The following is a 72,089-nucleotide window of genomic DNA, read 5'->3' as shown; positions in this document are numbered from 1 at the left end:
GTTCTCACTTACAAGATGACTGGATAACCTGGTTGCCCATGGCAGAATTCGTATACAACAACTCCTATCATACTAATAGCAAGATGACTCAATTTTTCTCCAACTATGGATCCCTCCTTGTTTCCTGCTCAAACAAATCTTTCATCTAACACTTCTGTTTCGAATCAAATCTCTCACATGTCATCCTTATTCAAATTTTTACATGAACTTTTGGAATTTGCATCATCCACTCAAAGAAAAAATTTTGATATTAAAGAAAATTCTTCCCCCGATTATGGGATTGGGGATCTTGTCTGGCTTTCCTCAAAGGACATTTTCATAAATTGGCCATCTAAGAAGTTAAGTTCCCTTTTTCATGGTCCATTTCCAATTAAGTCAATAATCAACTGTAATGTTGTTGAATTGAAGCTTCCATCTACTTTGAAAATTCATCCTGTTTTCCATGTATCCTTGCTTAAAACTCATCATCCTCATCCTTTCCATGGAGCTGTAACTACTTCTCCTGATCCTGTTTTAGTCCAGGGTGAAGAAGAATACAAGATTCAGAAAATTCTTGATTCAAGGGTTCATCGTGGCTCTTTACAATACCTCATTAGATGGAAGGGATATGGAATTGATGAAGATACTTGGGAAAACTCCTCTGGAATCCATGCTGACAAATTGATTTCCGCTTTTCACAGACGCTACCCTTCTAAACCATGTTGACATAGCACCCTGAGGTTGCTCATTAAGGTGGGGGCACTGTCAGGCCTTAAGCCTCCCGATGTCTCCTCATGCTTCCGGGTTTGACGGAGCTTAGCCACACCCCCATTGACGCGGTCTGCTATTTAATGCGACTGCACCAGCTGATAGACGCTGGTTTATTGAAACGCGTACGGCGCCAAACTCACCGGCTCACATACCTCGCTGAGACGACCACTCGCTACTGGATCGGACTGGAGGAATATTCAAGTCCCCAACATCTCTCCTCATCACCGACAGGTGCCAGCACTCTCTGCAACCATTCACTGAAGCAACCGCCTCAGAGGAGAGCTGGGGACACAATTCCTCTACTTCTAGAAGTTAAGTAACTTACAGTCTCTCAGTTAAGAGCTAACAATGCTAAAGCTTTATTTCAACTTACTAAAGTCTGCTATCAAATTGTCCAGCAAGCCTGCTACAGCTTTCCTCAAATCAAGTATTATTCAAGTTCAGCTGTACCTGTCTTGCTACAGATAGTCTTATTTCTTCATACTAAAGTCTGCTATCAAGTTGTCCAGCAAGCCTGCTACAGCTTTCCTCAAATCAAGTATTATTTAAGTTCAGCTGTACCTGTCTTGCTACAGATAGTCTTATTTCTTCATACTAAAGTCTGCTATCAAGTTGTCCAGCAAGCCTGCTACAGCTTTCCTCAAATCAAGTATTATTCAAGTTCAGCTGTACCTGTCTTGCTACAGATAGTCTTATTTCTTCATACTAAAGTCTGCTATCAAGTTGTCCAGCAAGCCTGCTACAGCTTTACTCAAATCAAGTATTATTCAAGTTCAGCTGTACCTGTCTTGCTACAGATAGTCTTATTTCTTCATACTAAAGTCTGCTATAAAGTTGCCCAGCAAGCCTGCTACAGCATCCCTCAAAACAAGTACTATTTAAGTATTGCTGCACCAGTCTTGCTACTGATAATTCCAATGTATACAATCTCTTATAATTTGAACTGTTAACAAGAATAACGGACTCTAATGAATTCTGAACCTTGTCATAGCTAAATGAAACAAACCGTTTATTATTTAAAGAAACAGTACCTGTAATTCTGGAACTGAAGTCTCAGTTCCATCTAAGTGTCTTAATAAAAGATCAAAGTCCTAAGAAATCTGCAGTTGTGTTCCACATCATTTACTGTGAACGTTACAGAAGGGGACTGAGGCATCATTGTCCTATGTCCAATATTTCTTCTATGTTCGTCAATAAATGTCTATTTTTCATATTACATGACTGGATACATTTTTACATTTCTATTGTTGACTTTTCTTTGAAGCACCTATAATAAGCCACACTTTGCACTAGCAGCATATAATAACTTACTGGCCTTTAACATAATTTTTTTGATTGCTGCATCCACCTTATGAATCTCAGCAAGCTCATTGTATAATCACCTATGTTACATAATTATGAAGACGGGAGGCAACTATGACACACATCAAAGAAAAGAGACAAACTTCCATTTTACGGAAATTGTCAATAAACGTATCGTTTGTTGATTGTACAGCTATTCGATTAATAAAATAGTTCCCCTAGGATCCCCATCCCTGCAAGGACTTTCACTACAATAATCTATGAAAAAAAAATAGATCTCTTTTTGACTCTCTCTCTCGATGGACTCATTCACACGGACCATCATTCACATTCCATCCTCAAACAGGTCCACACCATGCCGAGTTAAGATACATCTTTGGATTAATTGTTGAGCTAGCTGATTGCCATCTGTTTTCGATTCAATGTTGGAACCTTTAAATTATGCTAAATTGCAAAGAATTCAAAATACAATTATGGCTTAAAATTTGAAGGAAGGAATCAAAATAATTCTCCCCAAAACATCTTGATAATAAAAGCACAATTTAGTTTGTTTGGCTTATGTTTTCTCTGTGTAAGCTCCTGGCAGTAGTTTTCTCCAATCTCCTAATTAATTAGTTTTCACTGTCTAATTTCCTCATACCCTCTAGCCACATGCTCTAAAATTAAAATGGATTTAACAAGGATTTACTTGTATATTAACACATTTTGGTGCATGAGGGACGAGAGCAATCCATTATTTGCCAGTCTGCTGCTTAAATAGTTGAATAGTGTGAGTTGAAATGTAAAAGCAAAATAATCAATCTGTAACTAATAAAATAATTCATGTTAGCATTGCTGTGTTCCAACATGTAACATTTATGATAGCCATTTCATGCATTTTGTTACCTATCACTGATTACTCCATTTATGTTGATAATATCCACAAATTACATGGTTCACAAAAACAATGATTTGATTAGAAAATATAGTTTTATAATTACAACTATTTAAGCAGAATAATAGTGGAATCACATACTTGCAATCTTCACCATTATGCTGACATTATTACTCACATTCCACAATTCCACAGATATATATATATATTTTTGGTCCTTTTTTTGCATCAAGAAATTGATTTGATCAGTTGATGACTATTTTTTAGTGACTTGGAATACAGCTTCATAATGCAGATTAAAATCAGCAAAACTCAGAAAATATCAAATTAGCAACAATAGTTTCATCTTTGGTAAATACACCTGTATCGTGATGCTTATCTTATTTTCTGTAGTTTGATACTTTCTTTTCTCCGACCACATTAAAGGGACATGCATCACTTTAAAACAACTGTCACATTTGAAAGCTTTAGCTCTGAATGAGTGAATGAGACAGTCACCTCACTCTGCAGGCTGGAAAAAGCAGGTCATTTTTTTCATATTTACTTGCTTCTTCTTCCTTATGCTTTTCATACCTACTCCAGAGGGGGACTCTGGTCTAACCAATCAGTGTCCTATCCCTAGGAATCCTTGAAAAGTGCTGCTACACAGTTATGCCCTGTTTCTGTCATTCGTCGAATATGTGTTAGTAAGAGGGGAAGAGAGGCTAAAGAAACTCTGTTCAGAAGTTGACAGTGAGCTTCTGAACATTTATACTTGTCAAAGTCTTTCCTGCTTTTTTTGGTTTGTGTATTTGTTTAACCCCTTAAGGACCAAACCTCTGGAATAAAATGGAATCCTGACGTGTCAGACATGTCATGTGTCCTTAAGGGGTTAAACGTATTTGCTTCATGGTTTAAAAATAAATATTGTCAAGCAGTGCCCTTTGCCAGACAGTTAATAATTTATTAGATAAAGGTAGCAATAGCCTAAATAGGAGACATAGGAGGCAAAAAATATCCCAATTAATTTGTCTGAAAAAAAAATTAAATAGTTGCCGTCAATTCGGGTTTCGTTCGTGTGGTATTTCGGTTCGGATGGATTTTAGTCCATGCATTCATTCTTGTGGTATTCTTGTGGCAGCCATATACTAAAATAAGACTGAGACAATAAGGTTAAACAAAAATACAGAGGAATTTGTACTTTTATCAAACCCTTTAATCCAAATACACTGTCTTTGAAAGTATAATTATAAAAATAAATACCAAGCGTGTCCTACATTTCCCAGACTATCGAATGTCAGTAAGAGCACTCTGATTAGTTGGCTAGTACGTTGGGTAGCTAAAGATGCAAATAGCTGACATAGGGTGGGAATTAAAATATAAAAGGGCTTTCCCAGGTATCAGAGGAGCTCAGTCTGCACAGTGCACTTCATGGGTGTGCAAATCTATCTATTTATTTTATTTTATTTTAATTAGTTGCATTATTCTGAATTTGAATTTGTCCTTTTTTGAAGCTAATAATAATAAGAGTTACAAGAAAGAAGCTATCACATGTATATATGTTATTTTACAGTTATTAGATTTATTATACCATCCTCAATTATTAGGGTCAGGGGGCAGGTAGAGTCATTAATTTTTAGTGGGTAGTGGCTAGGAGATTTGGGACAGTTTACGGTACTCACAAATACACATTGACAATTAGACTTGTGCATGGTGAGAAAATACAAAAATTTTCGGGACATCCAAATTTCAGCCAATTACAGGCTCAACTTGGCTGCATTTTGGAACCGATTCGGAAACGGAATTAGAAGAACAAAATTAAGCTCAAAATTAGGGCAATCAGTTTGTTGCTAAATACATTTCTAACGTAATATTATGTATTTATATTGCAGTACACCGACAGTAACATTTTCCTGCCATTTGGCTCACAGATGAATTGATAAAAAGTAACCAGTTTATAAAATACATAATACATAAATGTATAACTATAGATTTTTTAACTACTCCTCATTTTTCCCTCTATTGCTCACTTCTCACTTGTTCTGTGAATAAAATCCACATTTAGTGACTGTCCCCTAACTATTAAGCATCAGTTATTTTCCATCAATTATCTCTTTCTTTGACACGAGCGGTGGAATTCAGAACCTGTGTTTCCTGGTACATTTCGACTTAGAGTTCAGCGATTCGGTTGCTCACGCGAACAGTCTAAAATTGTTCAAACTGCAGTTTGGCCTGAAACAACTATCCAGTTCTACTGACAATTGCCCACACTAACACGCACACACTCTTTCACTGAAAGCTTACATTTAGTAAGATGAGCCTAGGACTGTGGGAGATTGAACTGGTGGCTGGGCCTCTGTGCAGCCTGTCACTGGGGCCTGAGCACACTGGCAGCATACCTTAAAAATATAAACAATGCCAGAAGCTTTTTTTGTGATTGTTCTCTTAAAAGTAGGGGCACAAGTGTTGGAGGTACAAGAGACACACTGGCCCCTAAACACTTCATCTTACCATCTTACTTAGTAGCTTTATGTGTGGAAAGTGTGTCCTGTTTTTTTTCATTTTACAAAAAGAGCAGATTTCAATAGAAATTGACACTTTTCTAACTTAACCTTGTTACTCCCCCTGGCTGTCAATCAGGCAATCAGTCCTGTTACTTCCTGGTTTGTTTAGCTCAGTGGAGCTAAACTCAAGAGGCAGCAATTGCCCAGAGATCATGCCTTACAAAGACTTCTCATTGAGTTGCATTAGGAGTCTGTGATTGGACAGCCACAGAAAGTCTGGGTAGGGTTAGAAGGGGAGGGCTTGCAGAGGCTACAGACAAGAGAACTGCAGGTTTGGTAAGCTGTACATACATGCATGTTTTATTTGTGGATATATCTACCAAACATTGATTCTATTTAATTTTGTATTGTGAGAGTGGAGTGTCCCACTAACTAGTATCTCTGGGTATATTTTATCTGAAGAAATGTACCGATATTTGTTCAAAATCACTATAACTGGAAGCTATTAAAAACACCCGTGCTCTCCCAATGACTCATTTTCAAGTAATTAAAAAATATGATAGAGATATTTTAATGGACCATTTCTTGTCGATATAATTTAGTACATGAACTCGTGTCCACTGAGTGGGTAAATGTGTACATGTCTACAAGAAAAGAACATACTATATATACAGTATTTTGCTCCTTATGAACTCTGGGAATTCAGTTAATTGTATTGCATAGTGTTCCTCTTTCTGAAAGTAACGCAATCCTTTTAGGTACTGTTGCTGACTTAAATAAAGCATCTAATACTTTTTTATAAAAGGAGAGATTCCGTTTTTTTTTTTTTTTCTACAGATCATCAATTATGATCTGTTAGTCACATAATTACATACTGGGTATATTATTACCAATTATATATACACTAAATTAAAAATTATTGTGTATTAAACTAAACTAGCCTGTTCAGCTTACCAGTTCCAGTTTTTTGATAACTGGAAATAGCTGTAACAAGCTTATATTTTGGACTATTGTGAACTTTCCTTTTACAGATACAATTGTATCCAAATAGAGACACTTTTTTATCATATCAATTTATCTATTTATTTATTTTTTTCCTTTTCTTTTTCTGTGTATACCACTATATAATAGTTCAGTATTTTCAAGACATTTATTGTTTATTTTATCTTGTTCAGCATTTGTTCATATTTAAAGGTATATCACTTCAGAATATGTATTAGATTTTTTAAGTCATCTTTCGTCTAATTCATCTTGCCCAGCATTTGTTTCTATTTAAAGGCATACCACTTCTGAATATATATTAGATTTCATCTGATATTTCCTTTAATCCTATTGCATCTATAGGGACACTTTAGTGGAGTCCTTTATTCAGTTGAGAGGTTTTTTCCTTTAGCCAGATTTTTTACTCTAACTCTTAGGTCCATTCATTTGGACCTTATTTCTTTAATTTATCTTTGTACCTTTCTTTCTTCATTTTGCATCACTCACTTGTCGAAGTCATCATTAAAGAATATGTTGGATGTCCTTAAATTCCGCCTCACATTGTATTTACAGGAACAACTCATTTCATAACTCATTTGTCGAGATGCTTGTTTGCTACACTCAGAATGTTTGTATAAAATATATTATTCTTGCCGTCCTTGCTCAACTAATTCTTAATTTGTTTCCCCTTCTATCTTCAAGACAAGTGCTTTAGTCACTGAGTCACTGCCTTTATGAGATTTTTTAATTCAACAAATCCCTTTTTACAGGGGTTATTCGAGGTCCACATTTCTAAGATTGAGTGCTTTTTATTTTTATAGACATCAGATTTGTAGATTCTATTGTTTACGTCGCACGCAAATTACATTGTAAAGAAATGCCTCTTGTGTAGTTACCTGGGTGCATTCCTGTGTGATGACATTGCTTGCTCTAAATGAATTGCTTTATAATCTCTGAAAATAGTATTTTAATAGCGGCGCTTGCTTGAAAGTAAATCATCAATAATATATGATGCTTCATGCACCGAATGGAAATTTTACTGAAAGTCTACAATATTTTATTATTTGTAATTTATTATTGCAATAAAAATGGAAAATTTTAACATCTGTGGAAGATGCTATTTAGAGGGTATAAAACACACTGCAATGATTTCTTTGTGCAATTTTCTGGATCAAAAGATCTTAAATGGTTACTTCAAGCAGTAGTGGTGGTTATGATGTAAGGAGTACCCTTGCTGGGCCCCAGTAATGGGGTAGACCATTTAGAATGCTCTTAGCCAATAAATGCACAGGACAGAGACATTTGCACAGAATTGACATTAGTTCTGGGCTGTCTGATGACACCTAAATCAAGCTCTCAGAGGTAGAGTTAATCCTCCAGCAGCAGTTGGGTTAAGCTTGGTATGTGCAGCTTTTTGTACTGAAACGCATACAGTGTCAAACCACCATGACCACTTCAAATCATGGTGCTTGGAGTAACCGTTTAGGTTAAGGGAGATGTTTACTTTAATTCTTAAAAAAATTTTTTTTTTGATAAATGGACCTTCACTTCTCAAATGGACCTTCACTAAAATATATACACATTTCTTGAGATTGGAACAAGACTGCTGTGAGAACCAAAAATGTACCATCAGTTTACTAAAAGCAGAGGGGCCAAGTGCAATAAGCTGAGGAGATATGGTTTGTATCGAAAAATAGTCATTCATCAATAAGCAGAATCTGATAATCAAATAAAGGAGATGGAGACACTGATAACTTGTCCAAAGGCCCTGAAAACCAAATGGCGGCATACCACCACTCCCCTTTGGGATCTAACAAATTTTAGTCAATGTTTTCATAAATTAAAATGGGACGTCTAAGCAAGAAGATTACTTTACCATAAGAAATATGCTTGCCATGATTTTTTGCTGTTGATTTTGGAGTTGAATCACTTTGTTTATGCAGGTCTGTTTACACCTCCCTGCATGTGACTTACACAGCCTTCCTAAACATAAATATTTTAGGCTTATTTTTGCACACTCTGTTTAATCTAGAATTTCTTTTATACTGCTCTGTTAATAGCCTTCTAGACCTAACATGAGCTTCCAGTATGTGATTAATGTTCAATTTACAGAACAGGAGATAGACACTTCTAAAGCAAGTTAACATCTGAGAGTGAAAAAAAAAATTTTCACCGCTAGGGGAGGTGTAGCTAGAAACCAAAAAGTAATTTATCTCCTTAATGGCTGAGAATTGAGAAGTGAAACTGCAGGAGCATGATCTATACATAATGATGTCGCGAACATAAAATTTTCCGTTCGCGAACGGCGAACGCAAACTTCCGCAAATGTTCACGAACGGGCGAACCGGGCGAACCGCCAAAGACTTCAATAGGCAGGCGAATTTTAAAACCCACAGGGACTCTTTCTGGCCACAATAGTGATGGAAAAGTTGTTTCAAGGGGACTAACACCTGGACTGTGGCATGCCAGAGGGGGATCCATGGCAAAACTCCCATGGAAAATTACATAGTTGATGCAGAGTCTGGTTTTAATACATAAAGGGCATAAATCACCTAACATTCCTAAATTGTTTGGAATAATGTCCTTTAAAAACATCAGGTATGATGTTGTATCGATCAGGTAGTGTAAGGGTTACGCCCGCTTCACAGTGACAGACCAAACTCCCCGTTTAACACACCGCAAACAACCGCAAACAGTCCATTTGCACAACCGCAAACTCCCCATTTGCACAAGGTTGGATACCAAGCTAGCCATGTCCCGTTCCTTGTCCTCACTGATGTCATTGAAGGTCTCTTCCTCCACCCAGCCACGTACAACACCAAGGGTTCCCAAAAAGGTGACAACAAGCCCCCTGTATTTTTTATTATTTAAATGTACACTACTGTTATACCAGATATGAGTTGCACTGGTGTGACACTGTGCCCTGGCAGGCCCTGAAACGCACACGTGTGAAGGAAACTGACTGCTATTATATTACAGTCAAAAAAGTTTTTGTTTTTTTTTTTAAATGCAAGCTATTGTGACACCAGAGTGGTGGCACTGGGCAAGTGTGCACAGTATACGCTGTGAGCCTGACACACACGCTGGCAGGCAGGCAACTGCAATTAGATTACATGGGGAAAAAAAAAGCAGACTGATGTTCTAGCCCTTAAAAGGGCTTTTTGGGGTGCTGTCCTTACAGCAGAGATCAGATGAGTCCTTCAGGACTGTAGTGGACACTGAATACACTAGCCTAGCTATCGATTTCCCTATTAAATCAGCAGCAGCTACACTGTCCCTCCAATCACTAAGAATGCAGCTTCCGGGGGGCGGGGCCTAGCTGTCATGGAGGAAAGACGCACTTCGTGTGAGCTCCCTCAATATTTCACTTTAAGCAGCTATCAACAAGCGAATTTCACCCCATAAGGGGATGACCCAGCAATGTTGCTCCTACCTGACCGACCCGACATGCTTAATAGCGGTCAGCAACTCCACAGAGTCTTACTTACCTCCGCGTGGCAAATGTTGCCTGGTGCTCACCGGGCGGGAGAAGTGGCCGATCTCCCGATCCTGGGATGCCCAGGAGCAGCTACTTCCCAGCAGGAGCTCCGTTACCCCCGCCCCCCCTCGGACCGGTGGGGGTTATCCCGGTCCACCCCTGAGAGGCTGTCTGGAGCTAATGGACGCACAGAGCACAGCCGCCCAAGCTGAAATACTCATCTGCGACTCTCCCAATATGGCGGCAGCCGCATGTCCTCCTGATACCAGCAAAGCATGGCAGGATATTGAGTCTAAGCTGGACAGACTTTAATCAATTTTGGAAGCAAATAACAAGCAGGAAGCCCCAACAAGCCCCACCACAGCCGAACAAGCTTCACCACAGCTAAGCGAAGCAGTCCCCATTAAAATCCACCAGCGCAAAAGGCATCGAAGACAGGACCGGAGGCACAAACAGAAATGCAGAGCCTGCCCCACGTCAAGCACTCACCTCCACCTTAAGCCACCACAATCCCGCACCGGACGTGAAGCACCACCGGGACAGATCCGACCACCAGACAAAACAAGCTTCCACCACCTCAAGCCGCGAACCCGGCACTCAGCCAGAGACTTGCCTTTGTTGTTCCAGGTATAAGGGATTCCCAGGGTCTGCACCTGGCGCCCAGAAGGGATTGGATGAGCACAAGCAGTAAACAGCAGATTGCCATGCCTTTGATCACATGAACGGCTCTCTGCACGTTAACTAATCTTAAAGTAGCACGCATTTAAACGTCATTATTTCACCTCCTAAAGAGTTTATTGTCGTAGTTCCTCACATGCCTTTACCTTAACCATTCATGTATTATGTTATTCACTAGTCTCATTTCATGGGGCGACTCACACTTGATTTATAACTAGTGGTGGAGCTGCTGATATAAATACACAGTTGATAAAGTGCAACAGAGGCGCTTAGGCTTTATGAGGGCTTAGGCGAAACTGAAACATGAGGCCCCACTAACAAAAAAGTGTCACATATACACATTGATGCACAGTTTACCTGTGTATGTGTCTGAGAGTGTGTCTGACAGAGAGTATCCTTGTGTGTGAGAATGTATGTCTCTGTAAGCATGTTTGCATTTTTGTCTGAGAATGAAGTGTGTTGTGTGTATAGCGGGTGATGGTGTGAGGGGGGTGATGGTGAGAGGGAGAGCGGGGTGATGGTGAGAGGGAGAGCGGGGTGATGGTGAGAGGGAGAGCGGGGTGATGGTGAGAGGGAGAGCGGGGTGATGGTGAGAAGGAGGGGGGTGATGTGAGAAGGAGGGGGGGTGATGTGAGAGTGAGAGGGGTTGATGTGAGAGTGAGAGGGGTTGATGTGAGAGTGAGAGGGGGTGATGTGAGAGTGAGAGGGGGTGATGTGAGAGTAGAGGGGGGGTGATGTGAGAGTAGAGGGGGGGTGATGTGAGAGTAGAGGGGGGGTGATGTGAGATTAGAGGGGGGTGATGTGAGAGTAGAGGGGGGGTGATGTGAGAGTAGAGGGGGTGATGTGAGAGTGAGGGGGGTGATGTGAGAGTGAGGGGGGGTGATGTGAGAGTGAGGGGGGGTGATGTGAGAGTGAGGGGGGTGATGTGATGTGAGAAGGAGGTGGGTGATGTGAGGGTGGTGAGGGTGGTGAGGGGGTGAGGCTGAGGGGGGTGGGGAGTGATGCTGAGTATGGTGAGGGGGTGATGCTGCGGGTGGTTGGGGTGGGGGGTGATGTTGAGGGTGGTGAGGCTGAGGGTGGTGAGGCTGAAGGTGGTGAGGAGGGTGAAGGTGGTAGGGAGGCTGAGGGCGGTGAGGCTGAGGGTGGTGGGGAGGGTGGTGAGGCTGAGGGTGGTGAGGCTGAGGGTGAGGAGGCTGAGGGTGAGGAGGCTGAGGGTGAGGAGGCTGAGGGTGAGGAGGCTGAGGGTGAGGAGGCTGAGGGTGGTAGGGAGGGTGGTGAGGCTGAGGGTGGTAGGGAGGGTGGTGAGGCTGAGGGTGGTAGGGAGGGTGGTGAGGCTGAGGGTGGTGGGAAGGGTGGTGAGGCTGGCTGAGGGTGGTACGGAGGGTGATGAGGCTGAGGGTGGTGGAGAGGGTGGGAGAGCCTACCTTTAGTCCCTGGTGGTCCAGTGGGCTCCCTGGTGGTCCGGTGGCCACTGCTCCCGTTCTGCAGCTCCGCAGAGCTGCAGACCATGTAATCTCGCAAGACCATCAGAGCGTTGCCGTGGTAACCCGCGGCAATGCTCTGATTGGCCGGTTTTCTGCTCACTGTGGAGCTGCAAACCGGTGTCTGCAGTGGCTGGCCGGGCAGCCAAGAGGGGCCTCGCACCCGGCGGCATACCGGGCAAGCAGCCGGGCCCCCTTCTTGTGTCAGGTCCTCGGTCATTGACAGAGGACCTGACACAGTCTGCCCACAGGCGGTTTAGGCGGCCGCGAGGCCCCAGCCAGCGCGAGGCCTTAGGCGGCCGCCTAAACCACCTAATTAGAGAGCCGCATCTGACGTGCAAGTTACACCCTAAACATGACAGCCATCTTTTACAACAATGTACTGCTATATACTCATACCCTCAGTGCAACTAGCCATGATATATGCACGTTCAGCCTAGCATGCTCAAATATAAAACACTTCTGTCTAAAAAAAAACAAAAAAAAAAAAAAAAAAACAGGCAATGTACTGCAACATATATATATTGTGATCCTTGTTAGTAGATAGCACGGCCTCTAGGGCAAAAACACGCACAGTCCTTTTATTTTCTTATAATCCCGGCAACTTTATTTGTAAATTTACACATCAGGCAGCAGCAAACGAAACATAAATGCAATGATGTAACACAAATCCCTACAACAAAAAGCCTAGCTCATCTGAGCACTAACTCACATCAGATTCCCTATCTATCAGGGGTTAAACTATAACAAAATTTGTGGCTTTCACCAACCTAGTGTGTTTGTCCGCTCTCAGCACTCCAGTGCTCCAAGCCAGCCTTGACTGCTTTCTTCCGCACTCCTAGTGCTCCAAGCCAGCACTCCCAGTGCCTCAAGCCAGCACTCCCAGTGCCTAGTCTCCTTGACTCTCTTACTGGAGAGAACACCCTCTCTCCTACCTGCTTCCTGAGAGGAAGCCAGCAATCCCCCTGTACCTGCCTAGCAGGGAGTGGTTTATTCCCACTGCAACAGCTGATCATCTGCAGCTGAGCAGTGGGTTGGAGACAGTCCAAAAAACCCTGGCCTGGATCTTTGTCTCCCAAGAAAACCACTAAACTGTGGAGTGGAGCATTGGCCCACCCTTCTCTCCAAATACTCCACCCCAGGGGCCCATAACTAAACAAAGCTTTGTGTTGTGCAACACAAAAACTACACGTACTTCCCCTGGGGTTAAAAGGCCTCTCTGCCTTCACTTTATCACATATCCTCCCCCCCAGCTCAGACCCATCGGGTCGAGCGGCCTTAGAACACAAACCGTGAACATTCACGTCACCTAGGGCTTTACCAGCCCTGACTTGCTCCTCAGTTACAGGAAGTGGCCTATTGTAGATGGCTGCTACCTTGCTCCCTTGTAGTTTAAGGAACCTCCACCCAAGGGGATAACCCAAATAGTTAGCTTCCTCAAATCCTAGATAACACTTGTTAGCGGTCAAACCGGTAGCCCTTACATTATGCACAACTAACTGGACCTTCATCAGGTGTGCTTCCAAGTCCACCCTGTGAATCGCCACACCACCAAGGTAGGCAGCTGCATTCTCTCTGTGGGGCCAAAGTATCCTATTTATATGCGGAAAGGGGGCTGGTGCACTATGCAACCTGAATGGCCGTACTTTATGTTGCCATAACCCCTTGGGAGTAGAAAACGCTGTCCTTCCCTTTGCTTTCTCTGTCAGGGGAACCTGCCAATACCTTATGACCAGGTCCAAGGTACTCAGATACCTGGCCTTGCTTATACGCTCTTGCGTTTGAGCTGCATGTACTACAGGGCATTTAACATTTACAACCTCAGTGACAAACTCTACCTCTGCCTTGGGGTATGTGCGGGTGTCACCATGTGTACACACAATATTAAACATTTGTCTTATATCACATTTCTCTGGTTGAAGCAGAACACTTTTCAAAGTAGCCTCGCTCCCTGAATCAATTAGTGCTTGTGCACAATTCCCTTCCACCATCACCACTTTTAACTGTGCCGTAACACCACCACCAGTCACCATACACATCTTTAAGCAGGTCAATACAATCCTATGCAGAGCCCTTAATACTATTTCACATGGTATTGTCTCTTCACTCTCAGGACTGTTATATGTAATATGTCCTTGCAGGTGGCAGTTGAAGCATCTGAGCTTTTTCTCAGTCTGGTCTCGTAGCCATAATGGGACTTTTGGGTACACTCTACCATCATATTTATATTGTCCCAGGCTCAGTATCAGGTTTTGTCCTTTCTTTCCAGTTTCCCCGCTAATATGGTTGTTAGCGGATCTAGGCTGAAGATCAATACGGTGTGGCTCCTTAGCAGCCAAGTTCCTCTCAATCATCATCATCATCTGCTTCCACATCCGCAGCTTCTGATTTGATAATCTCTCAACGTCGGAGTAACTTTCAAGCGCGAACTTTACAAAGGCTTGGCGTGTAATTAGCCTTTTTATATCAGCTAAAGGCTTGTCAAGGTCTGCAGATATTTGGTCATATTGGTAAGCCTGCATCTTCTGGAAAAGGCGGATAAGACTCTGCTTTCGAATCTTCAGCTGGGTCCACTTTTCATCCCACTGCCACACAAGCCACAAGTCATTAATATTAAGTTCTGGTTCCACATATTCTTTTCTGTAGAATGCAATAAAGGGGACCCCAAAATGCTGATTCCTCATGAAATTTAGGGCCTCTCTGATCTTCTGTATAGTGCTTGGACCCTTCCTGCTGAAGGTGGCTCCAACTTGTCCACGTTCCAGGTAGTCCGTGCTTTCCTGTAGAGATATTGTTGGTGTTGTAAAAGCATTTCTATATATCCAGTCAGCTTCTTCTTCAAGCTCATCATCTTCAGCCGGTTTAACGGGTATGGAACGGAGCTGAAACCTCTCTGGCAGGTTGGTAGTCCGTATCTCATTGTCTTGGTCAGTAAGGTGGCTACTCTCCAGTTCACTGGGTTCATAGATCTCGAAGATGCTATGCCGGCTTACTCGCTTCTTGGTGGTTTTCTTTGGCCTAACCCTTGTCTCTCCTTCATGAGCTGAATTTCCCAGGTGCTCAACGTCTTCAAGACCGGTTTCTGTCACCAGCTCATCCTCCACTGGAACAGGTCCCTCCGTGAAGGGCTTCACAACATCCTCCATCTGCTCTGTGAATCCCTGGGAACCTTCCTTGCTTTCTACGGTTAATGCCACAGGTGTCACCTCTATATCCTTAGGGGGTTTGCCAGGGAGGCTGCCTAGAGCAACCTCCTCCTGCATGAATGCAGCCTTTGATCTCAGCTCCATCCCATCGCCTGGCCTGGCGAGTTGTTCTTGTGCCGTAGGCCCAGACTCCTGGCTTAGCTCATCTCTCCTTTGCCTGGTTTCCTCCCCAGGGTTATCCTCTGCTTGCTCGGCCTTGAGTGGCCACCTCTCAATGTCAGCAATGCTTTCCTCTGGGCTGTCTGGCGGTCTCCCTGCTCCCTTGGGGGTGTCCAGAGACGCAGTCATGGCCTCTCGCTGGGTCAGGACAGCCCCGGTATCAAACAGCCGGTCAGGCATTCCGAGTCCCGCCTTTAATCCCATGACTGTGTTCCCAGAATCTGGCAGCTGTTCCAGGTAGTCAGTGCGCCCAGGCCTCGTAGCAGTAGTCTTTGCCAGCAGTTCCAGTTCTATGACTCCCGGATAATCACTCAAAGTCTTTGTAGCAATACCAGGTGTCTCTGAAATATTTAATTCTGCTACGCCAATGTCCTCTACTTTGTCACTTTCGACTTGGTTGGGCTTAGGTGCGGATGTGTCAATCTTATTACCACAGTTTGGTTCTGTAACTGTCGCTCTCTCTTGGCTTAGATCAGAGGCGGCTACTTTGCCTTTCTTATTCTGACTTTGTCTTGCAACTACTTCTCTGCCTTGCTTTTGGCTGCCAGACTGTCCAACAGCTGGTTGACATTCTTGCGTAGCCTCGGCTACTAAACAGTGCACAGCATTTTTTAAATCAACTTGGGTGCTTTGCTTCTCTCTATTAAGCTCAGCTCCTTTGCTGTTGTCTTCTCTGACTCCCCAAGTCAGTCTGCTTTTCATGCCTTTGACTTGTTCACTTCGGTGAACATCAGTGGCTTCTGCTTCATGTTTCTTTCCCTGGCTGTATACACTAGCTTTCCTTACACCTTCTTGGTGTTTTTTTCTTACCACCAACCCTCGGCCTTGCATACATCTTTTTCTCATCCTTGCTGGTTTCTTTAGGATGTTTCTGCATGCTTTAGTCTTATCACCTTTACGTGGTGTATTTTTACTTGTCTCTTTCTTTATAGCACAAACCGACTTTACACTACTGGCCTCAGTCACAGTCTTTCTTTCTCCTTTTGTTGCCTTGGGAAGAGTTATCAGTACCTTTCTGTTTCCAAATGTCTTTCCAGCTTTCTCTTGAAACATGCAAGATTCAGTTTCTGAGTTTGAAAATGTTTTTGTTTCCAACTCTTTTTCTAAGACTTCATCTGTTGTGATGTCACTCAGAGCAAGTTTGAGGCTTTCACGTGAAGCTGCAATGTTTTGATTCTCATATAAACACTTGTCAACTTCAGTTATCAGTTTGTCTTGTTCATCCTTCTGATTCTTCTGCTCCTCACAGGCTACTTTAAACATCTCTGCTTGTGTCACAACAAGCTGTTTCACCAAGGACTCAGTGCACTCCATTGGTGTTTTGGCCAGGACTTTAGCACCATCTGCCTGGGCCAGCACCAGTTGCTGCAGGGCTGCATTGTTTTCTGCAGCTCTCCTGTTAGCCTCCTGTTGTACAGCAGTTGCCTGTACTAGAGCCTTCAGCAGGTCCTCCATTATAGCACCACGCAGGTAACAGTCTTAAAGGTACAGTGCTTTTTATTCGATTAGCAGGTCTGCCAAAATAAAAGTCCTCAATAAGCAGACCCACGGATGACTGGCACACCCACAGACCCTCAATGTGCTACTGTGCCCGCATTCTCCACCATATTGTGATCCTTGTTAGTAGATAGCACGGTCCTCTAGGGCAAAAACATGAACAGTCCTTTTATTTTCTTATAATCCTGGCAACTTTATTTGTAAATTTACACATCAGGCAGCAGCAAACGAAACATAAATGCAATGATGTAACACAAATCCCTACAACAAAAAGCCTAGCTCGTCTGAGCACTAACTCACATCAGATTCCCTATCTATCAGGGGTTAAACTATAACAAAATTTGTGGGTTTCACCAACCTAGTGTGTTTGTCCGCTCTCAGCACTCCAGTGCTCCAGGCCAGCCTTGACTGCTTCCTTCCGCACTCCTAGTGCTCCAAGCCAGCACTCCCAGTGCCTCAAGCCAGCACTCCCAGTGCCTAGTCTCCTTGACTCTCTTACTGGAGAGAACACCCTCTCTCCTACCTGCTTCCTGAGAGGAAGCCAGCAATCCCCCTGTACCTGCCTGGCAGGGAGTGGTTTATTCCCACTGCTACAGCTGATCATCTGCAGCTGAGCAGTGGGTTGGAGACAGTCCAAAAAACCCTGGCCTGGATCTTTGTCTCCCAAGAAAACCACTAAACTGTGGAGTGGAGCATTGGCCCACCCTTCTCTCCAAATATTCCACCCCAGGGGCCCATAACTAAACAAAGCTTTGTGTTGTGCAACACAAAAACTACACGTACTTCCCCTGGGGTTAAAAGGCCTCTCTGCCTTCACTTTATCACAATATATATATATATAAATTAAAATTAAAATGTATTTTCTACCCCTCCTGGGTGATATGTTTATTCCTCATTCTTGGGTCCTCTACCAGAGGTCTTGGAGTCTGAGTGTATCTTAGCTGTTCCTAGAACTGCACTCTTCTGGACAGCGATCTCAGATGTCCCACCTGGAATCTGTTGAAGCCACTCCCCCAACTTGGGAGTCACAGCCCTGAGTGCTCCTATCACAACTTACACTACTACTGCCTTCATTTTCCACATCCTTTCTAATTCTTCTTTCAGTCCTTGGTATTTGTCCACCTTCTCATGTTCCTTCTTCCTGATGTTATAGTCACTGGATATTGCCATATCCACCACGACTGCAGTCTTTCATTCCTTGTCTACCACCACGATGTCTGGTAGGTTGGCCAGCACTTGCTTGTCTGTCTGGATGTTGAAGTCCCTCAGGATCTTAGCCATGTCATTTTCAACTGCCCTTTGTGGTATCTCCCATCTGGACTTAGGCAGGTCCAATCCATATTCTGTGCAGATGTTTTGGTACACAATCCCAGCAAGTTGGTTGTGTCTCTCCGTGTATGCTGTTCCTGCTAACATCTTGCATCCGGCTACTAGGTGCTGGACTGTCTCAGAGGCCTCTTTGCACAGTCTGCACCTTGGGTCTTTCCTGGTATGGTAGACTCCAGCTTCTATTGATCTGGTGCTGAGTGCCTGCTCCTGTGCTGCTAGGATTAGTGCCTCAGTGCTGTCTTTCAGTCCTGCCTTTTCCTACCACTGGTAGGATTTTGTCATGTGAGCCACATCCACTATATGCCAGTGGTACACCCCATGGAGAGGTTTGTATTGCCAAGGAACCTCCTCTTTTTCTGCATCCTCGATCTGTGGAAGTCTCAGGCATTCCCTTAGCAGTTCATCTTTGGGAGCCATCTTTGTGATGTACTTGTGGATGCTCTGTGTTTCATCCAGGACTGTGGCCTTGACACTCATCAGGCCCCGACCTCCTTCCTTCTGGCAAGTGTAGAGCCTCTGGGTGCTGGCTTTCGGATGGAATACTCCATTCATAGTGAGTAGTTTCCTGGTCTTGACATCCATGGTGACTAGTTCTTCTCTTGATAAAACAGTAGAATAAATATTTTATATTTGTGATAATTGGCAGCACCAATGCAGCTTGATTTATTTATAGTTCTTCTCTTGGCCAGGTTATTATTCCAGCCGGGTACCTCATGACCAGTAGGGCATATGTGTTGATGTCTTGGATCTTGGTCTTGCCATTGAGCTGGGACTTCAGGACCTGACTGACTCTTTGGATGTACTTGGATGTTGCTATGCTCATTGCCTCTTCCTCATAGTTGCCATGCATTTGTAATTGTAGCTGTTCTCTACATCTTCTATTTGGTCTTTTGGAACTACAATTCCTTCTGTCCTGATCATCTTCCCTCTTTTTGCTATCATGCGCCCGCACTTCTCTAGTCCGAACGACATTCCGATGTCCTTGCTGTATATCCTAGTTAGGTGGAACAGTGAGTCAATGTCTCGCTTGATGTCGTCCATGTAGAGTAGGTGGCTGATGGTAGCTCCACTCTTGAACCTGTATCCGTATCCACTCTTCTTGATGATCTGGCTAAGGGAGTTGAGGCCTATGCAGAACAGCATTGGGGACAGCGCATCACCTTGGTATTTGCCACATTTAATGTTCACTTGAGTTATTGTCCTGGAATTGGCTTCTAGAGTTGTTTTCCACTTGCCCATCGAGTTCTTGATGAAGACGCTTATTGTCTTGCTGACCCTGACCTTGTAGAGAGCCAAGCATTCCAGTATCCGTGTGTGTGGCATTGTGTCATAGGCTTTCTTGTAGTCAATCCAGGCCGTACACAGATTGGTCTGTCTGGTCTTAGAATCCCTTGTGACTGCTTGGTCTACCTACCTCTTCTGAATATTGCTCATATATTGACTCATATGCCCTTGGATCATGGAGGCTATGATGCCTGACAGGAGTTTCCATGTTGTGGGGAGGCAGGTTATTGGTTGGTAGTTGGATAGTGCTGTTCCCTTGTGAGGGCCCTTCATGACCAGTATTGTTCTACCTTGTGTTAGCCAGTCAGGGTGGGAGTGCTGCTAGGCATTCATGCAGCGCTGTTAACTTCTTTATTCAGTAGCTGTGGATCATGTCAGGTCTTGGGGCTGACCAGCTCTTCATGTGTGCTGCTCTCTGTTGGATATCTTCGACTGTGATGATGACTGGTTCCTGTTCTGGCAGCATGCAGTGGTCTAGTAGCCACTGACCCTCAGTGTTATGAGATGCTTCTTGCTACCAGATTCTTCCAGTACTGTCCAGTCTCAGCTCTGGTTACGAGTTGAGAGGAGATGGGGTGTTGCCCTGTAGCTGTGCATACACCTTAGATGGTTCTTTGGTAAAGAGGGCATTGATTCTCTTAGCCTCTGCTTCTCTGGTGTATCTGCTAAGCCTGGTTGCCAGTGCTGCCAGTCTTTGCTTAGCTGTTTCCAGTGCCTCTGGTATTGGCATATCATTGTACCACCACAGCAGCCAGGATCTATCTTCCGATCTTTCCACCTCTGTTAAGTTGATCCAGCTTACTAACTTCCTGCTGTGTTGTCTATATCTTGGCTTCCAGTCGTAGTCTCCATGGTGGGCATTGCTTTTCTTTGAGCCTGATCTTGTAGTCAAGTAGCTGGAGGACCATTGATGCTGTGACATATATGTGCCTGTTCATTTCTGTGATGATGCAGGATGGGATTGTGGACAATGCTTCATTAACTTCAGCTAGTATGCTGTCTGGTGGTAGCTTTCCGGTGATTTTCGGGAGTTTTGTTTACTACTCACTTCTTGTGAATTAAATCAACATTTAGTGGCTGTCCCCTAGCCTTCAATCTTTTTACCATCAATCAACATTTGTTTTGGCACCACACATGAAACTTTAAATCCCAAAGCAAACGAACATGCTCAACCTTCGTGCTAGTCATTTGCCTGGTTATACATTCGTATGTCGCTTTAAAGATAAGGAATTCGTCCTATTTTTACTCAAATTGCAATTAGTCCGAGACCAAATCTGTAGATCTAGAAAATAGCTATTCTTCACGAAGACCCAGGAACATGCTCACTTTGATTCATCTGCTTCTCCAGACAACCATCAATCAGGAGGCGGGAAAACGACAGAACTCAAATTCTGCAAAGTTTTTTCTTATACACACTTGTCGCAAAGGTGCAAGTTCACTTTTTAATGTAAATGTTCAAAGTAACAGCCTCTGAAAAAATCAGTAGTTCTTACCACTACTAATATATTGTTTTCATTCATTATTAGAATTTTTGTTTATTACAAAAATGTTTTGCGATCCCCAAATTGGCCATATGGAGGAGTCTCCACTGGTAGAAGCTGAATCTGTCGTTTGCTAGAAAAGAGTTTTGTCTACCTTGAAGGAGAATGTTAGCTGTTTCAGATTACCTATTGACAGGGTTCTTTTCTCCTTTTGCATCAGTGTGTATAATTTCACTGATCAGCCATAACAAATACCACTGATAGGTGAAGTGAATAACATTGATTATATTGTTACAATGGTACCTGCCAAGGGGTGGGATATATTAGACAGCAAGTAAACAGTCAGTTCTTGAATTTCATTTATAGGAAGCAAAAAAAATGGAGCAAGCAAACAGATCTGAGTGTCGTTGTCAAGGGTCAAATAGTGATGACTAGACGACTGGGCCGGAGCATCTCCAAACAGCAAGTCTTGTGGGGTGTTACCAGTATGCAGTGATCAGTAGATACCAAAACTGGTGCAAGGAAGAACAACCAGTGACAGGCATCGGGGTCATAGGTACTCAAGGTTCATTGATGTACGTGGAGAACAAAGGCTAGCCCGACTGGTCTGATGGAAAAAGGCAAGCCGGCGGTGGAAGTGTTATGGTCTGGTAAATGTTATGCTGGGAAACCTTGGATCCTGGCATTCATGTCAATATTACTTTGACACATTCAACCTACCTAGAAGTTTTTGCAGACCTCATACATATTTTCATAGAATGGTATCCATTATGGTAGAGGCCTTTTTCAGCTGGGTAATGCATCCTGCCACACTGCAAAACCTGTTCAGGAAGGGTTTGAGGAATATCACAAATAGTTCAATGTGTTGCCTTGCCCTTCATATTTCCCAGATCTCAATCCTATTGAGCATCTGTGGGCTGTGCTGGAACAACAAAGCCGATCTGTGGTGGCCCCACCTCGCAACCTGCAGTACTTAGGATTAGCTGCTAATGTCTTGGTGCCAGAAACCACAGGGCACATTCAGAGGTCTTGTGGAGTCCACGCCTCAAAGCCTTAGAGCTGTTTTGGCAGCACAAGAGGAACCTACATGATATTAGGCAGGTTGTTTTATTGTTGTGGCTAATCACTGTGTTTGGGATGCACAGAATACCCGGTGAAAATCCAGAGAATTCTCAACACTAATGTGAAACTTGTTTGTACTAAAATGAATTAATTATAGCAATGGCACAGCGAGTAGAGACAGGTCCCATGATTCACATATGAATAAATAAAATATAAAATATAGAAAAGGGTCATTGTATTGTTACTCCTATAAAAGGTTAATTCTTTCCTGATCTGGCCAATCCTACTTCTAAAGTGATTTTTAGATGTACCAATTCATGTGTTACAAACGGAAAAAAGGTAGGTGATTACTTTGTAGGAAATAGAATAAAAGTTTTTGGACTTTAAAAGCCTGAGCTAAAGTTAGTGCACGTCAGGAATAGTTGTCAGTTAATAAAACTGGCATTGTCAGATACATCACGTTGCACTGCATGCTAGTTTTTCTATAACAATAAAAGATTTAATAATAAATTCCTAATCTGCACTGAGTCTATCACATAAATTCCGTAGAGTAATTAATCATGCAGAGGTTCAGTTCTCGTTTATAGTTGAACGACAGAGCAGTTCACCAACTCCGGCTTAATAAAATGAATAATTGCAATAATTTGATTTGTTTACATTTAAATGTTACCCCATGGTGAGATTTTGATGGTTTGGAATCTACAGCATCGCTGTGTCAAAATCGTGGGAGAGGTAAGTAAAGGGGAATTAAATGTACATTAATATTTCTCTGCATGCATTAATGCACTTCTCAGCAATAATTCACCATGATCTTTAAATTATTATTTTTTTATAATAAACACTAATTTCAACTAAATCAATTGACAGAATTTAGTTTAATTTTTGCGAATTTTCCCAAACGTTATATGTTTTATTTAACCAACCATGCAATGGATCATTTCATTCATTTCTCCTTCAAGAAAATAGATTAATTATTTTTAAAAAGTGTGAAATCCTAATTCATTTTATACAATTCATTCATAGGAAAATGACTGTTACCTAAGATCGTTGGATTCTAAGAAACATTAACTTTTGCAACATGCTAAATTCGTTATTTACAACGATAAGTGTAAAGAGTAAAATCATTATGGATTTTCTAAAACAAACATTCTATTACTTTAAGTCTGTAGAATATAATTGTATTCTCATTCAATCACCTATACCAGACATTGGGCTTTATGTATTTATTTTTTCATATTTGTATGCATGTATTCTCTCACTTTTACATTTTTTGCCAAAATATCTAAACCACTGTTTCAAGAAATTTGGATGTTGCTTGTTTTTAAACCTCTATGCTTTGTCCTGAGCAGTCTTCATTAACCTCAGAAGAACCCAACTGTTATTAAATAACCCACCAGGCTCTTTATGCAATTCCTGTGGAGAATGACAACGTGTCTTGGCTGGCTTTTATCTTTGTAAATGCTATTAGGCTGTCTTGCATCCGACCACATCTAAAAAATTTACCAAGATTTAAAGATTGTAAATGTCCATATAATATTGCCTTCCATTTGTGCTATTTAAAGGGACCCTAACGGCACTCAGACCAACTCTTCTCATTGAAGTAGCCCTGGTGCACTGTCCCTGTTCCCTTAACCCTGCAATCTAAAAAAACATTGCAGTTTTAGAGAAATGGCAACATTTACATTCCAGGGTTAAAACTGCCTCTAGTGACTGTCTACCAGATGCTTCCTGCTGCTTCACGAAGTTTGACTCCATGAAACGATACCGAACATTCTCACGCTTTGCATGAGGACATTCAGTGTCAAGCAAAACCTCATAAGAAAGCATTGAGTCAATGTTTCCCTATAGGGAATACCTAATGTGCGCGTCTGTTTTGCTGTGTTAGAACAACCTCTGTATTCCTAACATTAAAGTGTGTCGAGGATAAATCATCCTTTAATTATGTTCAGGGGAACTCAAATCAATTCAAGCGCTTGGAGAAGCAATAAGGCACACGACACGTTGTGATAGTTGTGAATCCAGAAGAATTGCTTCTAGCTTTAATTTGGGGCAATTACTTTTATACAGTGGGGGATACGTGATTACATGCAAAACATATTTACTGCTTTTAAACAGCCATATGAAAGGAATGTAAGAAGATTCATATTTCTAAATATCACAAGATAAGCAGCCTACAAGAAGTACTCCGGTGGGGGCTAGTTTTTACTGGAAAGAAGAACTAATAGAGGTCAAAGTTAATTTAAACATTAAGTATATCATGATCCAAGTTAGCCAATTTTATTACAGACTGGACCAGAAATGGCATCTGTAGCTTGAGCCTTGAAATCAAGGTGCATTCCTTCAAAATCCCCTCTTTTGATCCAAGGGTGACCCAATTGTCCAAGGTATTTCCAGGTGTGCTAGTCACACCTTTGGGACTTTCATTACATTTCCACCATGGTTCCCTTAGGCTCAGCAACCCAAGAACCAACTGAGAAGATGTTTCTTCATCGGTTAAGCGCTGTAGACTCCAGAAGCTGGAGAAACTGGCGTAAAGGTTTGACCAACAGTAGATTTGGTTTTACACAGAGATGTTAGTAGAAAAGAAATGAGCTTAAAAGTGAGAAAAATCACCATTATAAAACACAGATCGTAACAACAGGTACAACATTTTCTTAATCAATAAACTCAACCATGTTCCCAGTCCAGATGTCCAACCACAATCCCCAAAGAACCTGGTGTCTTGCTTACTTTCTTTCCCTAAGTTGTGTAAGTGCTGTATGTGTTTGTGTATCATGGTCCCCTGATCAGAGAGGTTAAAACAACACATACAGCTTGCTTACGTGCAAAACATATTTACTGTTTTCAAACAGTCATAGGAAAGGAATGTAAAAAGAGAAACATTTCTAAATGTCACAAGATAAGCAGCCTACAAGAAGTACTCCAGTGGGGGCTAGTTTTTACGGGGAAGAAGAACTAATAGAGGACAACGTTCATTTAACCCCTTAAGGACACATGACGTGTGTGACATGTCATGATTCCCTTTTATTCCAGAAGTTTGGTCCTTACGGGGTTAAACATAAAGAAGTTAGCAATTTTATTACAGACTGAACCGGAAATGGCATCTGTAGCTTGAGCCTTGAAATCAAGGTGCATTCCTTCACAAGTGTTCCTTTAAAAGCGTTCTCATAAGATATTAGAACTAGATGATAGCAACAAATAACAGGGATGGTCAATGGGCATCTAACTAAACTCTGGGACTGGCAAGGCGAATTGGATCATTCTATAGACTTAATAATGAATGGTTCTTTAACTAGGTTCCACTGTGACCCCTAATAAAACATTGGTCATTTGTGTTTATCTAAAGATGGTTAGGATAAAAGCTTAATGGATAATGAACCAGGTTGTAAATGCAAGTATTTAGAAATGATTAAGACCTGACATTGGAAAAACCCCTGAAAGCTTGTCATTCTAAGAACCTTACAGTCCAACAAAAAAATAACATGAAAAAACCAGCAATACTATTAATCACTTAAACGTACAAATATTGACAGCTAGGGAACACTAAACATTGGTTTTATTCACTGATAAAGTGAAAGGTGACCACTAAAGGGGAAAAATCGATATTTCTATATTTAAATTGGTTATATATGTAACTAATATATTATGCATACCTATATAAATACAGATTTTGTACTGCTCCTTCTGTATTTCCCTTGACTGGCTATTTTTTTTTACTTGACCTGTTTACTAAATGGTGAGAAAATGCACCTATCAGTGTACTGCAAATTGAATATATAATAATAATAATAATATTAATGTTAATAATAATAAAAATGGTAATAATAATATTAATGTTAACAATAATATAAAGCTTATGTATTTATTTTTCAGTACATTGTTTCCCAAATCAATTTTTAAATACCAAAATTCTGACAAGCTGAACCGATATATGGCCATAATTTGGCTGTTCTGATTTTTTTTTAAATCTTTTTTGAAAAAATAATGATTTGGCCGAATAGAATTTTCTTTCTGTTCAGAAATCTAATATAAGATTTACTTTTTTATCGGTGTGGATCCAGTGTTATAAGTAGCCGTCTCTGGGAATCCTAGTTATTCTATTAAGGTTAAAATATAATTTTATTTAAGTTGCAGTACGTTACATTAGGTTTTTGATAATGGTTCATTACATGCTTTACCTGTAGATCATTTACTTGTCTTATGATGGGTTGAAATCCTTTTAGTGTTCGGTGAGCAATGAAAACTATTTATGTAAGATACTTTCTGCAGGCTGTCCTCTGTGTTGGCATTTTTCAATAATACATATTACACTGACTGTCTTGGAGGTTTGAATTTTTCAGTGCAGGTCTCTCTGCATCACAAAATGCATATAAGTATACCCAAAAATATTGCTTATTTACGTACACAAAGATTACTTTATTAAGAATATTATTTATTTTGGATACACAATTAAACACTTTGTATACCATAAACCCAGTTGATTATTTTGGGAAACAAGCCATGAAACTGTATTACACTCATCAAAACCAGACACTGTCACGTGAACAGTGATATATAATTCAGCCACATGGGATTTCCAATCGAGAATCATCCATGAAAAGCCTTTACTGTGAAAGCAGAACTGATAAACCGATACAGTCTAAAGCATGGGTAGATAAACCACTACTCCAGATGTTACGGACTACATATCCCATAATGCTGCTACCATAATAATGCACCAGAAGAGATGAAGTCCACAACATTTGGAGTCCTCAAGGTTGCCTACCTCTGGTATGATATTTTAGAAGATGAGATTCTTTTAAAGGATAGTTGAAAGGTCCGAAAATATTGCTTATACGATGGAGAGAGAGGTTTTGTTCCGTGTTGGGAAAATACTTACAAAACGATTAGGTTTCAGGAGCCAGCACTAATACCAAGGTTGACTTCTCTATATCTCTCTAACTTTTAGTAGACAATTTTGCCAAACGATGACTATTATAACAATATGTGTTATCTTAAATGTGAATGAAACTTTATAACTTATTTTAGAGATATTAATAACATATACAACAAGGAGAGAACCTAGCCTAGTGAACAAATTATCACCAAACATGTTCCCGAGAAACATCAGTAAATTAGAGCCGAGCAATAGGCCCCTTAGATTGTATTACACTCCGTTTACCATAGTGACAGATAAGAGAAGAATGACATTTACAATGTATTTTTCAGATGTTGAGAAACCTCTTCATTTAAGTTTCAAGGGAGAGTGAAAAGGGTTCTAACTCTTTATGGCGTTGTCATAATTCATATTAAATTGGAGAGGACGATGTACTGAATCTTTAAACTAAGGAACAGATGTCCTTTGGGTTACAGATGGACTGGGTGTCTTAATTTATAGTGAATTTAATACTTTGCATATTTTAAGTGGTTACTGTACATTTTTTTTACTTTAGGATGGCCTACTGGGCATTATTCATTAGGATCCCCCCTTAAAAACTTGCAAAAGAAGCTTTAAATATACCTGGAACTTTCACTGGAGGGACACGGGGGAGCTCGTGGAGGGCAGGGGGGGGGACTGGCGACAGATGTAGTTTTGCATAGAAGTTACCATAGACAGCCTGTACCAGAGTACTGTGCCACGAATGCGACGAGCCTCTGGCACGAAAGTGCCAATTACTCTGTATCTGTAGCTTTTCAAGCAGAAATGTTGCACATACTGAATCCCACCACCATGTCCACTTCTAAAAGCAGAAAAGGTCATGGTGGCTGGGGTAACCCTTTAATTGCTCTATAGATTCATTAAGTTGTTCTTAAAGTTTTTGATAGATCTGTCTGGTATAGATGCTTAGACCAATTCTGGATTGATGAGTGCTAACTGTTTGTCACTTAATGTAAAGGCAGGTATTGTTTTTTTTAGGGTGTGGGTATATTCTCATGACTTAACTGAGCATGTATCGAAAATGACATGGGCTGTCCTCAAACTAGCCAATTAACCGATTACAATGATACCGAGCATCATTCCATGTTCCAGAATGAAGCAGAACGCTTCTATTAATAATCTCCTTTTTTTGTGCCACAGGCGGAACACAGGATCACAAATCAAGAACAATCACGTCCAACCATTGCGCATTTTGGTTGATTCGTGCTTCATCTACATTTCGACTATGAGTTGAGGCATTCGGCCTATCACCTGATTGGCCCAAATTCAGGTGGATTTCATTTAGAATGAAATGAATTTCAAGATATAATACTGACATTTATAAAAGTTTGCAATGAGTTTAAACAATGTATTTTTATTTTTTTCTATTTATTTAAGATGTGTTTTATATATATACATATATATAAAATATATTGTATACATACATACAATAAACATGTGGTGCTGAGTTTGCTTGACTGAAAAAAACTGCTTATTAAGAATTGTTAAATAAAGGAAGATGTTGTCTCTTCCCTCAGTCTATTGAAAATGTTGTATTTAAAACATCACGGCTGAATTGTAGGAGTCGGTAAAGAGGGTAAATACACTACAGATATTTTTTTCATTCTGTGTCAGCGGCCACTGATGTTCTATACAGAAAGTAGATGTTCGGTGTAATGTTACTTTGTGCATGTGTGCATTATGCCCCCTACAAACTTTTTTATATTATACAAGCATTCTAAGAAATTCCACTAGATTCCTGAGAATACATATAAGTATCGAACATGCTTCATCTTTTTTGTTACACTTACTATATGTAACAAAAACGTTCAGATTCTATGCTAATGTGTTAGACATCAGTAATCAGTAGAATATGTTAACACGCACACACACACACACACTCTCTCTATTTTTGTCAAGTAAAAATTAACAAAATAAAAATTAGAATAATGTAAATTATTATTATTATTTTATTATTTATATAGCACCAGCAAATTCCGTAGCGCTGTACAATGGGTGGACTAACAGACACGTAATTGTAACCTGACAAATGCACGCACAGGAACAGAGGGGGTGATATACATAATTTTAATGGTTCACAATATCCCTATAAAGCAGTCTTATACAAAATTGCTGTTGTACATGTTTTTGGCTTTCAAATGAATAAATGTTAAGAGATTTCTGTTTTCATGAAAATAAACTGGTAATTACAGGGATAGATGGATCTATAGCCATAAAATATAAACATATTTCACTAGGATAGATAGATAGATAGACAGACAGACAGACAGACGGACGGACGGACAGTTAGATAGATAAGACAGACAGAAAATATACAACAGATACTCTTTGATTTGTACCAAAAAACACATTAACAAAAGTTTAAATCTGAGTAGCACTTTTTGTAACACAATGATTACTTGACATCCATCCTGCACATCTCACTGTTGAGGTTAATGGTTCTTTAAGAATGTAATTTGCTCACTCTTGACCTTTTTTGAACAGAGCCAGTGGAGTTTACAGATGGCAGGTCTATTTTTATATGTACGTTTTAATGTATTTTGATATTTCCTCTGGCTGCAGTCTTAGTATCCCATCTGTCACGATGCCCATCCTGCATATATTTTGTGAGATGACAGATCCGAACCAATATCATAAATAGAGTTTTTGCCATGTAACCTGTCTGAATGAAGTCATCCTTGAGGAAATGGCTGCAGGTTGTAACAGGTTCTCAACAGGTAATACTACTGTCCAAAAAAAAAATCCTTTTTATTCTAACACAAAATGCAGGGCAGTACCATTTATTCAACTGTAAGCACCCCAGCATTTCTACCAGGTAGATACATTAGAATGCATAGCCACGGCCGTCTTTAAAGCAGGGCAAACGGGGCAGCTGCCCCGGGCCCACTCACTCCTGGGGGGCCCAAAGCAGCTGCCCCGTGGGCCCCGCTGTCCACCCCAATTTTTTTTATTTGCCCCCTGGGCCTGCCGGTGCTGCGGCTGCACCGGGAGCCCACACACTAAGAGGACCCGGTCGTTCGCTGTGGCCCACCCCCTGCTACACCCATGGCCTCACCAGCCACCAATAGGTGACTTTAAAAATATCCCTCATATATTTTTATATAAGGGCACACTGAGAACATACATTTCTCAATAGAAGTGCTGCTGTAAAGACCAAATTAGTGGAGGACCCACTGATATAGGGGTACTGTGACGTAGTAATTGGCTTAACACAATATGGCTGCATGGTGTAACTGAATCCCGTATTTGTTTGCCCGGATAGGTGATTTTAAGAAGCCCTGTAAAATGTAACTGTATTTGTTTTGTCTGTGTGCTGTTCCTTAATCTGTATTTTTTTTATGGGGAGTTTGCATTTGAAATAGCTGTTACTTCCGGTTTTTCACCACTCTGTATGGGGCCATTCTAAGGAATAACCTTGAAAGATACTTTGTTCCTGCTGTTGCAGTGGAGGTTTTGTTAAAATATAAAGTTGTGAATAAACAACTGGGATTTTCTTGTTTATTTGTATCTCAAACAAACTAGGATTCGTAAATGTGAACCAGCATTGATTTCTGCATTGGGTAACACTGTCCTCAGGTGTGCGCTCTAAGCGTGGCTCTATCGTCAAACAATAAGCAGTAAATCCAGGGGGGGCTTTTGTTAATTGCTAAATAGCATAACCTTAATACAACCTTGATACACAATAGATTATAATTCTATGGACAGACTAAAAAATATATAAAAATAACAATTATAGTAATGTTTAGATCCCCTACTAACCGAAACAAGCACAATGTACCAAGACTTGTTTTGTATAGGTATACATTAAAATATGTAATACGTGTTTTTTTCTTTAAAAACATATATTTTTGTTTAAATTGGAGCTTAAAATGTCTGTGATAGTATATATAGGATTCTATAAAAAACTACTGTCAATTATCAGCGTTGTACAAAACAAAATGCAGAGATTTAATTGAGAGAAGGTAAAGAAAATAAAACTGTCATAAAAATGCAATATATATTCGATCAAATCAGTTTTCTTTTTAGTACATATGTATTTTTTTTTGCCTACATATATCAAATAATACATTTTATTCTGGGACTCATTTTTCTACCCTGAGTGTGGCCATTTCACAAGGTCCAGAAGAACCATTTAACCAACCTAAGATTGTCTGATCTTGGTGGGTGTCTAAACATTGTGTGCACATTTCATGCCAGCTCAGATCACGACAGATGCTCAGCATCTGGTGCTGTGAGATAGCAATTATAGCAGCCAGACAAAACTTTCGACACTACCAAGGAGAAAAAATTTGAATCTTTATCCAGTATCAATTACTGCTGCCTCACAGAACCAAATGGAATGTCTAAGTCTGTAGTGTTCTGAACTGACTTTATTTTTAGAAAACACTATATAGTACACACTAGGGCCAGACGAGGTAAATTATTTTTGCTCGGGTAAGTGCTTCCGACTGAAGACCCCATGAAATGGCTGCAATCGTGGAAAGAAAAATAAAACTCACTGTAATAAAAAAAGGACATTTATATATGTACGCATAAGAGAAAAGCTCAAAAGTGCAAACTAAAACTTTTATTACAAAATAAATTTTCATTATACTCTAACCGACCTTCCTGACAACGGTTAAACAAAGCATCACGAAAAGTCTACGAAAAAATCCTCAATATGTTGCAGAAAATTGTGCTCAGATTTGATCTTGAAGTATTTTGTAACAGTGTTCTTCATAAAGTGAAATGACTCCATAATAGTAGGTTAAGCTATGCACAAATTACTTTTTTATTTTTTTTGTCGGAGATACCATGACAAGGCGGATTCACCAGGGGATTGATTTTCTATTTAGACAGATTCTCTTGGAAGTGTCATTAATCTGCCTTCCTTTGCTATATGTTTTCAGAGATATCGTTATGCACTATTACCTAAATAACTACAGTCGTCTTGAAATTTTACACATTGAGCTTAAACTGTGAAGGTTTAGATAGCAGGTGCTATATCATTTTTATACGTCGTGTTACCAAAGCTTTATTTCATTTTTAAATATTTCTTTTTTATATAAACGCATTTTTGAACAGTGTTTTTGGTTTTTATAATGATGTGTCATTAATTCATGGAGCAGGCAGAAATTATATATTATATTATTTTAAACATTCTTAATAAAAGTCACATTTAAATTAAATTTATTTGTCCACGATTATAACAATTCCTGATCGTACTCTTCCTAGATAGATATAAAGACGTTGTAGATGTTTACAATGTGTGTTTATGGAAACTGTTATTCCAGCAAATGATGGGCGATGAGATGTAATGTGAATAGGTTTATATATTGATTAGACAGACAGATGGTTGAAGCTGGCTCTATATTTATTGAATATGGCCCACGTCACACAAACAATGGCACATGCCCAGGATACACAAAACCTGTCTGTAGAATGGATTAAATCAGTATATGTGATATGTACAATAGCAACTTCGTTATACTTCATTCTTTCGGTTTCTGCCAAATTCGATATTTTTGAAGCATCATACGGACATATATAACCAAGCAAATGGCTAACGCAATGCTCAAACATGTTTATTTGATTTGGTATTCTGAGTTCCTCTTGTAGTACCCTAATACAAGAGTTGAATATTAAATGATAAAAGTCTAAATATTTTTTTTTGTACATCCAAATCTTTTTCCCGAATATTTTCATGGATGATATTTGGACGATACGAGCCATCAGTTGAACAAATGCAAGTGTGGTCCCAAACTAAATTCAATTTTTGGTCGAACCAAATTTTTTTGCCTTGTACTATCCTATAGTGAACAACATCATCAACAGCATCAATTCGAAGAAATATTTGGCCGCATAGATTGTGTTTGTAAAGCAAAGTACTTTGACAGAATCCAGGGAATGGCTTTCTATAACCACCTACCTGTGTAATCCCAAACCAGAGCAGTACTTTGCCGAGCTGTATTTTAGGAATGTGGTTGGGTTATTATTCGAGCTGTTATAATGTTACAGATGTTTTCATTCAATCTGCACAGATGTTTTCATTCAATCTGCATTATTTCCTTTAGACATTTTTAATTGTGTCAAGCCATAAAAAAATATTTTATATATAATATACTCTGCATGATGTGTTCTACTGACTAATCCTTACATATAATGACAACCCAATATATCATAAACTATCTATAACAGGGTTATATTACATGGTTAAGAGTATGATTGTGTTGATAAAAATATACTTTAATCTTCTATTAGTTCTAGAATGTTGTGGTATCCTGGAGGTTAAAGTAACACGATTGTGTCAGGAACACAAGCATGTATTACTGACCATATAGTGTTAAAATCACCATCTATCCCCCGTAGTCCCCCTTGCCTCCCTAAATATAGTAAAATAACAACATGTATTACTGACCATATAGTGTTAAATCACCATCTAGCCCCCTTGGCCCACCCTTGTCATCCTAAATATAGTAAAATTTCACTTGTATTCAAGCCTGCAGCTGCTGTCTCTGCCTCTGAACTGTCTCAGTATGCTGACATCATCAGAAGTGGTGGTCTGAGCCAATCACAATGCATTCACATAGTATTGGCTGAAACTGTCAAGGAGGCAGATCAGGGATATAGCCAGCACAAGTCAAACACAGCCCTGGCCAATCAGCATCTCCTCATAGGAATTCATTGAATCATTACATCTCTATGAGGAAAGTTCAGTGTCTGCATGCAGAGGGTGGATACACTGAATGTCGGTAACAAAGTGCAGTACTGCCCCAGGAATCACCTCTAGCAGCTATCTGAGGAGTGGCCAGTGGCGGTATCACTACTAGGCTGTGATGTAAACACTGCATTTTCTCTGAAAAGACAGGGTTTACAGCAAAAAGCCAGAAGGGAATAATTCTACTCACCAGAACAAATACATTAAGCTGTAGTTGTTCTGGTGACTATAGTGTCCCTTTAATAAATACACATAGATTTGGGAGTGTTCTTTGACAGCTGTGCTGGGTCCTTACACGGATCAGGACATGAACACGTGTCATAGATTCTAACGGTTCTAACTGTCTGCCTCCAAATGTCACTTGTATCTGTCATTGTTACCCAGCCAATACTCAAGTTACCATACTATATCTGTCTGGTTATCATCTGATTGGAAATATTAAAACAAACATGGAAGGCTGCCTGTGATAAGCTTTTACAACGTTTCAGGAATTATTTCACAAACGTTTATTGCTGGGTTTTGGTTTTATCAAATTCTCATTAGTGCTGATTTTCAAATTCGTATGTGTTTCTTCACATTCTACTAATATAAATATATAAATACATTTACTGCTTGTTTATTTTTAGCTGTATTTATTTATATAGCTATTATTGAAGTCATACGTTTGTTCATTTTATAATACTAATTAATACAGTTCAGTATGGATTGTTAACAACCCCTAAGAATTGCACCATTATTTTATTAGTAAAACTATGAGACTTGGCAGTGTCTTCAATACTGAGCTTACAGCCCTCCCTCCTTACTTGACTCACCCAATTATGCCATTGTGTCTGCCATCAGGAATCACAGTAAAGCTTTCTGTGAGTCGTCTCAGAGAAAGCTGAATGTTAAACTGCAGTTTCTTGAAACTTCTTTTTGTGAGCTTTCTACTAATCAGTCTTCCCCATACATTTGACTTAAACTTGTCTGTCAATTTAGACGCCACGGATCAAAATAAGAGGTTTCTGATTGGCTAAGCTAGTTCCTGGATTGTCAGAGTTCAAGGCTAATGATAAAGAAAAAAAAAAATCGATAGTTTTCATGTTCAGTGATTTCAGTGAATTTTTTGAGTGAGTATTGATTTGTAGACATTCCAAACTGCAATAAAGGGACCCTATAGTCACCCGGACAACTACAGCTTAATGTATTTGTTCTTGTGCCTGTAGGCTTTTTAATGTATACACTGCCTTTTGAGAGAAAAGTCAGTGTTAACATTACAGCCTAGGACCGCCTCTAGTGGCCACTCAACAGACAGCCACCAGACAGCTTCCTGGGTCAGTGCTGCACTCCGTTCAGCGTCTCCACACTTTGCGTGGAAACTCTGAAATTAATTCAATGCTTCTCTATGAAGAGATGCTGATTGGTGCAGTGCTGCGTTTGCCATACATGCCTGTCAATGTATTTATTTATGGGAAAGCATTGGATTGGCTAAAATCATCATATCTGATGATGTCAACCAAGTAGAAGGATCAGGTCCAGATGCAAGGACGCAGCGGTGGAAAAAAGTGAGTAAATTACCTTTCTAACCTAAGGTAAGTGGGGCCGACCACCTAAACCATTGTTTTAGAACCATAGTGTCAGGAATACACGTTTGTGTTCCTGACACTATAATGCCCCTTTAAAAATAGCTGTTTTTTAATCATTTTTGTTCTTGGATTGGTTGTTTTTGCATATTTCTGTCTGCACAAAGCATTAAACAAAGAACGGATTTATTCCAACCTGGAGCGAAACTTACCTACAGTAATGCAAAGTGTACACAATAAACAAATATAGTTCAACATAGTGGTGTGGTGGTGTTTTGACATATGATTTTTTTAAATTAAATTTAGCTTGATAATACAGCCCCCCCCCCCAAAAAAAAAACCTCACTGTTACACATTGTAACCATTGAGCCATAAAGTATCTGCATGTTTTTATCCCGTGAAAGTGACATTGTATCCCCAAAGTTGTGTTTATTATGCAGCTGAAATATACACACCAAGGTTACAGAATAATGGACTTGTCTGAGTGAAAGAGGAATCCATTGCTTGTCTCCTGTGACTCACAAAATCCCACTGAGACCTGAACAATCCATATTAATATAATGTCAGCCAGCGAGGAAAAGAGTTTTGGCTGCCCTCAGTGTATGGCTGAGATTTTAAAAATCACTTCACATATGTCACATATTCTATTATTTAACATTTCAATTGCTTTATATGACTTCTCTTTGTTATTCATTGCAAAAGGGAGATTTTTATCTTCCTCTTAATGTCGCACAGATTGCACAGGTCATAGAACAGACAGTAACACACTAGCCAACAATACTTGTCTATATGCAAACAGATGGTGTATTAATTGGGGCCTCACGTCATCAGTACATCATATAGTTTAGCGTTATAATACTTTTTTTTTTTTTTGACGAACTGTTATATGTTTAGTTAAACCTGTTCAAACAGATTAATTTTAACCAGATATATCAGACCAGGGCCACTTGTTTGGGAATACCATATCTGCCAACATTCCCTGTCCACGTTCCGTGACAGTGGTGGGCAGGGAATAGGCAGGAAGAGAGCAGGTGTGCCGGTTGTCTAAGTGGTGAGCCTTTAAAGTGGTGGATCTATTCATCAAAAGGCTGTACCTGCCCATCAAAGCGGAAGGCCCACCCCAAATGAGGGTAGCCAGACTGCTTGATAGCATGCCCCCTCAAGCAGACCATGCATTGGAACTGTTCTGGCATATTTGGAACTGTTGACACCTATGCAATAAGTCAGTATTAAGTGTTAAATATAATATTTGTGTTAATTCTACATCACTCTCTTTTTTCCCCATTTGATAACAGGTCAATGTGGTTTTGTTATTGGACCAAATGACACAAATTCTTCAGGCAGTTTATTCAGAATGGACACGAGGTATACCACTTCCTCCCAAATAGGTCCAAGCTGCAGCATTTTAGGGTCTATTTTCCAATGCCGAATTCCAAGAGCAGTTTTTCCTCTGCCCCTTCCTGTAGTGGTGGTCTACCTGTGTCCTGCCCCAGATGACACAATTATTCTGTACCTTTTTAAATTTTGCCTCCAGTTTTGATCCACCTTCGCCTTACAGAAGATAATGGAACGTAGACCTTTTAACCACAGGACCACATCATTAGTAGCAAAATATTTACTGTATTGGATAAAACCACAAACCCAAAATGCAAATACTAACCTGAGAATGAAACAGATGGGTTAGTATTGATTTACCGCCAGAGGAAAGGCGAGAAGACCATCATTTGAAAAAGGAAAGAACATTTTCAGAGGATCCTTAACAAGTCAGTATTTTGGCAAATGAATATTTTAAGGTAACATCAAATGAAATATTACTGTGTTTGAGGAAAAGCTATGACTAAACACTGGATTTCCTTTGAACTCCCAGCCGATGATTTCAAGCTCTGTTAAGAAGCAATTTAGTTTCAGTAGCAGAAATATGCAAAAAAGAGGAATTTAAAAATGCTAAGGCACCTCCTCTTCTTATTGTGAGTAATTGGTTGTTTTATCCTTTGTTTTTCAATTACACCATAGCTTTAACATAACCAAAAAACACAACAAACATTAAAAAAATATATAAATTAAGCTTTCAGGATTTGAGGAATGTAGGAGGGCAAAACGGATCCCCATTAAAGGGACACTCCAGGCACCCAGACCACTTCAGCTCATTGGAGTGGTCTGGGTGCCAACTCCCACTACCCTTAACCCTGCAAGTGTAATTATTGCAGTTTTTTAAAACTGCAATATTTACCTTGCAGGGTTAAGTCCTCCCCTAGTGGCTGTCTATTAGACAGCCACTAGAGGACACTTCCTGCTTCATAGCACAGGTTTTCTGTGCTAGAGCGTCGCTGGACGTCCTCACGCTGTGTGAGGACCTCCAGCGTCGCTCTATTCCCCATAGGGAAGCATTGAAATTCATTTTCAATGCTTTCCTATGGGGTGCGCTAATGCGCATGCGCGGCATTGCCGCGCATGCGCATTAGGTCTCCTCGGCCGGCGGGCGAGATCAGTCTCGCCCACCGGCCGACGTAACCAGAAGGAGGAGCGGCGGGGGAGGAGGAAGCAGCGACGTGGGACCTGTCGCTGCCCCTGGTAAGTGACTGAAGGGGTTTTCACCCCTTCAGTAACCGGGGATTGGTGGGTGGGAGGGAGAGGGACCCTCCAGTGCCAGAAAAACGGATCGTTTTTCTGGCACTGGAGTTTCCCTTTAAGTGTCATTTTGAAGACGTACCATTGTTCCATTAAAACAGAAGTCTGTCCCTCCAGAAGTTGCTGAATTACTACTCCTATGATTCTTTGAATGAAACAGATAGCCAGAGAATCATGAGAATTGTAGTCCATCAAAATCTGGAGGGCCAGAATTAGGAGAACCCTGCATTAGTGGAATGAGATTGCTCTTTGAGAGCTCTTCCTCATGATAGGAAGTCACATTAACCCCTAGAGTCAGGTCAAAGCGTTCTAGCACATAATGATTTAAACGAACTGTTTCTCTTGGTCATTGATTCTTTGACTATAATTGGCGCTTCGGTGGTGTTGCCTGGCTGTAAACGTCTTCAACCATTCACTCTTTTATTTGAGTTACTAAAGATACCTCATGCGGAATAGCTGTCCTTCAATGCATAACTTCCCAAAATGCCTCTATTTTATGCTGTGCTAGGCACCCAACCTACTTTTCGAAGACCAAATTCCTGCTGTTTACCCAGCACAGTGCAGAGTGGAGAAAAAACACTTTAGATGTATTTTCTAAGCAAACATCGACATCATGTTTGAACATTGTGAAAATGAAAATAGTTTCCTGGGAAGAAGATTGGACAGAAGTCCCTTTGCTGGCTCGTGTGTTAGAAATAGAATTCCAGTTATCACAGTGACAATATTAAACAGAAAAACAAGTAACATAGAGTACTGGCACACATCCTGATAGAAACGTTCACCTTATTGTTTGGTTTTTACAGGATTCTATGTCAGGTTTGGCTTTTATATATTATTTATACCCAGTTACCATGGAAAATAGTTTTCACAGCAGAAGTATAACATATGAAAATCTTTACTAACATTAAACATATAATGTGTGTGTGTGTGTGTGTGTGTGTGTGTGTGTGTGTGTGTGCGCAAGATATAGGATTCACAGACAGACTGAAAACAATGAGGATGACTTTATTTTGTTTTCAATTCATGCTAAACTATATTACATATAAATAGACAAATTAAATACAAAGAAAATAATAGGAAAATACAATAACAACAATTAATGGAAAAAATGGAATATAGGCAGTTCAATCAGAAACCTGACCGGCCCTGATGAGAGGTCAAAAAAGTAATTAATGAAGGCATGCAATAAACATGCAATAACATACCAAAAAGTACTGTCAAAACCTGTGTAAGTTAGTAAAAGGCTGACACCAACAAAAAATACCACCCAACGTTTTGGCTATGACCCTTTCTCAAGGGAGCACAAAAAACAGCATTGTACACCTTGAGCTATCTTGAGCCAGTTGGATGCAGCAGAGAAATGGGTGGCCATCCATTGATTGCCGCAAGTTAGAAGGCCTTATGACAGAGATAAACATAAAAGTAAGAAAAAAGAACTATATGTGAAAAAAAGAAAAACAAAAAAGTAGTAGATGTAGTAGATAAAGGGGAATATAATTGCTCCATCATGAAAGTCGAGATCATCGGGGAACATGCAGAAAGAGCACTGGGCAGTTTGAATGGAAAATCCGTTCCATGCTCTAATTCAGTTTTACCAGTAATCCTGAATGTTTTTCAAATAGCGAAATATAGTCATGCAGACACAAACATGCACATAGATTCATTGATTGTTAGATAGAGACAGACAGACAGACATACAGACAGACAGACAGAGTGACAGACAGGCAGACACAAACATGCACATAGATACATAGATAGTTAGATAGAGACAGATAGATAGACAGACTAAAATCTTAGAAAACGCGGAGTGCCACCGGGCAGGGGCACTGCTGATTGGCTAAGAGTGGTCAGCTGTCACTCTCAGTGAATCAGGAAGCCCCAAAATTGGCTTGCAAACGGTATGCTTCTTTGCAAGACAGTTCAACCTCTTGAGGTAAGAGTATGTCTATTGGCCTCCTGGCACCATAACAAAGTAATTTAGATGAAATTATTTTGGTGCCTAGAGTGTCCCTTTATATGTATTTATCACATCATTCTAAATGTATTTTGATTTAAATATATATGTACATTAATACCAAAATACAGTTAGAACAAATTTAAACCGATATATATATATATTTTTTTTTGGGTGGCCATCCATTGATTGACATATATAATTAACGTTATGCTAAGTGTATTTTAATATTCATATATACATATATATATATATATACATACACACATATATAATTATATTTTTTTAGTTATTAACAATTTTTATGTTATTATTTTACACATGCAGGGAGACTGCCTGTCAGTTCAGGCAGTCCCCTTGCAGGCAGATGCTTGGATGCCTATTGCGGGCATGTGACCGCTCTGTTTGAGCGATCACATGGCCGCGGGGGCCTAATTCGTCAGGCAGTCCACCCAGACCGGGAGCAACGCCGATCGCCAGCGGGGGAACGGCGGCGATCGGGTAAGTAAATATTACCGTTATGACGGTTCAGGACTGCCATCGGTCCTCAAGGGGATTTTTCCGATGACGGCCCTGAACCATCAGCGGTCCTTAACCCCTTAAGGACACAGCTTCAGAAGCTTGACTTACGCTTAATGACACAAGCAATTTTTGCATTTTCTTGCTGTTTGCGTTCAACTGCAATTTGCATCTCTCTCATTTATTGCACCGACACATATTATATACTGTTTTTTAAAGGACAGAAAGGGCTTTAATTTGATATAACATATATATATATATATATATATATATATATATATAAATGCTTACTTATTATAAAAAAATACAGAAAAATGCAAAAAAAATGAAAAATATTGTTTTTTTTTACAGTTTTTGCAATCATAATGTGTGCATAATTAGTGCAGGTTAAGGAAAGTAATTAAACATAAATTCATTTATTTGTTCTGATTTACAGAATATATAATGTGTCTGGGATTTTAAGTTTTTTTTGGTAGTTACAGGTCACAAAGCACAAGGAGGAAATAAAATTTTAATGTGGAGCGATTTTAGAATTTGGTATGTTTGTCTTGTAAGCCTAATGGCCATAAAAGAAAACAAAATTGCCACACAAAAGTATATATTTATATAAAGTAGACATCACAGGCTATTTACCTAAGGTTGTTTTGACACTTTCTACGTAGCCATTTTACCGCCAACCTCTGCTAAATATTGGAGTAAAATTGTGTTTTTTGGGGGTTTTCGCACACAAACGTATAACAAAGAAATTCTCATGTGTATTTTGTAAAGTTGGTGTGTGCTATTCCTGTACAAAGTTTTATTATGTGTTCAGTTACTTCTGCTGAGTACAACGGTACCCCCATTGTATGTCTATGGCACTATTTCGTGAAGCTACAGTGCCATACAGGAGACCTGTCCTTTTCAGTATTCACAGTAGAATTTTGAGAGACGGATTTAATGAGCCTATGCTTCCATTTGGGGTATTATAACAGTTTGACTGTTCAAAAAAAACCCACAAAGGCCTACCATTTGTAAAAGTACACACTCCAGGGTATATCATAAGGTGCATATTGTGCCTTAGCATGCCCCCATTTTTTCACCAATATATGCCAAAGTATGTGGTAAAAAATAATTTTGTGCATTTTTTGACATACGGATTGCATTTTTGCTGGGCATTTTGTATATTTCATATGTGCCACTAAGTTCAAAACCTCCAAATTATGCTCAGCTAAGTCTTCTGAGTAAAAAGACATCCCCAATGAATGTCTTTGGCACTATTTTGTGAAGCTACAGTGGCATATTGGAGACCAAGCCATATCAGTTTTTACAGAACTTTGAATTTTGACGCTGGGCCTATGTGCAATTTCCAAGCATCTTCGCATGTTTTAAATTCAAACGACCCCACAAAGGCCTACCATTTCTTAAAGTAGACACCCAAGGGTATTTCAAAAGGCATATTTTGAACCTTAGCGTGGGATCATTTTTCCGCTAGCTTGTACCAGGTGTAGTGGTCATAAGCGTTTTTTCTGCATTTTTGACACACAAAGTGAGTTTGCACAGTATATTTTGCAAACCTTATGTGTACCACCACTCTATAATACTTTATATGTTGCTCAGCTATGTCGGCTGAGTACAAAAATACCCCCGTATGTACCTTTGCCAGGTATATGTGGACATCGGAGGGGCACATTTGGGACACAGCCATTCCATTTTTTTTCAAACTTTAAATTTTTACGCTGTGCCCATGTCCCATTTTAGAGTATTTTACCAGGCTATATAATCCAAATACCCCAATAAAGCCATACCATTTCTTAAAGAAGACATCCCAGGGTATTTCAAAAGGCATATTTTGAACCTTAGTGTGGGATCATTTTTCCGCTAGCTTGTACCAGGTGTAGTGGTAATAAGCGTTTTTTCTGCCTTTTTGACACACAAAGTGAGTTTGCACAGTATATTTTGCAAACCTTATGTGTACCACCACTCTATAATACTTTATATGTTGCTCAGCTATGTCGGCTGAGTACAAAAATACCCCCGTATGTACCTTTGCCAGGTATATGTGGACATCGGAGGGGCACATTTGGGACACAGCCATTCCATTTTTTTTTTCAAACTTTAAATTTTTACGCTGTGCCCATGTCCCATTTTAGAGTATTTTACCAGGCTATATAATCCAAATACCCCAATAAAGCCATACCATTTCTTAAAGAAGACATCCCAGGGTATTTCAAAAGGCATATTTTGAACCTTAGTGTGGGATCATTTTTCCGCTAGCTTGTACCAGGTGTAGTGGTAATAAGCGTTTTTTCTGCCTTTTTGACACACAAAGTGAGTTTGCACAGTATATTTTGCAAACCTTATGTGTACCACCACTCTATAATACTTTATATGTTGCTCAGCTATGTCGGCTGAGTACAAAAATACCCCCGTATGTACCTTTGCCAGGTATATGTGGACATCGGAGGGGCACATTTGGGACACAGCCATTCCATTTTTTTTCAAACTTTACATTTTTACGCTGTGCCCATGTCCCATTTTAGAGTATTTTACCAGGCTATATAATCCAAATACCCCATAAAACCATACCATTTCTTAAAGAAGACATCCCAGGGTATTTCAAAAGGCATATTTTGAACCTTAGCGTGGGATCATTTTTCTGCTAGCTTGTACCAGGTGTAGTGGTAATGAGCGTTATTAAATATTTTTTTTTTACTTTTTAAAACTTTTTTTACTTTTTAAAACTATTTTTTTAACTTTTGTTTTGCTTATTAATTTTTTTAAAGTTTCCTAAACTTTCGTAAAACTTTTTTTTACAGATTTAACATTTTTCTAAGCTTTTTCTTTTACCGTTAACCCCTAACTAGCAGTAAGCAGCACTAACAGTAAATTCCCCATTTTCCCATAACTCCCACCCACCCCAGCTAGCAAAATATTTAATTATACAATATTTAAATTAGTTAATTAAATAAATTTAACCCCTGAGGGTTAACAAATAAATAAAAGTTAATCGTCAGGGGTTAAAAAAAATTAGATCACAGTATAATACTGTGATCTGTATTTTGATCACTGTAGGCAGTGATAGACTGGCAGGGAAGGGGTTAATTTTTATTTGGACTGGGTAAAGGGTTTATTTTTTTTATTTTTTACTTAAACGTTATTAAAACTTTTTTTAACTTAATTTTGTAACTTTTTAAAGCTTATTTTAAAACTTTTTTTAACGTTAACCCCTAGTTAGCCTAACACTAATTCCCCCAATTCCCCACTAACTTCCACCCTCCCCAGCTAGCTAAATTTATAATTTTAAAATATTTAAATTAATTAATAAAATAAATTTAACCCCTGAGGGTTAAAAAAAAAGAATTAACCCTCAGGGGTTAAAAAAAAAATCAGATCATATTAAAATGTAATCCCTGCCAATTGATCACTGTAGTCAGTGATCAATTAGCAGGGAAGGGGTTAATTTTTTTATTAATATGGGTAAAGGGGGGGTAAAGGGGGGTGGGATTTTAATTTAACTTTTTTTTTTACACACCAGGGGGCAGGATCACTGAAGATCCGTCTCCCTGCACTTCACACTGAACCCGGAAGTGCAGGGAGGCGGAGGTGAGTATGCAGAGCACATGTGCCCGCTCAGACATGCTGTCAGAGCGGGCACATGTACTGGGGCAGCCCGATCCGGTGCTCCCGGTCTGCCAGACCGGAGCACCATTAACCCCACGATCGCCGCGATTGCGGCGATCTGGGGTTAATTTTACCGCGTGACGGACGAGGTCCGTCATCCGTCGTTAAGGGTATCCCCTGGATGACGGACCTCGTCCGTCACCCGTCCTGAAGGGGTTAAGGGGTTAACAATTACCAGATTTTACTATATACATGACGTAAAGTCATAATTTTATTAAGGACACGGAGGCAAATATTATGCTTTATCTCTTTCTGTATTCCTCAGCAGCAAAGAAAGGATATATATAAATATTCATAGAAAAAAAATACCCTCAGAGGGTTAACCATATTACAGCTTAGCCAATGAGAGCAGTCCACATTCGATATATACTCCCATGTAACCGTAAGCCACTCCTCTTTCTTGGTGATGCCAAAGCCAATAGTCGACAAGAAGAACCAAAAACGAAATTACTGACTCAACATAACCAGACAGTAGAACAGACGTTGTCTGTGAGGCGACATCTTCCAAGGGAACAGATTCTTTGAACACATCCGTTGTAACTGTGGAAGAAATCGGTCCTGATGAGAGCCATTGTAAAATTTCAAGCTGTAATGTATATATAATTCACTATGTTAAGTTAATCAAATTGTAGGTAACTAAGTCATGAATATAAATTAATAAGCAACTTGTAAAGCAATCCAGACATTTAAAATCATTACCCATAGTGTACCTAGGGTGTGAAAAAAAGACATACTTGTATCGGGTGGGCTAATATTCGCCTCCATGTCCTTAATAAAATCATGACTTTACGTCATGTAAATAGTAAAATCTGGTAATTTTATTAAAGGACACGGAGGCGAATATTAGCCCACCGATACAGGTATGTCTTACGTTTTTTTTCCACCCTAGGTACACTATGGGTTATGATTTTAAATGTCTGGATTGCTTTACGAGTTGCTTATTAATTTATTTTCATGACTTATTATTATATAATTGGTTATTATGCTAGTTCAAAGTTGTGACATAACTGTAGAGGAGACATGCTCTGTAGGGTGAAAGTAATATTCCTTAAACGTTAATTCACAAGACCAATCAGCCGTTCGAAGAAGGTCTTCCAATTTACAGCCCAAGTTGAAAGCTTTTAAAGCCATGGCCCCTCTAGTAGAATGTGCGCCATAGACGGATGTATCTATGTGAGCCGAAGACATTATCCATTTCACCAGGAGGGCGAGCGTCACCGTAGATACGGGGTGATTAGGTAGTCTAATAGCCAGGAACAACTTGTGATATGCTGAATCCCTGAATGACTGAGTCTGTGTTTCATATTCCTGTAAAATCACTTTCCATTCAAGGCTGTCATGTGCAGGAGCCACCAGCGGAGCTCTGCCCTCACGTCTGCTGAAAGCGGAATCCAGTGGTTGTAGGACTGTCCAGAACTTAGTCAATTCGCTTTCAGGTGCTGCATCGCCCTGTAGTGGAGCGGATCTGGAAATATTGCCTGAATTGAGGACGACAGAAGGCCCACTATGCGGGCGAGCATCCAGAGGGGAATCATGTCCATACGAAGAACCATTCTGATCTCTTTCTGGATGGATGTCATCTTTGAGGCTGGAAAGCATAGTACACAGTTCACCGAGTCGATCTTGAAACTGAGAAACTGGGCTGTCTGCGAGAGGGAGAGTGGCGACTTTTATCTGTTCACTACGAAACCCAAGGATTCCAAAAAGTGAACGACAAATTTTGTCTGCGATCGTAGCCTGGACGCGGATTTCCAGAAGATTAGCAAATCGACATTCCCGAGTGACCGGCACTCGATTTATAACTGGTCGGTAGTCCCCTGTTTTCTTTTTGACTAGAAATATCTTGCTGAAGAAACCGTCCCCATCTGGTGCATATTGCACCATGCCTTTGTCGAACAGGGAGTGGATCTCTGTGTCCACAAGGAGGTCGTGGTCCTGTGACATGTGTAATGGAGGAGAGGTTTGGACCGGTTGCGAGTAGAAATATATGACGTAACCCTATACCGTTTGTAAGATCCATGCGTCTCCCGATATTGCTCTCCAGTTCTGTAAGAAAAGAGACAGGTTGCCAGCAGTACAGTTGGAAACATGTAGGCCAGAAGTAGGACTCACCTGTAGAGAAGCGTCCACAATCGTTGCCTCTAGTTCCTCTGGCTCTGTCTGAGCCTCTGTAGTATTAAGACCTCTGTCTATTGTTCGGTTAGCAGTTTGATGAAGGATAGGATCTAGAGCCTGTAGACCAGAAGCAGCTGGTGGCTCGGCTCCATTGCTGACCAGCCTTCCCAAAACACCCTTGTTCGGTGGGGTGCGGAAAACCTGTTTGAGCAATGTTTTGAGCCTTATTTAAGGTAGTCACCAAGATACAAAAAAGGTTTCAGGCCCAATTGGTGTTGCCACCCCTTGGGTCCTCTACCTTTAAGAGTGCAGCGCTGTGTTTGGTTACAGTAAATTACCTGTGGTTCAAAGACAGGTACCCTTTGCGTTCTCCAATATAGTGAATATACAAAAGAAAACAAAAATATATACAAATGATTGTGCAGTATATTAAACACTGTGGTTGGAAATTGAGTGAGTTCACAATTATGTCTACACTCACATTTTTTAGAGCCTTTTCAAGTGAATTAGGCTCTAAACTTGTGCACGTCTGTGTCTTTAAAGGTAGATCACACGACCCCTCTCTCCAAGTTGGATGGTGTATTCTCCTCTCCACTCGGTATATGAAAGACACAGAATTAACGAGCTAAGTGTAGCATCCTTTGTAGTTTTTGTGAGTTTTTAAAAAATGAGATTAAAATGCTCACCTTGTTTAGAGCCTTTTGGTAACTGGCTCTAAGTATGCAGACCTAGTGTCAATTTGTGGGGTGACACTGCCCCTTCCCTGGAATCACTGGTACTGGATACAGTTGGTAGTAAAAAATAGGTGAATTTATTACAATGTATAAATAATCAATATAAAATACTTTCTAGAAAATAAAAAACAGATAAGAACAAATATATTAAGAGTATTAGTGGTTTCCAATAAAAATATTCAGTCCACTTTAAAAGCTAAAACGCGTTTCGCCGGTAAAACGGCTTCCTCAGTCAGCTTGTAAAAGACTTCCTGATTCTCTGTCCTTTTAAATCTGTAAAATCCCGCCTAAAATGCGTCCTTCCAATCGGAATGGTCCTTCCGATCACCTGACGTGGCTAAGCAGCCGTCGCGTCACTTCCGGTTTTTCGGCACTACAGGATCCAGAGTGCTTTGCGTCCAGCGCATCACTTCCGGTTTTCGTCCGGTCGTTTATGGGGATTGTAGTCCGAAAATGGCGATTAGCCAAGTCCATATTTGGAGCCTATTTGGCTCAATTGCAATAATAAAACGAAAATAAAAGAAAGAAGTGTACAGTTAAATGTTCTTATGTATACTCTTTATATATAGCACGGAAAAAACGCTTATCTAGCCTTTTTTTTTTTTTTTTTTTTTTTTTTTTGCATTTCCATTGAAGTTATTCCGTTTTCTATATATAATCTTATCTTTAAAATACAAAAAACCCTTTTTTTGTGAACCTTTTTAATTAAAAGACATACAGGTTATTTAAATTTGATAGGAAAAAAGTGACTTGTGCTTAGGATGTGCTTTTTATACATAGATCCTATTTTCTGCAAAAAAAACATTTTACCAAATACACATTTAATTATTTATTTCCCAGTTAGTGTGGATTTTTCTTAGGTGAGTGTATCTGTTGCCTCCCTTATTTAAAAGGTGGTATCACATCTATACAAAAAACATGCAAAGGAAATAAAATACATAAAATACTTTTAAAACCAGTGGAAGGCGAACGTTGGTGATTAAAAAGTATACATGGTTTTTTCATAAAAAATGGCATAGCTCAAAATCTGCGTTAAGACCTGCAGGGGCTAAAGTGTTGAGGTTAAAAATCCATTTTGTTTCTATTTTGCCTAATTTCTTAATCTCATCTTCCCCTCGCCAGTTGAGTGTGATTTTTTGGATTGCCATGAATTCCAGACATTGGGGGTCTCTATTGTGTACTGAATTAAAATGCTCTGAAACACTATGTTTATCATAACCTTTCTTTATGTTCCTAATGTGTTCATTAACACGAGTTTGTAAAGGGCGTTTTGTCCTGCCCACATACAACAAATTACATGAGCATTTTAAAACGTATATTACTCTTTTTGAAAAGCATGTGATCATCTGGCGTATCTTATACTTATTTTCTCCTTTTGAGTCATGGAATTCTGTAATATGTCTCTTTACACTTTTCGTGCTTCTACATGCTAAACACTGTCCACAGCCAAAAAAACCCTCTTTCTGGAAGAAGGGAGTAGATGTATTTTCTCTAATATGATTGTGTGTTAATTTTCGTTTTAAATTGGGAGCTCCTCTGTATACTAATTGTGGTCTCTCTGGTAGGATAGAGTGTAGCATGGGATCGTTCCTTAACATAGGCCAGTGTTTATTGATTATTTGTCTGATCTTCTGACTCTCTTGATTGTAATTACAAATGAGCGGCAGACTCTTATTTTCATTTTTATTTTTAGGTTTGTATTTTAACAGGGAAGATCTTTCCATGGCTCTTACTTCTTTTATCGTGTTGGAAAGAGAAATTTCCTCATACCCTTTTTCTATAAAATCCTGTTTAATCTTAATGGCCTGGATTTCAAAAGTGCTTTGATCTGTGCAGTTCCTTCTAACTCTCATCAATTGTGCTTTGGGTATATTTTTAAGCCAGGGGGAGAAGTGACAGCTGTTCAAATAAATATAATTGTTAACGTCCACTGATTTAAAAAAGGTTTTGGTTTTTATCTCATTGTCCTCTATAAAAATGGTCAGGTCTAAAAAATTAACGCTTTCTTTGCTGAATTCTGTTGTTAGCGTCACTCCCCAATCATTTGTGTTTAAAAAGGTTAAAAACGTATTTAAAAGATCCACTGAACCGTTCCAGACTAAAAAAATTTCGTCTATGTACCGCTTATAGGAGACAAGGTTCGCTCCCCACTCTAGGCTGTTGTCTATAAACTTGGTCTCCCAGTAAGCCATAAAAAGGTTAGCATAGCTAGGAGCAAACCTTGTCCCCATAGCGGTACCGACTTTCTGTAAAAAGAATTCATTGTTAAACCAGAAATAGTTATTATGAAGAATGAGGTCTATTCCTTCTAAAATAAAGTTGATTTGTTCTTTTGGATAGTTGTTGTCTTTTTTTATTTAAGGTAGTGCTTTTCAATTTGGCAATGAAATGTTCCCCAAAGAGAAGACCTTTCGCCAGGCGCCCGAGCTCTTTTGATCCTAATTCCAATAACTTTGTGTCAATCCTCAGTAGTACTGATGTGCACTGTTCTGTATAAAGTACGGCATTGGCATTGCCTAGCAGGCAGATTGAACATTGGACCCATTCCCTGATAGCATTAGGGTCTAGCTGTGTACCCTGGGTGAGAGCCAGGTCAGCAAAATAAAGCATTTTTGCTATAGGGCCAAGGAGATCCAGCAATTGATCTTGCATGTGTTCTCACCGTGACATCCAGACTGCCAGACGAGGTCGCCCCACAAGAGCCCAACAGGGGAATTGAACCTGGGTGCTTTATGGTTCTCAGCCTGTGTTCCTGCCTCTGATCCACTTCGGTTCTTGGTTTGGCCTGAAACTTATCCTTGCCAAGTCTCCAGCACTAGGGGCTGGACTTAACCTGTGACTGCTCCTGTCAATCGTGGTCCAGCTGTAAAGCATCACTAATTAGCCAGGTATAAGACACTAACTCTCCATGAGGGCAGTGTTAGTTCATTGACTCTGGTCCTGCTTTCTGGTTCCTGTTTTTGTGTATCCAGATCGTTTGCTCCTGGCTCCTGACCTTATCTTTCTATTCTTGTATACTGACTTCTGGCACCCTCTGACCTTTGGCTTACCACGACGATTCTCCTGCTTGTGTCCGTACCTGTACTGTGACTTGGAGCATTATCCTGCACAGCCCCCGTGCACAGACTCACAGGCCAGGTGACAGCCGTGGCTTTAAGACCATTTTCAATGCCTTTCCATGGGTCCTGGCCGGATCAAAAAATAAAGACCATGACAGTGGCCACTTTGTTAGGCAAGAGTGGTCTAGGGCATTCGACTCTGAGGCTGCCCGCACCTCTTTCTCCATTGGCTTAAGAAGCCAGTAGTGAATGAACTGAGCCAGATTATCAGGGAGGCTCCATTCTGATGACCTTGGGTGTCGGATGGTGCAAGGGTCGAACAGTGGAATCCCTTGCTCATCCAGGAAGAGTCCGTCTTCTGGCCCTGGGGTCGCCGGGTGGCACAGAGTGTCCTTGTGGTGGCCCTCTTCCTTTAATATTGTTTCTCTGACATACTTGGAATATGTGTGAAGCAAATCCTGCCAGTCATCTTCCTCCAATGCTGAACCCTCATCCCACCATTTGTTGAGGACATTTAATGCGTGGACATTTATTTTTCATCCTCGTCTGAGGAAGTGGAGGTGGGCTAGGGTCCCGGAGTTTAATTCGTTTAGGCTGTTTGACCAGAGCTTTTTGCTTGGCTTTAGATAAGGGCGGGCTGGCCCCTTTCCAGTGATGCTTTGGTTTGGAGATCTCTGATCCTGAAGCTTCTGCCCTGCGTGAGAGACAGGAGCAATCAGTGCCAGACTTCTGGTACAACTGGGGCTTGCCCAGCACTCTGGTAGTGGGTAGTGTGCCGTGAGTGTAGTAGGTGCTAGTGAAAGAGGGGTTCACCCTCTATTGGTACCCAATGGGATTTGCTTTGATTGACATGGGAGACATATTAGTCTCATAAATTTAGGACGTATCCAATAAGACCCCTCCTTGGGGTTTGGTACCTGAGAGAGGCTCACCCTCTAAGTAAACGCTTGGAGGCGTGCATGTAAATTTGGGTTCACCCCAGTTGTACTCGAGAGCGGTACCTCCGTTGTTAGCAAGAGTAGTCTGTGCACATTGCATAGGCAGTATATAAGGTACCATAAAGGAGTATATTCTGATATCCTCTTTCATTAGAGGTAACTTGTAGTAAGCTAGGGGCTCACCCCAGGTGGTGTGCCGTGAAAACCCAGAGGAAACCCACGTAATATCAATATATATATACTTGGCACAGTATTAGATAATCCCTGTTAATAAACAGGTATGAGGTGGTAGTCACATGCAGAAATCCATAGTACACTACACTCATTAAATTGACTTGCAGTTAAAGCAGGCACAAACAGATGCAGGTTGCCTGACAGTTATTACCTTGTAAAAGGTCAACAAAGGGAATATGGAGCAGGCTTGTGGTTCCACAGTGAGTTGCTATGCTTTAGAGTCCAGACAAGTGATTTCCGATCTGGAATGACAGAAAAAAGATGGCCACCATGAATCTTACGGTACTCGCAAGATCCAAGATGGTCGTTGTTTGCGCGCAACGGGACGCCAAAAAAACAACAGAGTAGTAAGACTAACCCCTCAAATCCCCTCCACCCCGTGCTCCCCAGTGAAATCCAAAGAATAAGGTAGAACTAAATACTCTGACCTGTGCACTAGCTGGAGCAGCAAAGAAAGAGGAAGGGCTTGGGCTTACAAGGCTTTTTGTGTAACATCCTCCTTTTTTCTGATTGGTTGTTTATGTTTCTATGCTGCTGGAGATTTCCAGTAAAGAGAGGTATGCAAACATGAAGCCTCTTGTCATGTGGTAAAATTCTCCCGAGGCAAATTATAGTTTATTTTACCATCTGCTTTGTCACAAAAGTAAAATTATATGGAAATACATTTACTCACTGATCAAGTATATATTTATAGAATTTTAAAATACACACAAATCTGTTCACTCTGGGAATATCTTAACACACATTGATGTTTGATACATAGTATTATAAGACTAAACGTGAAATAGATCAAATAAACACAGCATTTAACTACCCACATTATTTGTAAAAATTGGGATATGTCCTTAAAATACCAGGCTAAGCATCGTAATCTATACAGTCTGTGGTATATACACTTCTTCATTTGTTAAGATTTGTATGGAAGTGATTGGCTGAGTGTGACCAGGGATGAGGTCGATAAACATATAGTTGAATATGCTGGCAATGTGTACTTAAAATGAGTGATGGGATGAAGGTATGGTTTGGAAAGGTGCATGAAAATGTCTTTAAATAATTGAGTAGCATCCAAAGGCTTTAGAATGTAGCGGAAGGGGTGGGGGAATGCTTAGATACTAGCCGTGTGAACATCTGTTTGGAGCTATAGAGTGCCTGAAAGCTGAAGAAGGACAATACAGTGGGTGGTGATTTAAGAAATAGGGAGTCAGGCTTATATTTGAGGTTTAGACGACTAAATAAAAAACTAGAGTACTATAAGAAGTGAATATGTATATCTCACTAAATTGGACCTCTGGCTGATACATTTCTATGTGAATATATTCAATCTTAAAGGGACACTATTGTCACCAAAACAACTTTAACTTAATGGTTTGGGTGTATAGGTCATGACCATGTAGTCTCACTGTCCAATTATCTGCCATTTAGGAGTTAAATCAATTTTGTTTCTGTTTTTGCAGCCCTAGCCACAGCTATTCTGGCTGTTACTGACACAGCTTGCATGAAAATAGTGGTTTAATTTTCAGTCAGATGTTAACTTACTTCAAAAGTGTTTATCTCCTGCTCTGAAAATTCAACTTTAATCAAATCAAGTTAAAGATGTTTTAGTGACTATGGTGTCCCTTTAAGATTTTAGTTTTTCTTTTCAATTTTTTTTCAATCTTTTTTTTTTTCCCTGTGGTGCACAGTAAATATTGTTAAAGAAGATCATTTCATTGCTGTTCATAAAGTGCGTGGATTGAAAGATAAGGAAATTAAGAGACAAAGACAAAGGGAATTTAAGACAGAAAGAGAGCATGAATGCAGTATGCTTAAAGTAATGACTTACTTTTTTTTTTTTTTCAATTTACGTTTTATTGGTGTTTTATGAAAGACATCAATAACCGTATTATATAGTGGGAATACAGAATATAAAATGAAAATGCAACAATATATAATGAAAATTCAATAATACGTTCTACATCAGGTGATCAAGCAGTGAATGAAAAGCGTCCTGCATTATCGTGACTCATACCAATACGCAATAGCAGCTTCCACTCTGCCCTGCGGCTTAGTCCCGTGGCTGTCTAAACAGTTTGTCTATCTGCAGCACTTTAGTTGTAGGGTTCTGTTCGGCGTCTCTGGGTGCTGGGGTCAGTCTCTTTATAGCGGTGCCCGTTAGTCTGACTGGTCTGCGTTTGTTTCGCGTTGAGTTCTCCGTCCCTGCCCTTGTTTCTGTGGGTAGTTGGGTTTCTGAGTGTTGCAATTGTCCCATGTCTATGAGCCTCAAAAAGCCGTCAGGATCCTTACTTTGACAATATTTGATGGTTAAATGAATAAATAATTAATGAATTAAAACATCCAAGTTCATTCTTGTAAACAGCGCAACAATAAGTATTCCAGTATAATTATAAGTTAGCTGCCAAATTCTGGATGTTCTCATACGTGCCTAAATTTAATTCAGCTTTCAGGATTATTTCTCAAATAATTGTGATATTTACTCGGTGGGAACTTGGTTGTGTTAAAATTTAAATGACACGATTTAGCGATGCATGAACATTTATGGAAATGAAGAAAACAAAAAGTGGGAGAGACACAAAGTTCATTATCTATTTATGTTGCAAAATGTGAAAGAATTGATTCATTTAGGTTAGTTTTTCCAGAGAGCATATCATTAAAAAATCCGTATTTGTGAATGAAAATGTCAGTACGGATGGTTTATTCACGACGTTATAGAACAAAACTAATATTTATTCACTAAACTGAGACTGGTGAAGAATTGGCAAAGGGAATTGAACATTTTTGACCTTAATAACAAATTGAAAAAAACAATATTCAGCTTTGCTGGTATTCAAAGCAGATATTTTCCCCTAATGTCTGTAATTTCCATGTCAGTTCTCCGTAATTTCCAATTGAAAGAAGAAATCTTAATAACATTGGTCTAAAGTACATTAATAGTTTGGGTTATACAGGAAAAAAAAACCTAACAAAACAATTTTTCGTTAAAATGTATCTTAATATTCCAGAGAAGTCGTTAAAGTTTGTTTGAAACGCGTTCCTGATTGCAAAGCTCATACTAAAGATTTTTATGAAACTAGTATTGATTATTGATCAGATTCTAACAAGAGTCACACGTGTACAATACTGCTGAATTCTAAAACACAACTGCATACCTCTGTTATCATTGGCATGCCATAACTGAGCTTCATATATTATACAGCAAAATGGGGGATTTTTTATAACTGCATAAACCATATTCCCAGAATAGGGCTATTTTAATACATGAGCCATTCTAATATTGAAGGTAATAAAATGTTAAAAAATAGTACAGTGATCTTAAAGGAACACTATAGAGTTAAAAACACTACTTAGCTTCCTGGCCCCCCTTGCTCCCCTTAAATAAGGTTAAATCTTACCCCTAGTACATACGTGGTGGCGTTATATAGATGACATGTCTGGCAAGGTACTCCAAATGATCTAGAACTTTCTGTAACTGAATTGAACATCAATAATGAGAACCTTAAGTTCCCCTTTGAATTTGGAGGTTCTAAGTTGAACTTTTTAGATCTAACCATCTCTATCGCAGAACACAACAGAATATAAACCACCCTCTATAAGAAGCCATCGGACTCCAACAGCCTCCTGAGATGGGATAGCTTCCACCTGAGATCCCTGAGGTATGGAATACCAACTGGCCAATACCTCAGGGTGAGAAGAAATTGCAGCAATGATTTTAAGATCACAGTACAAGCCCTTAGACAGCAATTTAAGGAAAAGGGCTATCCTAATCGAGTACTAAAAAAGGCATACAGGAGAGCTCTGGAGGCTGATCGAAAAGACCTACTAAGTGAACCTCCCCAAAAGTTCTCCATTGATACAATCAGAATGATAGCCACCTATGAAACAGTTGATTCAACGGTTCTGGCCATTATTAACCAGTGATATACATCTCAAACAGGTGCTTGGCCCAGAAGCAAGCATCACAGCTCGTCGGGGTAAAAATATCCAAAACTCTTTGGTCCTAAGTCACTTCCAGAAAAAACATCCAAAATCTGAGATGTGGCTAAGAAACACGACTTTTAGATGTGGGAGATGCGTTGCGTGTAAACTCATCAAAAGGGACTCTAATACGGTGACTGACAGTGATGGTATCAACGAATTTAAAATAGATAACTTTTTTAACTGTAACACTGCAGGATTAGTATACCTTCTAACATGCGAATGTAATCTAAAATATGTCGGAAAACGGGCTCCCTTGATAAAAGTATCTTTTGCCGAAACGTTGACGGCTTGCAGATTGACTTTTCTTCCCTCTTCTCACTAATTCTGGTATGCATTGGTTTTTCTATATAATAATTTGCCTGTGATGAGTTGTTAAGATTTGATATCTCTATGAATTAATAATTGCATTGTTAGTTAAGTATTCATCTGCTATATATCCTGTTTGGATATTATCATTTAACTTCTGATTATTCTCTGTACATTATCAGTATGTGAGTTGTGCTTTGATTTGTTCTGATATGCATTGTGAGATACTGATCTTTTTTGTACCTATACAATAATAAAAAAAAAATCACATTATTGGTTGTGCTCCTTGATTGGATATTCGTTGTATTCTTATGTGGTCCTCTGGGAGTAGGACCTTATTTAAGTGAGCACCTGGACTTTAAATAGCTTGTGTCTTGATTGAGTGTGCCTACCTTCTTCTAATTATAACTATCACATTTTTCTAATGCCATAAGGTTATTATCAGAGATGAGATTCAACTTAAGGACTCATAAGTATTTAAATATAATCAGTTAATGCTATCAATTACATAGAAATTTCAGAGATAATTTACACAAAGCCTGCATACACTAAGAAATCTGAATTAGACCATTTGAAGCTTCAACGTTAATTTAGATCAGTTCTTGGTCTTTAGATTACGTTTCTAGAATCTACCCAGAAAAAAGACTTTAATACACTCCATGTGTGTAGCGGACCAGACTTTGTCTTGCACAAGTTGGGTCATTATAAGCAGCACTTGATAACCCTCAGTCCATTGTTGATATTGCTTTTTTTAAGAATAGTTCTTTATTCACTTCTGTCTTTGATGTTGAATTCTGTTACAAGTAACCCGGTTCCCATAGGTCTGAAAATTTAATTCTCCTTTATTCCAAGCAATAGTACATATAAAGGAAATGTTGATTTGTGGTCAGAGCACAACTGGAGCTCGGAATAAATCTTGGTAAGAAGACAACTTATGTGCATGTACGATACGGGGATGGAGACTCTGTGTTCTGTTATATTTTTTTTTATATTTTATCCTTTTTATGTTTGAAGCAAGACAAATACTATGACAATACAGAAGGCAACAATCTTCAAATTTGTTTTAAGAAGAAAAGCTAGTAACGTTGTAGTACTATGGTAGCATGTTTGGCAATGAAATAAAAATGAGTACGATAAAATAGCTAGTATTCCCAGAAGGTTCTACACCCACAAAATACGGTATTTATGCAGAGGTACTAGTATATCACCACAAGATAATGGGTATGAAGCTATTAATAACAGTAGAAGAATAATAATAATAAAGGGGGGGTAAATAATAGGGGTATATAATATCACTGAAATCAGACTGAACTGTTGAGATATGTAACAATGTTAGGGCAATAAAAGATGCCCACAGGCACAATTTGACAGGAAAATAAATAACTAAATAAAAAGACAACACACGCCACAGCAGTTAAACAATATAGAAAGATAATAAAAAAATAATAAAAACTTTGCATAATTTCAGCCAGTGGGGCCATCGGCAGGTTTGAAGAGTCCAGCAGCCGCAACAAATGGAGAATTGTTAGTGACATCCCAGCAAGATCTGGTGTTCTGGGCTGGCCCCAAATCAACCGCCTTTATGTACAGTTCCCTTTTTCACAACTTGTGGAATGCCCCATTGGTATGGTACACTTATTATCCTTATTGCCTTGGTAATATGGCACATAGATTGCCTCCACAGTAGGGTAGATCTGGATAGGTCTGCATAGAAGTACAGGGAGCAGTTTTCAAACTCAACCACTGTGGAACCCCTACAGTTTACATAGAGTCCATTATTTTCCGGGACAATTTGAATAAAGTATCAGAGAATCAGTCCATGCAACAAACATAAACACGGGCAAATCTAACAGAGGCAACAAACAGGCTTCAATTAAACAAAATGGCTAACTGAGCAACAGACTATCAGTTGGGAGGAAGCTATCTCACGGAAAAAGCCATAATAATCAAATATAGAATATGTTTCTAGCCACAAAATATTTATAAATTTTTTCTTTTTTTTTGTGTTTTGTTTTTTTAAGAGGCTGGCATATCCTAGCTACAAGGTTAATTATAGTGAACCATTTTTTTATGAAAAAAAACTACTTAAGTAATTCAATCCCCTACACATTGAATACACCTTATATCAGAAATCCACATTGTGTATTCAGGTTAAAATATAAAGTTTTACTAATTTTTCCTCCACTTTACCACTTTGTGATTATTACTCTTCAAGAAACACCCACCTCCTGGCCGTTCTCCACTCAGTCTCAACTCCTCCTGAAGTCTTCTTTGATTGGCCTGCTTTGGATACATCCCCAAGCAGGGCAAGTCTCGTCAGTGAAGTCGGCACGCTGGCTTCGTTGCCAGAGTGCCGGCATCAGAACGGAGTGACGTCACGTGACTCCATTCTTATATTCCCTAGAGCTAGAAGCATTGGTTAGGGAGTTTCAATAGCAACCAAAGCACATGCACTGTGCTTGCTCTGGGCAGGCGGCAGAAGGACCTCCTATAAAAGATCTTTTCTTCTCTCACTTGTCAGTCAATGCCTCGACATGCCGAGGCATTGACTGACAGCTAGGAGAAAAACCTAGCTTAATGCGATTATTCTCCAAAACTGCTTGCACAATGTATATATAAAATCTTATACACAATCTAATGTGGCATGTCAGATCCTCTTTAACTCAATGAGTGCTAGAACTGAGGTAAACAAGACAGGAATGATACAGTTACTGTTTGATCCAACCATAGCTATATCAACAGGAAATGTTTCAGAATATTCAGTTCAGTAACTCCTGAAACTGTAAATATTCAGTCCAGATCTACGCAGCAAAATCCAGCGGATATTCAGAAATGAATTCTATTGCAGCTCTTTTATTCTGACATCTGGGCTTACTTTTGTCCCTGTGTGTCACATGACCACAGTGAGGTCAAACCAGCCACTTCTTATCGTCTGCATACTAACACACTCCAAGAACATTGGGCAACTGTTTTCTCAACTGATTATAAATAAGTCAAGCAGTGGCAAAATGTGTGTTTTTCTGGGGTCTGTGCATAGTTCAGTATTCATCCCTCTCTCTGTATCTCTATTTAGTATTGATCTCAGTATAATTACAGAAATCTTTGGGTTACATCACTATTTACAATATATATGTTTGCCAGTTAAAGTAAAAGAAGAAACAATGATGAACCAATCGTTATTTTTATTTCTTCATAAACTGTTAGTTTTCACTATATTTGTTTTGAATTATTGCTGGTTAATATTTATTTTTCCTTTACATCTTTTTGACATCGTCTTCTATACCCCTCAGTATTTATCATTATTTATCCATCAAAGTAATGGTAAAACTTAAAATCTATAGAATGCGTTTCATAAACATAGTTCCATCTTACAGCACCTCCTTCGATTTTCTTACACCTGCTCAGTGGGTTGCCATAGGCATCAAATTGTATCACGTGAGAATACTTTTTCCCATCAGCCTTTGTATGTGATGATTGACGCTAAGTCACAAAGCAAGGTAATTCAATACATTTTTAAGTTTCCTAAGGAATACCTAGGTCATAAATCACAATAGTTCCTGTTTCTTTGTTTTATGCATATCTATTAATTGCATTCAAATTTAATTGAAATCCCAGTGCAATATATTGTCAGCTTTTCATGAACATAAAACTGGCCCACTTAACAATGGAGACAGATGTTTATATATAACTGTGCAAGCATTATGGACTACCTAGCTGTTAATCTCATTTTAATCTGAAGTACATTGAAATGAGGTTTTCTTATACATATGCAGTAAAATCAAGTGGCAAAGGATGAAATGTAAATATTATTATTCTCTGACCATTCACCTCGACAGAATTATCTAATATGTCAGCTTCACTCACGCACGGCAGAAATGAGAGGAAATTACTAGACATCGAACAACAAAATTAGACACATTTCTTTATACCAATGACTATTCCTCGGTCCAGTGCATAGTAGAAATACTCTATTAGCTAAAGTTTTTATGATCTTTAATTAATCAATTTTCCTAATATAATGCAATTTCACATTTAGTTTTTTTAACATCATTATCAATATACTCAGCAATTAGAAATTACTGCTAAGCGAACTTTAATTGATTAATAGGTAATTTGCTCACTTGTGTAGTCATCAAAATATCACAAGAAAGTATGAAATAGTAAAATTAGAGATTATAGTCCCTATTCCCAAGGGTTCTCTGTTCTATCTTTGAGTGAAATTGTATCTCTTCTAAGGGACCCTTCTTCCACGCCCACATCTGATTAATTAAATAAAGCTTTAGCTCCGCAACGCATTCTGCAACAGTGAAAGGGTGCTTCCAATAAATGTGCCAAGCGTGATATATCTTTCATTCAACAAGATGACATTGTAATTAATCAAAGAGACATTTCATAATGTTGACAAAGGCTGCCGAGAGCATAGATAGAACATCTGGCATCGCATTGTAATATTACAATCAGTTGTCCAGACGTAGCATCGTAGACGTCATTCTCAATCATTTATACTCAAGGAACAGCATTTGGTTACATTTGTTTAATCCAGCATACGAGGCGGGAATGGAGGCATGATCAGAAAAGAAACACGCTGAGTTGTGGTATTCCTCAGGTAGAGCTGACACAATCTGTAAAATATCTCCACTCGTGCACATTAATTATGGCTGCCCTTTCGTAGAACTGGTTTATGACAAACTGCCATTTTTTTCATTAATCAGTAGCTAGACTGATAGCGGCTAGGGCTAACAAAACAATTCAATCATTATTGAGTATATCTGTGTTTTGTCCCATAGATATGGCGATATCAGATTTTATGTCACAATCTAAATGTAATCAGATTACAAGAGAGATTTTAAGTTTTGCAAATTGTGTGTCGCTGAAGCAGAGATGAGCCAACAACTCTTTTAAAGGTTTATTCACCAACAATTTGAATCTCTAAATCTCAGTGAGTTACAAATGCTATTCACTAACTGGTGTAATTTTCTGCAATGAGAACTAGCAAAAGGTCCTTGCTGGATTAGTCCCTATCGGCATAAGACAATGGACATCTACTGCACCCTTTAATGCAATAGGGCGTAGGAGACTGGGCATATCCTGGACCCGTTATGTGGACAATGTTAATAATAGGGGTAAATCCCTAATAAGTATCTCCTCTGCCCTTTAACCCCTTAAGGACCAAACTTCTGGAATAAAAGGGAATCATGATATGTCACACATGTCATGTGTCCTTAAGGGGTTAAGGAGGCCATAACATTTTAATAGAAGTAAATCCATAATGGCCTCTTAGTGGCCAGGAATGTACAATGTAGTTTAGACAGTAGCCCCAGGAGATACCAGAAATTAGGTTACATTGTATGAAGGTGAAATTAAAAGAAAAACAGGACTCTTCAAGGACTTCCAGTTGAAATAAAATACCTGTATTGCAAATTAAAAATGTAAAAATAGTACACTAGGGTAGTGCCACCATAACACAGAGTAAATGTGTTACTGCTCATATATATATATACATACATTTATATATACATTAATCAGCCACAACATTAAAATCAACTGCCTGATATTATGTAGGTCCTCGTTGTGCTGCCAAAACAGCTTTGATGCTTTGAGGCATGGACTCCTCTTCTGAACATGTCCTGCAGTATCTGGCACAAAGACATTAGCATCAGATCCTTTAAGTCCTGCAAGTTGCGAGGTCGGGCCGCCATGGATTGAACTTGCTGTATCAGCACATCCCACAGATGCTCAATTTGATTGAGAGCTGTGGAATTTTGAGTCCAAGGGAACACCTTGAACTCTTTGTTATGTTCCTCATAGTAATTCTGAACAAGCTTTGCAATGTGCTAGAGTTATTTCCTGCTGAAAGAGGACACTGCCATCAGGGTACACCATTGTCATAAGGGAGTGTATGTGGTCTACAAGTAGGTGGTACATGTCAAAGTAACATCCACATGAATGCCAGGACTCAAGTTTTACGAGCAGAACATTGGCAAGCGCATACCACTGCCTCTGTCAGCCTGCCTTCTTCCCATAATGCATCTTGCTGCCATCTCTTCCCCAAGTAAATGGCGCACACACACTTATCATCCATCTGATTCATCCATGTGATTCATCAGACCAGGCAACTTTCTTCCATTAAGAAACAAACATAGAAAAAAATAGTGTAATATAATAAAACACCAGAAGTGCGCTGGTTCAAATTGCACTCACAGGATAAAAGTGCAGTACAGGCATGTAGCGATCTTTTGTACTTGACGGATATCTGTAATCTTCTTTTTCAACCTTATTAAAGAGGGAGAGAAACACAGGACATAGTGCACCAGTATAATTTAAAATAATGATATTTATTAGATTGCACTCACAAGAAATTAGTTGAAATCCAGCATATCGATAAAACAACCAATGCAAAAAATACAAATCAAAATAAAAAAGTGCTGTCGTAGTCCCTCCGCCCTACGCGTTTCGTCCTAAACCGGACTTCCTCAGGGGAAAATGAAGGTCTGTAATGAAGTCTTCTCCGTCCGTCTTTTAAAGGTAGATGTTAAATCTCCCGCCTTCTTAGTGGCCAATCACGTTGCGTCGTGTTAAATCACATCACCGGTAACCAGTTTATGAGTTCCAAGCCTCTTTTTCACATCAGCGGTTCTCACAGTTACTTCCGGTATCTCGTGGAACGCAAATTTGCGTTCCACGATCATATATCCGGAAGTCCTCAAATCCATATATGAAAAATTGTAAAAAACATAAAGATAGAGGTTGTAACAATCAGATCTTAGGTTTAAACGTTTTCAAAGATAAAAAATTCATTGAATAATCATAGAGAAAAAAGAAAGTTTAATATTTAATACTATAAAGCTTTCTAAAGGCATTAGAATCTATTGTATATACGAAATTATGAAAAATAATAAGAATTAATAGATAATATAAACATTCAAGGGAAAGTATAAGAAAAGAATATTAAATAATTGAATACAATAAAAATGACGTATGATAAAAATACAATATAATAAAAATTGTCATTTGACTATAATATTCCCATGCCTAAAAATTCCAAAGATATTTTTTTTTAATTTGACTAAAAAAGAAAAATGACATTTTAAAAAAGTAATCAAGAGCGCGGATAAAGGGGGAGGTACGGTTGTTATGCCCACCTGTTATTATTTAACAGAATCCTATCGCCTGTTGGGAGATAAGGATACATACATTGAATTAAGAGGAAATCCCAATAAAGATTTTAACCAAAAACTTAAAGAATTACTTTTAGATTATAAAAGTCAAAATGTTGTAGACGAGAAATTATTTTCTTTTCTACACTTGGATTTTCCTAGAGTCCCCACTTTTTATTTTCTTCCCAAAGTGCATAAGTCCACTTTACATCCACCAGGACATCCTATTGTTAGTGGTGTGGACTCTTTGACATCCAGGTTGTCAGTATACGTATATTTTTCCCATTAGAAATATGCCCAAAGTGCTAAATCATATTTGAAGGATACAAAAAATCTTATTCAAGAATTAGAGTGTATTGAATGGAGGGAAAACTCTGTATGGGCTACTTTGGATGTCACTTCGCTCTACACGATTATTGATCATAATGTAGGCCTTGAGGTCGTAAGACAAGTACTGGATTTGGACACTAGCTTATCCTCTCTCTCAAGACGATATATTCTAGATGGCATTAAATTTATTTTGACACATAACCTTTTTAGTTTTAATGGTAATTTCTATTTACAAATCAAGGGTAACGCCATGGGTACCAAGTTCGCGCCAAGCTACGCAAATATATTTATGGATAATTGGGAGACTTACAATATTTGGAATAATAATCCTTTTGGCGCTAACTTGGTACTATGGATACATAGATGATATTTTAATTATTTGGAAAGGCCCATTTAATCTATTACAAGAATTTAAGTATATCAATGCAAATAACCAATCATTGGTTTTTACTCGTCATGCAGATTCTCTTAGTATTAATTTTTTAGACCTTACTCTATGTATAGAGAATTCAATTATTAAAACAAAAACGTTTTTTTTGTCACCCAATATAATGCCCAAGCCTTTAAAATTGAAAAAGATTTTACAGAAACATTGGCCTCCTCTATTGGAAGATGACCTTTTGAAAAAACAAATTCCACTTGCACCTAAAATGATTTTTAAGAAAAGTAAAAATTTTAAAAATGTTTTAGCCCCATTAGGGCTAAAGAAACGGAAACTACAACATTAAAGGGCTTTTATAAATGTGGACGATGCAAAGGATGTAGATTTTTACCTAAGAAAACACAATATTTTAATAGTTATAAAACAGGAGAATCTTTTAAAATAAATGAACATATCGATTGTAATACTACTAATGTAGTTTATCTTTTAACTTGTCGATGTGGTATTCAGTATGTAGGGAGGACATGTAGAGCTTTGAAAATTAGGTTCATGGAACATATGCAATAATATAAAGAAAAAAATTGACCACCCATTCTGTACCTGTCCACTGTAATAATTGTCCAGATTTTAAGTTTAAAAACACTTCTGTGCACGGGTTTAGAAAAGGTTACCTTGGATGACAGAGGAGGAGACTTAATTAAAAAATTGCAACAAAGGGAAGGTTATTGGATTTTTAATATAAAGACCTTCAGCCCGACAGGGCTAAATGTCGACTTTGATGTGGTGTGTTTTTTATAATTATCACCATTTTAATGTTTTTTAAATAATTGATATATTTATATATACTTATTCTTGCCATCCAAGTGTCTCCTTTTTTAGGTTTAAATATGGAATTTTTAAGCATGGGATTATTTTAGTCAAATGATGAATTTTTATTATATTGTATTTTTATCATATCTAATTTTTATTGTATTCAATTATTTAATATTCTTTTCTTATACTTTCCCTTGAATGTTTATATTATTATCAATTCATTCTTATTATTTTTTATAATTTCGTATATACAATGGATTCTAATGCCTTAAAAAAGCTTTATAGTATTAAATATTAAACTTTCTTTTTTCTCTATGATTATTCAATTAATTTTTTATCTTTGAAAACGTTTAAAGCTAAGATCTGATTGTTACAACTTCTATCTTTATGTTTTTTACAATTTTTCATATATGGATTTGAGGACTTCCGGATATATGATCGTGGAACGCAAATTTGCGTTCCACGAGATACCGGAAGTAACTGTGAGAACCGTTGATGTGAAAAAGAGGCTTGGAACTCATAAACTGGATACAGGTGATGTGATTTAACATGACGCAACGTGATTGGCCACTAAGAAGGCGGGAGATTTAACATCTACTTTTAAAAGACAGACGGAGAAGACTTCATTACAGACCTTTACATTTTCCCCTGAGGTAGTCCGGTTTAGGACGAAACGCGTAGGGCGGAGGGACTACGACAGCACTTTTTGATTTTGATTTGTATTTATTGCATTGGTTGTTTTTTTGTTGTTTTATCCGGCTTTTCTTAATACTCGCTACGGGAGGAAGGATGTCGGCACTGTGAACCCCTGAGTGTTCGATATGCTGGATTTCAACTATTTTCTTGTGAGTGCAATCTAATAAATATCATTATTTTAAATTATACTGGTGCACTATGTCCTGTGTTTCTCTCCCTCTTCAATAAGGTCGAAAAAGAAGACTACAGATATCCGTCAAGTCCAAAAGATCGCTATATGCCTGTACTGCACTTTTATCCTGTGAGTGCAATTTGAATCAGCGCACTTCTGGTGTTTTAATATATTACACTATTTTTTTCCATGTTTGTTTCTTTTTGTAGATTGCATTGTTTATATTTTCATCAAGAAGATTAGAGGGTTCTTCTTACAATCTTACAACTGGTAAATTTCTTTTATATACTTTTACCTATTGGGGAACACGTGTGTTTTATATATATATATATTTTGTATTGTCAGTATAAACTTTCTTCCATTGTTCCATGGTCCAGTTCTGACTCTCAAATTCCCATTGAAGGCATGTTCAGTGGTGGACAGGAGTCATCATGCACTCTAACAGGTCTGCTGCTACGCAGCTCCATTCCCAGCAAACTGCGATGCACTGTGTGCTTTGACACCTTTCTATCATGGCCAGCATTAAGTTTTTCAGCAATATGGGGGTGGGGAAAAAGGGGTGGGGAAGACAATAATTAACAAAAAAAATCTCTCCTGCCTGCAGAATTAGCAATATGCAAATCTACCCGAATACGCAAATTAACAAGCCTTCCTATTCAGGTAGTGCTGTCAGGGACCAGGAACCAGACAGAGACAGAACTAGATGCAAAAACACCTTTATTAATAAATAACAAATAAATAACCAAAAGCAAAGTCCAGGAATTAAGCAGGGGTCAGTCACCAGAGCGGGTAGTCAGACAAGCCAGGGATCAAGAGCACGGAGAGCAGCGGAGTCAGGAACAAGGCCGGAGTCAGGAACCAGGAACCAGGAACAAACAGGAAACACAGGAACAAGGAGACTTCTGGGGAACAGGAAACCACGCAAGGGCAAGGAGGTTCTGGGATTTGCTGCTTAAATAGGCTGAACGGATTAGCAGCAGGGTTGATTACTACTCTCAGGTGAGTAACCGTGGCAATATACTGAAGGAGCTGATAGTAATTACAGCTCAGTCACTGAAACAGAAAGGGTTGCTGTTTAAAACAGCAAAGAAACCCTGACAAGTGCATATTGCTGTTGCTACCAACACTCACTACACACGCTCCATAGCCAAATCCACCTAGTTGCTAGCAATCCTCAGTAGTACAGGAGAGCAGGCAAAACAATTAACAGAATACACACACATTACAAACAATTGCATTACACACACCCTGCACCTATAATGGGTACAGGGTGACTAAAACATAAGAAAAGTCCAGCAACCTACATAAATAGTCTGTCTGAAGGTCCAGGTGATGGTGACTACTGTCACACATAGTAAATACAAAACGGAATTGGGGGCACAACCGAGACATGCATCTTGCAGGAATGGTGCACCATTCCTCCAAAATGCATGTTCCACAGTTACTCAGGTAACCGTGACCCTTTTCAATAAGCCCTGACGTACTGCTCAGATATATATAGGGAGAGAGATCTGCATTGAGTTGTATGTTTGCCCATGTTATACAGCTAATGATGCCTTCTAGATTGGGGATATTGTGTTTATAACTATGATGAATGATCTGATAATAATGACCCTATCAGCAGCAATTTAAGGAACACCAGCCTGCAAACCTCACACCCTTCTTGACTATCAATTGCCTAAAAAATTTCTACAAACAGCGAACGAAGTGATTCATGTCGTTGTGAATGTGAATTACCAGAGCCTGAATAGGAGGGTACGGCTCTCCTGCTTCAACTTGACCTAATTAGAGAGAGAAGCACTTGCATGCATTTAGAGCAGATGCCTCATTAGTCCAACTCCCAGAACAGTTAGAGATCTGTAACATTATTAGGCAAACTGTTGTGAAGTTGAAAAAAGGTTATTAATAAACCATGTAGATTAAAAAAAGAAGAAATAACTGCAATTTTGTTAAGGTTTAGCCATCAAGCAGTCCTGAGACATGCAATAAAATAATCTTAAGCACTCGATGGCAATTAATTCATCATGTAATCCTCTTTATCGTGATAAGAAAGGAATATTTTGTTGTTTATGAATCCTCTCTCTCTCCTTCACTTTAAAAATGTTCAAAGAGTTGTGCTATTCGACTAATTCTTTGCAAATTGACTCGTTTGTAGTCGGATACAATTTCTATCTGTGAACTTCTACCAGTAGCAAAGCAGTGAGTCTAAATCTTTCCATGCTTTATTTCAGGTGTAATACCTTAATCACTTTTGATTGTACACATGAATTTGTCCACTTAGTGCCAGAGTAAGGAAATCTCACTGCCCAGCATTAATATTGCACCTTGGGACATTTTTGTCGTCATTTACAATATCACCGTGCATAGAGCATTTTTCTATTCTTCATAATCTGTCTTGAACTCGAGGTTAAAGGCTTGTAGGACACTGGTCAAAACAAGACAATAATTTCCTGGAAGCAATTTGAACTTTCCACACGCTAGCTGGTGGTCGCATTAACTAAAAGCTACTTGTTCATCAAATTCAGGGCTTAAGCATGTATCAATTCTATGCAAGCCTAGGAGGCGAGACAGAAGTGTGCGTGATGTGCACAGCAAGTATAAACATAGTCAGTCAGGGACTAATGGGTCTACTTGACTTGCATGGAGAGAAACAGAAAGTTAGACGAGAATGATGTACATTTTTGGAAGGAAAGACAATAGGCATTTCTATGCAGATTTAATTGTAGAAGAACTCTATGTGATAGGAGTGCAAATGGTGAGACAAAGGGTACCACCCTCCATCTTTTACCCTTTCCATACCTCCCAACTGTCCCCATTTAGGAGGGACAGTCCCTATTTAGGGCCCAAATCCTATGTCCCTTTTTCTATCTTAATGTCCCTGGTTTCTATGAGCTCCATACTGTTGTGTGTCTGAGTGTATGACAAAGCTCCCCAGCTATAATACTCCCAGTAATGTGTATTTAACCCCTTAAGACCGCAGGACGTTCTATGCCGTCCTTATTTTGGTGGCTCTAAACGCCGCAGGACGGCATAGAACGTCCTGCGATCTTTTGTACTTACCCGGTCGCCGGCGAACCCACGCCGGCGATCACGGTATGGGGGACTTACCTGGGAGCCCAGGGAGTCCCCCTCTGCCCTCTTCGGCCCCCCAGGGCCATGTGATTGCGAGGTCCTTGCGAGGACCCCGCGATCACATGGGCGGCATAGCCGTCCATGTCAATGCCAGCAGGGGGGGTGCCTGTACTCCCCCTGCTGTCTGAAAAAAAATAAAAAAAATGTTAAAACAGTGTAAAAATAAGATTATATATACTTAGATCATATATATATTTATTATATATATGATCTAAGTATATATATATACACATATACACATATACACATAAATATACATACACTGTCTACGTGTATTTTAATATTAATATATACATAATTATATATATATATATATTAATATCAAAATACACGTACAATGATATTGATTAAATATATATATAATTTTCATTATATATATATATATTTATATATAATAAAAAATAAATAAATATATAAATATGTTAAAAAATAAATTAAAAAATAATAAAAAATAAATAGATAAAAAATATATAAATATGCGTAATTTTGTTCTAACTGTATTTCAAAATTAATATATATATATTGATATCAAAATACATGTAGAACGAAATAATATATATATCTATATACATAAGTATATACGTATATATCACTATATATATACCTATATATAAATAAAAATAATAAAAAAGTATATAGATATATATATACATATATATATATATACACACATATATATATATATATATATATATATATATATAATTCTACGTATATATTTATGTAATAATTTTACATAATTAGGTCATTTTATTAATTACAATTTGCAGGACCTGCCTGACAACCCAGGCTGAAGGTTCAGGGAATTACATTTTTTAGCACTATATTTAACCCTGTAACTTTCCAAGACACCATAAAACCTGTGCATGGGGGGTACTGTTTTACTCGGAAGACTTCGCTGAACACAAATATTAGTGTTTCAAAACAGTAAAATATATTACAACGACGATATCGTCAGTGACAGTGAACTTTTTTGCATTTTTCACACACAAATGGCACTTACACTGACGATATAATTGTTGTGATACGTTTTACTGTTTTGAAACACTAATATTTGTGTTCAGCGAAGTCTCCTGAGTATAACAGTACCCCTCATGTACAGGTTTTATGGTGTTTTCAAAAGTTACAGAGTCAAATATAAGGTTTGCGTTTCAGTTTTTTCACATTCAAATTTGCCAGGTTGCCTTTGAGATCGTATGGTAGCCCAGGAATGAAAATTATCCTCATGATGGCATACCATTTGCAATAGTAGACAACCCAGGGTATTGCAAATAGGGTATGTTCAGTTTTTTTTAGTAGCCACTTAGTCACAAACACTGGCCAAAATTTGCGTTCAAATTAGTTTTTTGCATTTTCAAATATTAACACTAACTTTGGCCAGTGTTTGTGACCAAGTGGCTACTAAAAAAGACTGGACATACTCCATTTGCAATACCTTGGGTTGTCTACTTTTGCAAATGGTATGCCATCATGGGGGTAATTCTTATTCCTGGGCTACCATATGGTCTCAAAGGCAACGTAACCAATCTGGCGAATTTCAATGTGAAAAAACTGAAATATGTAACACGCTATATTTGATCCTGTAATTTCCCAAAACACCATAAAACCTGTACATAGGGGGTACTGTTTTACACATGAGACATCGCTGAATACAAATATGTGTATTGTATTGCAGTAAAAGCAAACAGTATTTTGACATTCACAGTTAAAATGTCACGTAGAACTAAAACAATTTAAAAAAATCTTATTTTCTCCCATTTTTGTATATTTTTGTCATATTAAATTATGTTCCATACCTAAATATTTGATGTTAAACGAAAGCCCCGTTTCCCCTGAATAAAATTATATATAATAAGTGTGGGTGCATTTAATATGAAAGAGGTGAATTATGGTTGGACAGACATATAGCGCAAATGCCAGGTTTTGTTTACGTTTTTTTTGGATCACAACTTGTACATTTGGCTGCGGTCTTAAGGGGTTAAATTATGAATGTGTTTAGAAATCAGTCTGTGTAAATAAATACATTGTTCTTGTTCTAAACAACATTTTATTTCAATAAATTGTTATCAGTAAGTCAACTAACTTTTCTCAGAACAGCCTCACCACTAGTCACACCCACACTTACACCTATAAAATTAAAATCACCCACTTTGCCCATTTGGAATGTGGAGAGGTATGCCATTTGTACCACATGTACCATGTTTGTCTTTGTCTACCCTAATGATTCATCTTTCTCTTATGCTGTTATCATCTTTCTTGGTCCCAGGTTTTTCAGTTTTGCTGTCTTTTAGCAAGAACCATTTATATTACACACATACTATTTATATTACACACATACCATTTATTATTATTATTATTATTATGATATTTATATAGCGCCAACAAATTCTGTAGCGCTTTGTAACCAGACAAGTTTGATGCACAGAAACAGAGAGGTTGAGGGCCCTGAGCTTACATCTAGAGGGAGTGGAGTATAGTGACACAAAAGGTAATGGAAGTATTAGGGAAGTAGATTGGTAGAATAGTACTCAATAAAGACTTAGTGTGGGTTTTTCAGAGCCATTAACAGTTTAATTGATATGCTTTTGTGAAAAAGTGAGTTGTTAATGATATTTTGAAGGAGTGGAGACTGGGTGAGCATCTAACGGAGGAGGAAAGGGAGTTCCACAGGAACAGTGCAGCCCTAGAGAAATCTTGAATACGAGCATCAGAGGTGAGAGTACGGAAAGAAGATAGATGCAATTTTATATTGAGTCCTATATCTTACGGGAAGCCAATGAAGGGACTGACAGAGGGGGGAGGCATGGGAGGTGCGGGTGGACAGGAAGATGAGCCTCGATGCCGCATTCATTATAGACTTCAATTAGGCAAGTTGGGAGCATGTAAGACCACTGAGAAGCGGATTGCAGTAGTCAAGGCGAGAGAGAACAGTGGCATGGACCAGCACCTTAGCCACATCTGGCGATAAGTAGGGGCGGAAGTGCTCAATGTTTTTGCAATGGAAGCGGCAGGATTTGGCGACCGACTGGACATTAGGCATGAAGGAGAGGTCGGAGTCAAAGAGAACACATAGGCAACAGGCCTTTGTGGTGTAGCTGATGGTAGCACCATTAACGTGGAGGGAGGCAGAAATGGGAATAGCAACACTTGAGGGAGGAAAGACCAGAAGTTCTGTTTTGGAAGAGCTGAGTTTAAGGAAGTGGGAAGCCATCCAGTTGGAAATAACAGAGAGGCAGTCAGAGGCACTAGTCAAGAGGGTGGAGGAGAGATCAGGGGAGAACAGATAGATTTGAGTGTCATCTGCATAGAAGTTATATTGGAAGCCAAAAGAGCTGATGAGTTTACCAAGGGAGGCAGTATAGATCGAGAACAGCAGGGGAACAAGGACTAAACCTTGGGGGGCACCAACAGAGATAGGTTGGGAGTAAGAGGCAGAGCCAGATAAAGAAACACTGAAAGAGTTCTGGGTGATGTAGGAGGAACACCAGGAGAGAGCAATATCTCGTAGACCAAGATATTGAGGATGAGAAGAAGCTGTTGATGATCAACAGTATCAAAAGCAGCGGAAAGGTCAAGGAGAATTAAGATAGAGTAGTGACCATGAAATTTTGCAGCGAGTAGATGGTTTGATACTTTGGTCAGAGCTGTTTCCACAGAGTGCTGAGCGCGGAAACCAGACTGAAGTGGGTCGAGCAGAGAATTGGACTAGAGGAAGTCTGACAATCTCAAATACACAAGTCTTTCAAAGATCTTGGAAGCAAAAGATAGTAGCGAGATAAGGTGATAGTCAGACGGGGAGTTAGGGTCAAGGATGGGCTTTTTTAGAATCAGGGCTACAGTTGCATGTTTGAAGGGTAATGAAAATATGCCAGATGAGAGCGAGAGATTGCGAATTTTAGTAATAGGCCAAGCAAAAGAAGGAGACAGAGTACGGATGAGATGCGAGGGAATAGGATCAAAAATTACAGGTGGTCGGGTGGGAGGACCGGAGTAGATCAGAAACCTCTTCTGCTGTAGCGGGTGCAAATGAACATAGAACAGCGGAGGTTGGGGGAAGTATTGT

This window comes from Pelobates fuscus, chromosome 5, assembly GCF_036172605.1.
Source record: "Pelobates fuscus isolate aPelFus1 chromosome 5, aPelFus1.pri, whole genome shotgun sequence".
Taxonomy (NCBI): domain Eukaryota; kingdom Metazoa; phylum Chordata; class Amphibia; order Anura; family Pelobatidae; genus Pelobates; species Pelobates fuscus.
Note: the sequence above shows the minus strand (reverse complement) of the source record.